The 70,910-nt window shown below is 48.0% G+C and overlaps 1 protein-coding gene across 2 annotated transcripts; it reads left to right on the top strand.

Annotated features, from left to right (window-relative positions):
- The first annotated feature begins 21,095 nt into the window (after positions 1–21,095).
- Positions 21,096–69,646, top strand: LOC103660398 (myosin-13). Of its 2 annotated transcripts, none has more exons than XM_008688011.2 (38): positions 21,096–21,299; positions 23,057–23,200; positions 23,312–23,468; positions 25,270–25,297; positions 25,385–25,496; positions 26,746–26,838; positions 28,789–28,852; positions 28,941–29,039; positions 29,148–29,251; positions 31,268–31,406; positions 34,341–34,459; positions 35,172–35,321; positions 35,435–35,605; positions 36,508–36,817; positions 39,295–39,368; positions 39,464–39,551; positions 43,074–43,191; positions 44,790–44,913; positions 45,964–46,100; positions 47,785–48,040; positions 49,838–50,080; positions 51,317–51,493; positions 52,993–53,138; positions 53,255–53,345; positions 54,322–54,711; positions 56,562–56,688; positions 56,767–56,885; positions 58,955–59,151; positions 59,519–59,702; positions 60,312–60,477; positions 61,077–61,201; positions 62,142–62,450; positions 62,531–62,734; positions 65,000–65,125; positions 65,430–65,600; positions 67,837–67,941; positions 68,027–68,122; positions 69,327–69,646. In XM_008688011.2, exons 1-38 carry the CDS (start codon positions 21,096–21,098, stop codon positions 69,627–69,629), a joined length of 5,970 nt encoding a protein of 1,989 aa, XP_008686233.2. In that variant the 3' UTR covers positions 69,630–69,646. The 2 variants fall into 2 exon arrangements, with proteins under 2 accessions (XP_008686233.2, XP_008686232.2); XM_008688010.2 differs by having other exon boundaries at positions 36,508–36,860; positions 39,311–39,368.
- Positions 69,647–70,910: the final 1,264 nt, after the last annotated feature.

Raw genomic sequence — 70,910 nt, 5'->3', positions numbered from 1 at the left:
AGTATCTTTTGCTGGACTTGATTTTATTAAACCTCTCTAGATTGTTATAAATCACTAAGGAAAACACTCCCTAAGGCTACTTCTCCAGACAGGATCCATTCACTGATCCACTCCACAAGTACTTATTGAGCATCTACTCTGTGCCAGGCACTATTCCGTGCTCTGCGGGTACAGCAGTGAGCAAAGAGAGTGTCTGCACTCTGGGAATTTACATTCTACAAGGGCAGAAAGGCAACCAACAAATAAAAAGGAACGTAATATGTCAGATGATAAGTGCTAGTGGGAAATAAAGAAGTAGGGTCGGGCTCCCTGCTCAGCGCAGAGTCTGCTTCTCCCTCTCCCTCTGCCCTGCTCATGCACGTGCAGGTGCGCTCTCTCTCAAATAAATAAAATCTTAAAAAAAAAGACATTTGAGCAGAGACCTGCAGGAACCAAGAGAGTAAGCCAAGTGAGTATGTGAGGTCGTAATGCTTACAGAGGGAAAAACAGAAAATGCACGGGCCCTGGGGCGGGGGCAGGCTGGCATGTCTCAGGGGCTGGCGGAGAATGAGCAAGATAAAGAGTTATAAGAAAGGAACCAGGGGCCAGATCATGTAGGGTCGGAGGGCCTTTCCACAGATTTATGTCCTTAGAGTGAGTTGTCAAAGCTTTGGCGGGTTTAAAGTAGAGAAGGCATATTAACACACATTTTTAAAAATTACTCTGGCTTCCCTGTTGAGAAAAAGACTGAAGGTGGCAAAGATGGAAACTGGGAGACTAGTTAGGAGCCTACGGTAAAATTAAAGATAACAAATGGCAGTGGCTCAGACTGGAGAAACAGCCCTGAGATGAGAGTGCAGAATGCTAGGTAAATTACGAAGGCAGCATACAAGGACATTCTGACCAACTGAATGAGGAAGTCAGAGAGGAAGAGAGAGGGGAAAAAAATTTTAAGAAAGGAGGGACAAAGGATAAGACAAGAAAGAAATGGTGGAGTGCAAACATTAGGAGTTTGGTCTCCAGAAAGAGGAGAATCAGTAGAGCAAAAACAGTGACCTAGGCAAAGATCGTATTTTATGGGCTCCTGTCCCTCTTCCAGCATCTACTCCCCCCTAGCTCCCAACCCTGTCAGCTTCAGTCTTTTACACTACAAACTGTACAGCCCATGATCTCAAATATGTCTAAGATTACTAACAAAAGTTTAAAATAAAAAAAAAATCAAAATAAATATAATAACTTTTCTTAAGGAAAATTTTAGATCAAAGAGAAAACCAAAACTACAATCACAAAAACTTCGAGGAGCAAACATGAGAGTAAATCTTTGTGACCCTGGTTTTGGCAAAGATCTCTTGTCTACACTGAAAGTACAAGCCAGGAAAGAAAAAACTGATAAATTGGACTTCATCAAAATATAGTCTGCTCTTTGAAAACACTGTTAAACAGGATGAAAAGACAAGCCACAGACTGAAAGTATTTGCAAATTACCTCCCTGATAAAGGACTAGTACCCAGAAGATTTGAAAAAGTCTAAAAACTCAAGAAAACAGATCACCCAATTTCTAAAGAGGCAAAAGATTTAAATAAACATTTCACCACCTCATACCTGACAGAATGACAGGCAAGAAACAAGTGTTGGCTAGGATGTGGAAAAAAGGGAGCCCTCATGCACTGGTATCGAAAATGCAAACTGGTGCAGCCACCATGGAAAACAGTATGCAGGTTCCTCAAAAATTTTTAAATAGAACTACCCTATCATCCAGCAATTCCACTTCTGGGTATTTACCTGAAAAAACTGAAAACACTAAGTTGAAAAGATATACGCACACCCCTCCACCCCGTGTTCACGGCACCATTATTTATAATAGCCAAACTGTAATATGCAGTCTTACATGCTGTGACATCCCTTCTGTTGAATTTTTGCAATGCAGTCATAAAGAATGTCCTTTTTTGCATAAAATGTATGATGGCTTCATCAGTATTTTTAAGGGCCTTCCTAATCCTTTGATATTGAACTCCTTCTTGTGAAAAACTTATTGGATCAGGGTCATTTTCAGTTCTTCAGTTGTCTGCTTGACTCTCTCTCTCCCTCTGTCCCTCCCTTCCCCTCTCTCCCTCCCCCACCCAAGTAAATAAATCCTTTTTAAAAAATCATGATGTGGAAGAAGGGTTAATACCACAAGAAACTTTTCATCATCTCTTAAATTTTAAAGGCAGGGCACCAAATCATGTCTATTGGCTGATATCCCAGTTGTGTGTTTAAAAACTTGTTTCGAAAAATCGTGTCTATGTTCACAAATATGGGGGGAAATGCAAAAGAGTTTAGCCCCAAATTTACATAAACTCTATGCTAAAATTTTAGGAGTGATTTTAAAAATCTTCCTTTGAGGTTTGATTCTATTTTTTGGTCTTTCTATAACGTAAACACTAGTTGTGGAGAATTTTTTTAAGTTTATTTATTTAAGCAATCTCTATACCCACAGTGAGGCTTGAATTCATGACCCCGAGGATCAGAAGCCGCAAGCTCCACGGACCGAGCCAACCAGAAGACCTGGTTTTGAAATTTTTTTAAAGGTTCTTTTTTTTTTTTTTTTAATAAATAAAGAAATAAAAGTCACCTGTTCCTTGAGGAGATTTCACATCCACTTCTCATCAAAGACGTGGATATAACTGACTACAGAAAGGTGAAGAGGGAGAGGGTCATTTGATGGATGAGCCCATTAGCACAGCTGCTAAAAGCCTCTGCCCTTCATCCAAGCTTTCCGTGGGGATTAACATTCCAGGGCTAACACAGCAGCTGTCAGGGAGCAAACCTAACTTCTGCCTCCTGGCTGCGGCAGGGGTTTGGGCCCATGTCACACATACCAGCGTCCCCGGCCACCCTCACAGGTCACATTTTCCTAAGTGGGAGGCCCAAGAATCAGCCGTGGGCAGATGGAAAGAACCTTACTGAAAGGATGGACTTTACCAGCCTGATTCCTCCCTCCTGGCTCCCAGGGCCGCCTCCAAGATGCTGCTTCCGGAGCCCACAAGAAAAAACAAAGCCCGACCGGTGCTGAAGGTTAGAAAAACAGTCCCCTTGGGATGCCTGGGTGGCTCAGTCATTAAGCGTCTGCGGTTGGGCTCAGGTCATGATCCCAGGGTCCTGGGATCCAGCGCCCGTGCCCCGTGGGAAGCCTGCTTCTCCCTCTCCCACTCCCCCTGCTTGTGTTCTCTCTCTCTCTCGCTCTCTCTCTGTCAAATAAATAATTTTTTTTTTAAACCCACTCAGTCTGTGATATTTAAAAAAAAAAACACACACAGCCCCCTTTTGGAGAAAGCGCCAGAAAGGGGCTTTTCTTAGCTTACAGCAGCCTGACCCTCGCAGGAGGGCGGGCTGTGTTCTCAGCCCCTCACAGACACTAGGGTTCAAGGCGCGCTCTCTCGGGGGAGAGGGAGGTCCTAGTTTCAAGGGTTCAAAGGCCAAGGGCTCAAACTAGGAGACAGGGTGTGAAGACCGTGGTTGGGCAGGGTGCTGCCTTGGGCTACAGAATCCTACTCTTTCTCAGGACTCGGAAAAGTAATGCCGTTGACACCCACAGACTAGAACCCAAACAGGATTTGGCACGACGTAGTATATAGCTATGTTCGATTTAACCACTCGCCATGTGGAATTTGGGGGCTCAAGACTTTTCCAGAAATATTCCTCTGGCCCCGCCTTCAAATTCGCTCCCGAGTCCCAATTTCATCCCCTCCCCGCCGCACGGCCTCAGGGGGTTATTCCCTGTCACGTCCAGCACGAAAAAGTCGTGGGGATGCGGAGACACAAACCCCACACGCCTCACAGACCCCGACACACGCACACTCACCGGCCAGGTCTCGCCGTCGTCGCCTCCCGCCAGGTCCTAACCATGGCGGTGGGTCACTTCCGGCCTTTCCATCCAGCCACCGGGCTCCTCCCATGATGCCCTGGGGAGCACAGGAAATGACCCCTCCCCTCTCTGGGAATTGAAACATTGGTTGTTCCCAGTAAAGTGCTGTGTGTCTCAAAGCCCAGGGCAGGTGTATTTTCCCACGTTTTCAGAACCGTGACCCATCCATCCTGCCTCCAAACCCCAACTAGATTATACACTGAAAACCAGCTTTTTCTCCCCAATGCCTACCACAGTGTCTTCATGAGCCATTTGTTGAGTGGAGAGCAAACACCAAATTCTTTCTGTCCCTCGGACAGAGTGAAGCAGAGATGCTAATAGCGCTGACACTCAGAGCACAATAAAGAAGAATAAAGCTGCCATTATAATAACAACTGAAATTTAAAACCCGAAGTCCTTACCTTAGCCTGCAGGGCTCTAAACCATCTGACCCCTGGCCACCTCTGCCACTTCATTCAGTGCTACGGGTTTCCCTGGCTCCCTTCGTGCCTGCCCTAATGGCCTTTTTTCCCTTCCTGTGCAGGCTCACTCACCTCCCAGAGCCTTTATTTCTGTTTCCTCTGCCTGGAATAATCTCCCTTTGATGTTCTGATGGTTTGCTCCTTCAATTCAATAGGTGTCGGCTGGAATATCACTCCTTCAGAGAAACCTTTCCCCATCAGTCTGTTTAGACACCGCACAGCCACTATATCCTTACCCTGCTTTTCCTTTCCTTAGGAGCATTTATCACTAATTGACATCAGACAGGTGTTTGTTGTCTATCCCTGACAACAATGCATAGGCACTTGAATGGAATCTCCGTGAAGGTAGAGACTTTGCCTATTTTGTTCCCCAGCACTTAAAATCCAGCGCATAGTAGATGCTCGATGAATGTTTGATGAATAAACGATTGAGTAAGTGCATGCTCAGTATGTTGCTGGTTCTGCGCGTTACAGCCTCAAAATTAATAGTTCCAGATATGAATTTTGTCACCATCCTGGCTCCATGGGAGATCTCAAGCTGGTTCCACGTAGCCCTATCTTAGCCAGGTTTGAGGGCTTTGCCATCATACCCCCAACAACCTTTCAGATAAGGTGATGAACTTATCTGGGTTTACCCAGGACTGTACTGATTTTAAAACTGAAAGTCTCAAGAACCTCTATAATTCCACACAAACTAGGAAGGTTGCTCACCCTGCTTTCCAGTATCCAGGCTCCATCCTGCTTCTTTTATTTTATTGTTGTGTGTGACTGTGTGTTTGAGGGGGTTGCTGTTGACTTGAGAGTGTTCTGAGCCATCTGAACAGGAATTTGGCTAAACGCAGTGGGAAGGATGGGAGGCGTGGATGGACAAAGGTCAGGCTGTGGTCAGCTGGCAAGCTTTACCAAATAGCATCATAAAAGACATGAAATAACAACAAAGACCTTGTCCTGGCTTCCAGGGCCCTCTGGCACTGACAGAGAGAGCTCTAGAGAAAGCTCCAGGTTTCTAAATCTCAGGCTGTCCTTGTAACATGGCCCCACCTACTCTTCCCTTTCCCAAACCATCCGCCTCACTTCCATGATGGCATACCCTACCACGTATCCATTAATTCAATTGTCCCAAGAACCCCATGAGTTATGTTTTATTATCACCCCCGTCTTACAGATGAAGAAACAGACTCAGAAAAGTTAAATAACTTGCTGAAATTCACAGTTTAAATGACGACATCAGGATCTGGACTTCAGTATTGTGACTCTCACAGTCCACTCTTAGTTATTACTTTACAGATTTTAACCATATTTAGCCATATTAACACATTTTGGCTATGCCCAGCAAAGAATGTATACATTTTAGGGTATGTCATTTAAGACCCCCAACAGTAGTTATTAAAAGCAAGTAGTCATGCTGTTCCTCGTTCTAATGAGGCTTTAAGCAACGAAACTAACCAAACACAACTAATAGACAAAAATGACGAGCAAATGACAAGAAACCCTAACACTCGAAGGCATTGATCCAGGTTATGAGGCCAGTAAGGGAAGTCTCCAGTTTACCGAACAGACCTAGCCGGTAGGATTTCTTCCTCAAACACCATGTTCCCAGGCTATCCACACCATCTCTCCATGTTGTTTCAGAGATGGATGCCTGGTTTGTGTGTAATTCTGAGAAGCGTTTATAATTCTGAGAGCATTCGTGTCTTACAGGATCTTACAAAGCCAGAAGCAGCTGTCTTGTACTAAAAAGACAAACCGGACTTGGAGACAAAGATGTTTGTCCTAGTTCCCATTCTGCCACTGACTAGCTAGCTGTGTGACTAGTCCCTTAACCTTGCCAAAGCCTCAGTTTTCCCACATGTAAAACTGATCAATCTATCTCCTTGTTGAGATTTCAGGAGCATCTATTTAAATGATTCTCTTGATAATCCCCTATCAACTGTGTTTTGCAAAATTTCCATGTATAACACCAGCGGGGAAGAAGGGTATAGGTTGCATCTGAACAAGTTCTGAACTAGGTCTCGTGGGTTTGAAGTAGAATGGAAGGGGGGCTGTTTCTATCTTTAGCGTTAACTAGGTACTTTGCCCAGAACCTGAATTTCTGAATCTGTAAGGTCGGAGTTGGATTAGATAATATTCTGGGTCCCCTCTGGTTCTGGAATCTAGTATTCTCACCCAAATCTTTAATTAGGCAATTCCGATGGGCATTAGTGTCATTCACTAATGTACCGGTTCTACGACATTCACCCAGAAATTTCTGTTTCTGGCTGAGAAACTTCCTGTTGCTTTTTGAAATTTCATCTGTTACATAAGCTCTTACATAGCTGTAAGGGGTAAGGTATGATTCCACCATCAGCACAATTAATTGCCCTTTGTTCTCAAGTAGCCCTCTGAGGAATGACCTTCGTCACACTTGTTTCCTAGTCCTCTCTATTTGGCCCTGCTACTGCTCTCTCTCTCCTTCTTGCACCATCGAAATTTACAGTTCCTCTGAATGCATCTTGTGTAGTGATTGGTGGAGAGATTTGCTCCTAGGAAAACCAGGAAACCTTTTTCCTCCTCCTTAACACCTGCTCACTCCTTAATCCCTTGCCTTCAAAGCTTCCACCCCCACCATCCTGCTGACATGAATGTCAAGATCACCTCCGTGACCAATCCAATGCCCTTTTTGGGTCTTGTTTTTCTCTGGCTTCTCTGCAGTGCTCTCCGTGAGATCCTCTCTCTTGAAAATATCACCTCCCTTGACTTCTTTTGACACTAATAATAAAGCTCCCTTCATCTTCGAGTGGACAAACTGATTTTGTAACGAGAAGGGAGAAAGCCCTCCTTCACAGAACTCGTCTCAGGTGTGGGAGAGATGGGAAGATGGTGTGCTGTGTGAGCTATGGACTATGGGGGATAGCAGTGGGATAAAGATAAGACCCCCCAAAGGGCGTATGAGTATAAAAATAGGTGGTCACCAAACTTGCTAAGGCCAAAAGAGGCCTTCTTTACTTGAGGACGTTTATTTTTTTTTGAGTAACCAGATGAATAAAATAGAAATAGAGGTCGATGGCAGAGCTAAAAGACTCCCATAACAGAGGGACAGCTGAGTACCAGCAGTGGTTGGGGGAGACACCCCAGGAGAAGAAACAAAATAAACCACCAGCATCCGTGTGAAGGAAAATGGACTTCGTAGAGTGATATTTCTCTTCCTTTTTTTAAGACTTTATTTATTTATTTATTTATTTATTTGAGAGAGAGAAAGAGAGAGCACAAGCAGGGGAGCAGCAGAGGGAGAGGGAGAAGCAGACTCCCCGCTGAGTAGGGAGCCTGACACAGGGCTCGATCCCACAACCCTGGGACCATGACCTGAGCTGAAGGCTGACACTTAACTGACCGAGCCACCCAGGCACCCCTAGAGTGACATTTCTGATGCACACTTTGAATACTTAACTCTAGGGTATGAAATATAACCCTCTTCCGTGTCTCCCCTACAAAACCTTCAGTAAAGTCCACATTGCTCACTTGGGTTTTTGACGCTAAAGGATTATCTGCTTCGGTCTATGTCAAGGACGACACAGATGGAAACATAATGTTTGGCATGGGCTGGAAACAGACTGCATGCAGAGACAGCCATATCTAGATGGAGATGACAGTATTTCGTTTGATCCCCCACACCATCCTCATTGCTTGGGCAGAAACAGAATTATCTGCATGTTTTTGCAGCTACAGGGAAAACAACATAGTGGCTAAAAGAGGTAATGTGATTTGCCAAAGTCAATAAACGGCAGAAGTAAAATATGGACCCATGCGTTCTTTTGGCTTCAACAAGACCTCACTCAGTTATTTGCTTATCTACAGAATAACTTTTTCTCCCCATTCTTTCTGTCTTCATTCCCTCCTCCCACGTCCTAAACATGCAGCCTTCGTCTGAGAGCTCAACCTCCTTAATGAGTTCAAGGGTCACCCCATATAGATGAAAGCCCCCCCCCACTGCCCCCTTCCCCATAGACCTACCTCCCCATAGACCAACCTTGGCTTCTTTAAACTTTGAACACTTGTCTCTCCCTCCTGTCATCTCAGCCTCAATACAGCAAAAATGTAAACTCATCTTTCCCCTCTTCTGTATTTCCTCTGGACTGGGGTCATAGCCCCTAGATTCCTGGGCTGAAATGAGGGCCAGAAGAAAGGCAGGAAAGGTGCCTGGCAGTCATCAAAATCCTGTGGCTCCTGCCTTCAGGGTATTCCTTGCATTTTCTCTTTCCTTTCATTTTTTTTTTCTTAAATAGGCACCACACCCAATACGGAGCCCAACGTGGGGCTTGAACTCATGACCCTGAGATCAAGACCTGAGCTGAGATCAACAGTCAGATGCTTAACTGACTGAGCCACCCGGGCGCCTTTAAAAGGAAAGGGAATTTCCTTTTAAATCTCATTTCTATCTTACTTAATCAAGGCCCTCTTCCTTTGACACCATGATCATTTTTTGTATTCAATGCAAGTAGATTTTAATATATTGACATAACATGAAGTGAAGACTTCAGAAAATAAGCCTACAGCTCACAGAGGTCTTTTCACCTCCGGGGTTTAAAACTTTTCTCTTCTTGCTATGCTTACGTGGCACAGGGAGGCAGAAAAGCTTTGATCCACATAATGCTCGTCTCCTTGAATCTGCAGGTTGGATTCAGAGACAACCACTGTGACAGCCAGCCCTCCAGTGCTGCGGAGAGATCTCAGACAGATCTGAGATCGTAGGGACATCCAGGGAATAATTCCAACTCTCTAACTGCCTGCCTGCCCCACAGGTTCTGATGAGCCTGTGTAATCATTTGTACAAGTTCTACAAGGTTTTTTAAATAGTTGCTAAATGGCTCTAGGCTCCCCTGGGTTCTCTCCTGTCCATTAAATCCTACCATCAGTTCGAGAATCATCTTCAAATACATATACATACATATGTTCACTTTTCTACTTAGAAACTCAAGACGTTCCCCAGTGTTCACAGAACAATATCCTGACACTTCACTGGGCCTTGGAAGCTCTTCACAGACGAGCCCAGCTCACCTGTCAGCTCTCTACCTCCATACTACCCACCCCCCCACCAAACCTCTGCTCTAGGCGTGCCCGACCAACCTTCCCGAAACACACCCAGGGCACTCTTGTTTCAAATCCATGATCCCTAAGCCTAGAACCTCCTCCCTCTTCCCCTCACCCATGTAATAGTCCCCCTTCTTTAAGACAGGACACAGAATAGGGGCACCTGGGTGGCTCAGTCAGTTAAGCATCCAACTCTTGATTTCGGTTCAGGTGATGTTCTCGGGGTGGTACGATCGAGCCCCAAGTCAGGCTCCACACTCAGCTGGGACTCTGCTTGAGATTCCCTCTCTCCCTCTCTCTCTGCCCCTCCCCTGCTTGTGCTCATTCTCTCTCTCTCTCTAATAAATAAATAAATCTTAAAAAAAAAAAAGATAGCACAGAGAATAAAGGAGAAAGCAAGGCTTTGGAATCAGAAACGCTGGATTTCAGTTCTAGTTCTATTGCCCACCTACTGTGGGGTCTTTTGGCCAATCCCTTAACCCTCTTTGGCCTCAGTTTCCCCTTTTGGAAAATGGGAATAATAATAACCTGAATATGAATACTATAAACCCCTCAGGCTTGTAGAGAAAATTAAACATAATAAAATATGCAAAACTGCTGTGTGAAGTACTACAAGAAGGTCATGGTGATCTCTACAGCTCCCACTCCCGTCCAGATCTCTTCCTCTTCCAAAGCAGTATCACTACATCGATAACAATTCTGATCAGATTTCGCATACACAACATGCTTTCGGGGTTTCAAATGCCCTGTACCTACATCTAATCGCATCCCACGCATTTTGGCACTTAGGTTGACCTCGGTAAAGCAGCTTATCCATATTCCCTATACGGGCTCTGTCTCCACATCCTTTATCAGCTCCTTGGGGCACCGACCCTGCTCCACGTCCCTATCTCCCACTGCAAGCGCGGAGCCCCGTGCCTCGCAGGCACTCCAAACTGATGTGCTTACAAAAGCGAAAGGTTATAGGCACAGGCTCTCAAGCCAGAGGTTGAGCAAAAGTTACTCCTCTTTCTTCACTGAGAGGCGGCTCCGAGCCCTGAATACGCGAATATTTGCGGTGAATCTCTGAGGCAGGGAACAGGGTTTGCCACGTTTCCTAAACTCAGTTAACTACTTTATTTCACAGCTTCCCTCCGAACCAGCATTCTGTCAAACCCGCTTCGGAAAACACCATGCAGAGGTCCTATTCCCTTCTGTTCCTCCTTTATTGACAATGCTATCCTGACTCACACCAATTGTCCTTTGGCAATCCCCCACCTGTACGAGACAATCCACAGGAGGACTGAATGAGAATCTTGATTCAGCAAACACTGCTCAGATACGATTGAAATTCTGTATCTGTACTGTATCAGTACAGTCATTCCGTACTGGTGTCAGTGGCTGTGAGTTCCTATACATTCGACCATCACTTACGTTTTAACAAAAAACAAAAAAACAAAAAAATCCCCCAAGCAACCATAAAAGTTGTCACAAAGACCGTGTATTTTCATTAGAACTCCAAAACGTTACTTGAAACTTACTGACTCTTACTTCAGCCTAATCCCAATGAATTTTGTAATCTGTTTCCCAGTCTACGGCAGATGCGAAAAAGCAAACTCAGGCTAGTAGAGGCAAGCATACTAACCACACCTGAGAGGCTGGCCATGAAGGTGAAGAAATAAAAAACTAAAAAATAAACACAATTCATAACAATCTAGAAACAATCAGTGCAGGGAAAAACCCACCAAAAAAACCCAATATCCCAGATGACCGCATTCCATCATCTCCCAGACAGCTGAGTGACCCAGAAAAAGTTAAATTCTATTCAAGATACAGATTTAAGAGCACAAGATGATACCTAATACATTTTAGAAAGCTCTCCTTCATCAGTGGATTTTTTTTGTATAAATAAATAAATAATGCTGGGTATGTTAAATGGTCCATGTTAAATTTTCCAGAAATTTCTGAGAACAGGTGCACACCATCTCACGTCAGTGCTAGATAGTTGAGATGGAGTTGCGGTCCGTGCTATTGATCGCCCATTGCTTGACAATTCGTCCTGTGGCTCTGCCCTTCCCTGACCTTCTTAGCACACTCTGCCCCAGTGCACTCAGCCCCTAGGACTCTCTAAGTCTCAAAGATCTGTGTCCAACGTCAAAATCCCTACGCAGCTGACTTGGCATTATCCAGCCTCCGCTGGTCATTTATCCAAGTAATTTAACAAGAGTGAGAGATCAGGGCTACGACGCATTTACATCTCATAAGTAAATGGTGATCCCCCAAATATAGCCAAGTTAGAGTGCTGGGCTGGCAGATTTGGGAGTATAAAGAGAGCTGGGGGCCCACACTCTTGAAACTGCTTCGCTACAGCATCTCAAGGTAAGTGCCCACAAGTGCCCACTTGTTTGCTCCATGTAGCTGTGATTAAACCTGATCAGGTTACTGCTCAAGGAGGACCAACCACACTGTAGTGTTTATTGAAGACCTACTAAGTGTGAGGTCCGGTGTTAAGGGCAAAATGGGTGACAAAACGGCAAGACAGGTAATTGCCTTTCAACAAAAAATAATAACCATAACCTGCAGAATAAAACAGAATATGATGCTTGACACCCCCTCTCCTGATGGTTTAGGTCAGTGTTATACCATGCAGTTACCAACCAAACATGTTAATTTGTGGTATATTTTCTGCAATTGCCTTGAAGTATTATTTGAAATTTTTAAGGCTACTGGAAATTTTGTCCCCATGTCAGGATTTCTGGGAGATGATTGCAGGAAGAATTTCTCCCAAGCATTTGATTCATCCCAGGATTAACCATAGTCTGGTCATGATTGGCTGGTTTCCAGACTGGTCTTGCACGACATACCTTGTGAATTGTGGGCTGGGTTATGTCTGACACTGAAGGAACATCCAGGCTTGGGAGGCTTATGACATTTCGATTCCCGGCCACCATCTCTACCAGAGTACTTTCCTCATACGTTCACAGGGCTAAGAGGAATCTTGGAGCTGTTTCTGGTCCAACTATCCCATTTTACAGAAGAAACCAAAGTTCAAAGAAATTACAAGAGCTTCTTAACAGAGCCGGTATTAAGAGACTGAGATTCTGTCTCCAAGTCTTACTTCTTTTAAACTAAGGATTCGGGATATAATACGTAACCATTTCATTTTTTCCCTGAAAAAATTTGGTAAGACTTTTAGGGGATAGCTGGAGATTATCAGAGACTCATAAGAGAAAGAGAAGGAAGGGACAACTAAAAGAGTAAGCCAAGTGTTGAAATGTCTCTTCCTGCCCAAATGGCATTTCATGACATGTTCCCCTTGGTTCCACAAAAGCACTGCGTAATAAATGGGAAGTTTCTTTAAATTAAAATTGATGTTGAAATTTTTCTGAGTCTCACAGCTCCTGGATATCATCACGTAGGTCATAAACTCCTGGACTGGAGATACCTTAGTCCTAGATGAATTTTCAGTTGCCTTACCTACCCTCATCTTCTCTAGGAGGATTTAGAATACTTAAAGGAGTGCCCTTCCTAGACCCCTTAAAGGAGCCTTCCTACAATTCACCACTTTCTCTTACTGCCAAAAGAATTTGTTTACTGGCTCCAAGCATCCAGGTTACAATTTGGATCATCCCCCCTCCCTCCTTTCTTTTTTTCCTGACCACTCACAGCACCCTACTCTCAGCCTAAAGCATCATCTAAGTCCCCATAACATTTCATTTAGGCACTTTGAGAACTGGTGTTACTCTTCCTCGTTTGAAGATTTGTTTGAGCATTTCTCTTAACCCTTACTAAATTTTGCTTTCATGTAGGGCAGAGACAGTCTTTACTCTTCTCTACACCTCGTCTTAAGGAGCTGACGTGGTACTTTGCACACACAGGAGATACTTTGTTAAAATATATTAATCATATGTTGTATTTAACCCATTATTTAAAGAATAATCATTTAACCAAAGGGGGAAAATGGCCAATTTAATTCCATCCCACATCTACTGTGTACCTAATTAAAAGTAGAACTTGGAGCAAACACAGTTTTTATATTTATTTAAACTTTTTGTGGTTCATTTGGTCTTTGTTTTTGTTTGGTTTTGGTTTCTGAAATAACTCCCAAGAAGACGCTTTGATCCTGAAGGAAACTGACCATCACTTTGGAAACCAAGAAGGTAAGAGTTAATTTCAACCAGATTGGGGAATGCAATAATTGAAATTAGCAAATATTGTTTCACATATTTTCATTCTTACTGCATTCATGAGAAGCTGGAAATTGAAACCAATTACTTAAGTATTCATAAGGCAGATTTCAAAATATGTAAGTTTTACCAAAAGAAGAATCGTTCCCCAAATTTGCTTATTATAGTAATAGGCATAAAACACAGTGCAGATTTTTGACCTGCAAGTTCCAGGTCACTATAGTTGGTTGGCCCAGAACATAATGCTTATACTGTCATGATTCTGTTTTCACACACGAGCTAACCTCCTGTTCCTTGAGCAGAGGAATCTGCACCCTTGAATCTACCCAGCTGTGCCTTTACTTACAAATAATGCTGAGAGAATAAAGAGAGATTAGTTCAAACCTACACTCAGGGTGGTAATAAAAAAAAATAAAAATAAACCCCTTTCCTTGCCGCCCCCTCTCCTGCAAAATGTGTGTTTAGTAGAGACAATTCTGGCTGAATTAGGACCAAGGAAAGCAAAGTATGATTGAGACATGACGCCTGATTGCTGACAAGATAGAGTGGCTGAGAAATCCCCAGGGGAGGGACAAAAGTCAAGAGCAAAGTCAGGTGCCCTGACAGTAAACAGAGGAAGGGGGAGCACTCAGAAGGTGGCAAATGGAGGTTAGGTGGGCTGGGATGGCTGTCTCAATGAGAAGACCCCTAAAGACAGGAACAGAGTTGGTCATTGAAGGGACACAGCTAGGCAGCGATATAAGCAGGCCAAGCTTTTGGAACTGAGAAGGAGCTAATTAGAGGACTTTGGGAGGGTAGAGTCCAGGGGCACCATGAGTCACGCCTGGAGATTTGGATCAGACCTAACAAGGCAAAGCTCATCAGCCAAGAATGAATGGTTTTATCGTTGGGTCCCAGAACACAGGTGCATAAATATGGCGAGAAGATTTGACTTAGCAACCGCACGCAGGCAGAGGATTGAGGGCTTTGCTAGATGGTGAGCGGTGAGTCAGCAGTGGGATGACACTGCCAGAAGGCAGTCACCACCTCGGGCATTACACCTGGGTCAAGAGAGGTGAGGGCACAGGCTGCCGGAGGGCGACATGTGGTTTGGATGTCACACTTTGGGAGATTAACAGGAGTGAGGTCACCATGACAGGAAAGGAGATGCAGAAGCACATTACGGAAGAAGCAGATGAAGATACAGCTGGGGCTGTGCAGCATAGAGAAATAAAGCAAAGGAGAACGCAGAGAAGCCATCACATGGGAGCAGAGTCGTCCTGTGCGAAGGCGGTTTGACCTCCTTCTGCTGGTACCGAGAGCCGGAATGAGGACCGACTATCTTCAGGTTCCAGGAAGCCAGATTTCAATCTCATGCAAGAAGAATCTTCCACCTGCGAAAACTGCCCAAAAGGAAAAGAGCTGTCTGTCCCTGAAGGTGTTCAATAGGCGGGATAACACCTTTGCGAGAATATTGCTGACACGACTCGTGTCTCATCTAGGTAGTAAGATTGGGAGATACTGGGTTCTGAGTCCTGGTGAGAATAGCGGCCAAAAGGAGAAAAGTCTACACCTCCAAACGGGGCATGATTTGAAACCCACACGAAAGTCTTGTTTCTCAGAGATGCCTAAAATTGAACTTGACCGAGAGCTATTATGGTTTCCCCCCAACTTCAGGCTTTATTCTTTTTTTTTTTTAAGATTTTATTTATTTATTTATTTATTTATTTATTTATTTATTTATTTGTCAGAGAGAGAGTCACAGCACAAGCAGGAGGAGCAGAGGGAGAGGGAGAAGCAGGCTCCCCGCTGAGCAGGGATTCCCCATGCAGGACTTGATCCCAGGACCCTGAGATCATGACCTGAACTGAAGGCAGACGCTTCACCGACTGAGGCACCCAGGTGACCCTCCTTAGATTTGTTTGTTAAAGTCACCCCACCCTGTATGCTTGCTATGAAAATGTAGACCATCAGCTGAGACATTTGTTAGGTATTCAGAATTTCAACCCCACCCCAGACCTGCTGAATTAGAACACGCATTTCAGAAAGACGCCCAGTTGCATTCATACTCACACTAACGCGTGAGAAACACTGCCTTGTATCACCAGCATAAACAGATAGAACATATATTACCCTACGCGATCAATTTTAATTTTTTTTGCATTTTTCACAAAATATTATCTCTGAACTTGAAGAGCATTTTACAATCAATGAAACGAGTACTGTCATGAGATGCATTTTTTCTTTATTTCTGAAACTCAACATAATTTCTCTTACAATTGATGACAATTCAACTTTGATAAAATAATAGATTTAATGAACACATCATTAAAATTAAGAAATACTTGCCTGAAGTCGTTTTATGCATGACCAACGGGACCATGCCATGGTGTTAGGAAGCAAAATCATGACTAAGCTAGTGATTCCCAAACATCACAGGGTTTGAGGCTCTTGGAAAAATGGAAATTCCCAGCCACAGAGATTCTATTGCAGATGAATTAGATGTAGATCCTTTTCCAACATTTTGGGTACATGCTTAATGCTAAGTCATGCTAAATTATATTCGGTTATAAACCTACAACCTAGGCGGCGCCTGGGTGGCACAGTCGTTAAGCGTCTGCCTTCGGCTCAGGGCATGATCCCAGCGTTCTGGGATCAAGCCCCGCATCAGGCTTCTCCGCTGGGAGCCTGCTTCTCCCTCTCCCACTCCTGCTGCTTGTGTTCCCTCTCTTGCTGGCTGTCTCTCTCTCTCTGTCAAATAAATAAATAAAATCTTTAAAAAAAAAAAAAAAGGAAGGGGCGCCTGGGTGGCACAGCGGTTAAGTGTCTGCCTTCGGCTCAGGGCGTGATTCCGGAGTTCTGGGATCGAGCCCCACGTCAGGCTCTTCCACTATGAGCCTGCTTCTTCCTCTCCCACTCCCCCTGCTTGTGTTCCCTCTCTCGCTGGCTGTCTCTCTCTCTGTTGAATAAATAAATAAAATCTTTAAAAAATAAATAAATAAATAAAATTTTTAAAAAAAGGAAAAGGAAACCTACAACCTGACAAGATTCCCTCATAGTACCACCATTCTCAAGAGTGCCCCCTGGATCTTTGAAGATCTCTAAGAACTTTGCAGGAGGAACATGAGATCCAAACAATTTTCATAATGATACCCAGACCCTCTGCCTTTTTTCACTCTGTTAACCTAATGATGCAAAGTCAAGGCAAATCAAACTTCTGATGCTTTATTATAAATCAAGGAATGGCACCAAGCCAGACTAATAGTCATTGTCATTGCAAAACAATTTATTTTATTTAAAAATTTTTACTTTAGGCTGGTGATGGGTAGTAAGGAGGGCACGTATTGCATGGTGCACTGGGTGTTATATGCAACTAATGAGTCCTCAAACTTTACATCAAAAAAAAATTTTTAAATTTAAAAAATTTAAAAAATTTAAAATAAATAAATAAAAATTTTTACTTAAAAATTCCTTAAAATTTCCAGCAGCAAAAATTATTAACTTTAGTATAATTCAATTCTTGCATACATGTACTCATAATTACTCTCTGTGATGAAATGGGAGGTCTGCATAAGGTACTCCAGCTCGTACTGGAGTTTGATGGTCGTCTCGAAGAAACGCACATGTACGGTTGTCTGAGTTGCAATATCAACTAGCCACTTTGTTCATGCAGCCCCGTTACTACTTGAAAGAACTTCTAGTGTGCTTATTATTTCAAGGAAAACAACTGACAGCATTTGTTACTGATGATAACATTTGAGCTCTCAACAAGAATTAGAATTTTGGAAACGTGCAACTGCTACCACTCACTTGACCATTTCCTAATACTTAAAGAATTTTCTAATGAAATCAGTGGAGATATTAATGATTGTGATTGTTTTATATTCTATAATGAAACGTGTCAACATTCAGAAGTTCTTTTTTTTATAATAATATTTTTGTATTGTATTATGTTAGTCACCATACAGTACATCCCTGGTTTTTGATGTAAAGTTCGATGATTCATTAGTTGTGTATAACACCCAGTGCACCATGCAATACGTGCCCTCCTTACTACTCATCACCAGTCTATCCCATTCCCCCACTCCCCTCCCCTCTGAAGCCCTCAGTTTGTTTCTCAGAGTCCATAGTCTCTCATGCTTCATTCCCCCTTCTGATTACCCCCCCTTTCTTTAAAACATTCAGAAGTTCTGTATAACTCCATGAACCAATATTTTCCAAATGACTAATGTATGATGTTCATACCTGGGGAAAGATCCATCCAAAGTTGAAATACAGACCAATGGATTATAACATAACAGAGTACAAAATATTCATGGATACAGTTTCAGATTTTATTCCACATTGCAATTAGCCTTTAAGAAACTACCACTTGTCAAGTTCTGGCATAATATCTATGAAAAATATGCAAAATTATTTGAAAAGACAACAAAGGGGCACACTTGGCTGGCTCCGTCAGTTAGGCACGAGACTCTTGGTCTTGGGGTCATGATTCAAGCCCCATGTTAGGTGCAGAGATTACATAAATAAATACAAACATACATGTTTAAAAGAAAAGACAATGAAAATACTCTTTCCTTTTCCAAATTACATAACTGTGTAAGGGTGGATTGTCTGTATTTACTTTAACCAAAAACACCCACAAAAAACAAAAAGCCTTACAGTAACAGACTGAATACAGAAGCAGACATGAAAATCCAGCTGTCTTTTATTCAGTAGGCATTAAAGAAAGCTCTAAAGGGGAGCCTGGGTGGCTTAGTTGGTTAAACATCTGACTTCAGCTCAGGTCATGACCCTAGGGTCCTGGGATCGAGATCCTCTTAGCGGTGGGCTCCCTGCTCAGCTGGGAGTCTGCTCCTCCCTGTCCCCACAACCCCCCTCCCGCTCATGCTCTCTCACTCTCTTCTCTCTCTCAAATAAATAAATAAAATCCTTTTTAAAAAAAATACAGAAGAAAGTTGTAAAAATGAGAAACAATGCTACTCTTCCCACTAATTTATTTCCATTTTCGAAAAATAGTCATTTTCATAAAAATATGTTATTTATGTTGACATGCAATGTAATTTCTAATATGATAAATATCCGTAGATATGACCAATATAAAGCAAAGCTTGCTGGAGTCTCTATCTTTGAGAGTGTGAAGGGATTCTAAGAACACAGGGTTGGAGAACCACCATTATTGTAAAACCCACTTAAGCCACAACACTGGGGACCACCGTTAGGGAATGGGAAAGCTATGTGCACGAATTCTTTTTTTTTTCTTAAGATTTTTTTTATTTATTTGAGAGAAAGAGAGAGAGAGCAAGAGAGAGTGAGAAAGAGCACAAGCAGGGGGGAGGAGTAGGGAGCTGGACATGGGGCTCGATCCCAGGACCCTGGGATCATGACCTGAGCCGAAGGCAGATGCTTAACCGACTGAGCCCCCCAGGTGCCCCTGCATGAATCCGTCTTGATCCACTATCCAGGAACCGAGAAAGTTTGAACCGGCACAATGGCCACAGGCCAGGGGCCCTCTTTCTGGGAGTGCTACTGACTTCCAGTCTCCTTCTTTGAAAATCTAACCACCACAGTTCAGCAGAGACAGTGGCCAAAGTAAAATTACAATGTAACTTAGCCGAAGAAGGTCCAGAGGGAAGCCGATGATTCTCTTTGTAGGAATAAAACCCCAGAGCAGCGCAGGCAGGAATAATAAAACATGTTACCAAATGAAGAGCGATTTCATAACGGAGGAGCTTGGGGACTAGCTTCCAAGAGAGGACCATAAAATGTCCAATTCTCCTACTTTCACTAGGAAACGTAAAAAGCCTTATTAAAAAATATGAACTTTTCTTAAGAGAACTACGGGGATACATGTGTGTGACTTCACTCTGTAATCAGTTACAGAAGAACGAGAGGGAAGGGAAAGGGGAGGAAAAAGGAAGGGAAGCGACGTGGGGAAAAGAAGTGGAGGGGCCCGGGGGTCAGAATCCAGAGGGAGCTGGACAAGCAGAATCCGAGAACCACACCATCTGCAGGGGCCTTAGAAATCAGCTCGACTTGCTGCTTCATTTTAAGTGGAAATACACAGGGGCCCAGAGAAGTTAAGTGGTTTGGCCGAGTTCAGCGCTGGGACTTTAAAGCCAGATTTTCTGGCTTCTAAGCAGGGGAAAATAGAGAAGGGCTGAAGAAAAGGGGGGATGGTTTGGAGCGGGAATGATAGGAGGGATGGGAGGGAGAAAGTGGAAGAGAGGGAGAGGCAGAGACAGAAAGGGTCTTACACACACACACACACACACGCATGCATACACCCACACCAGCCAGTGAGTTGTAAGGCAGATATTAAACTAATTAAACACTGCTTGTCACACTCTGACATTGCTATACACAACTGAAGTTTGGAGACCACTGCACCAGATCCAATACTTCTCACTCGGCTATGTAATCCCCTGGAGATCTCATTGAATACACGGTTTCTGATTCAGCAATCCGGGGTGGGTCAGAGATGCTGCATTTCTTTTTTTTTTTTTTTTTCTTTTAAAGATTTTATTTATTTATTTGACAGAGATAGAGACAGCCAGCGAGAGAGGGAACACAAGCAGGGGGAGTGGGAGAGGAAGAAGCAGGCTCATAGCGGAGGAGCCTGATGTGGGGCTCGATCCCATAACGCCGGGATCACGCCCTGAGCTGAAGGCAGACGCTTTACCGCTGTGCCACCCAGGCGCCCCCAGAAATGCTGCATTTCTAACACACTCCTGAGCGGTATGATATAACAGATTCAAGGACCACACTTGTAGGAAGGCTCTAGGTCAGCCATTCTCAGATATGGTCCCTGGACCAGCAGCATCAGCATTCCCTGGGAACTTGCTAGAAATGCAAATTCTCAGGCCCCATCCCAGACCTAAGAATCGAAACCCCAGACCATCTGTGATTTAACAAGCCCTCCAGGTAACTCTGGTGCACGTTAGTGTTAATGCACGTTAAACCACTGCATTTGGCCATAATGCCTCCCATCAGCTTGCTACCTAGAATATACTAAGGAAGGGTGGCAAGACTTTACATTCAAGTCTTTACTATTCTTTGGGCTGTCTGAGATTTCTACTAGGAATTATCAACTTCCCAATAATTCTTTTCACATGCCCTTAAGATTTGGGGATGATGCTGAGATCATGGGGCTCAAACATGATGTGTAATTAAGGAAGTGCTTCTCAAATCCCCCTTCACTGGGCTCACCTTTAATGGGCTCACTCTAGTTGGTTCAGACTTCCTTCCATGCATGGGGCTGAACTAACAGATATCCCCCCCTAAATCAGCACTCAGGGATGAAAACAAGCCCTCAAATTTTTTCTGAGAGTACAGTCTCCCCTTTAGCTCACATCCACTTGCCCAATCTAAGCCCCTAGACCTGGTCCTGGATTCCTCAGGACCTAAATTAATCCCAGGAGGTTTTGACTTGGCCCCATCTGCACAGAAATAACAAGGTGGGGCCCTTCCCATTCAGGAGTCATGCAAGCTCCAGACTCAACCTTCTCCCTGGTCTTCCCAGCGCCCCCTGCAGTCATGAGCTCCGATGCAGAAATGGCCATTTTTGGAGAAGCAGCTCCCTACCTGCGGAAGCCAGAGAAGGAGAGAATCGAGGCACAAAACCGCCCATTTGATTCTAAGAAAGCCTGCTTTGCAGTGGATGATAAGGAAATGTACGTGAAAGGTATGATCCAGAGCAGGGAGAATGACAAAGTCACAGTCAAGACCCTGGATGACCGGGTAAGTGTTGATCTCAGATGTCCTCCATCACTTGCCTTTGGAGTGGGGTATTAGGAATCCACGTGCTGGTCCAGAGGAATCTGAAGATAGAACAAAATGTACACTTGCCTATTCGGTAGTGAAGCAACCGGTGAAAGCACCTATTTGCAAACACCTTCACTCCCACTTCTTTCACTTTTCCAGGACTTGGGCTTTGAGAGTTTTTGTGATGTTTGCTTCAGGGAAAAGGGAAGGTGTGGGTGGCAGAGGCTAGACCATTTAAAGGAGACATTGGTGCTGATCACTGCTGGGTGGGCCAGGCAAATATCCCTCCCTACGCTGCAGAGTGACCTCCTGAGAAAGCACTGGAGGTGATGCCTAGCTTAATGTTGAGAATTACAATACATCGGTCAATTCAGTATTTACTGGACACGCACGTCTACCATCCGTCCCTTTGCAAATGGAAGCACATCTCAGCACCTGCTTTCCCAAAGTTTACCACCTAGTGTAGGAATCAAGATGTGTCTGGCAGGTATGACTGTCAGTTCACAAACTCAGGCATATGAGGCAGATCTGTCTTTTAGTTCTTGTTTGTTTGTTTATTGAACTTAACCTCTCGTTTCAGCCTCTTTTCACTGGGAGGGAGATAAATTTTCTTCACTCACCTTGGGATCCCCTCCTATGGTTGTGCCTCATTTTCAGGACGTTACACAGTACCACACTGAGGGTCTCACAACCACCCCACCACCCCCAAATGATCTGCTAAGAAACACGTCCCAGGGCTTGAAGCTTCAGGACGTACAGACTTTCCCATCTCCCCTCTGCTACTTTGGGTGTCTCTCTGGTGTAGGGTAGTGGGGCAAAAGAGTTTCCTTTCCTCAAGAGATTTGGTATGTACCAACCAATCCCCTTCCTTTTGTCTTTTCACTACAACCCTCAAAGCTTTTCTAAGGACTTAGGCTTTGGGAAAACAGAAGCCAGAAAGCCTTATAAGCTCTTTCTCTTTTCTGCCCTATTTTCTACCTCTTCTGAGTAATGGAGTGCACAGCCAGCTGTATATTTGAATGGGGGAGTCGGGGGTGGGGGGCAAACCCAGAGGAGGGTTTGAGACTAAGTAATAGTCTCAGAAATACTGTACAGCCACAGGCCATGCTACAAGTCAAATATTGTAACTATTAGAGCAGAGCTGCAAGGAATTATGGAAGCCTTGAAAAGACGGGGAGACAGGAAACGGGTCATGGAAGAGGAGTCACTTGAGCTGAACTTTGAGGGTTTCTGAACATAATTTCAGTGAAGATAGTCCAGACAAAGGAACCCACATGAGCAGAAGTATTGAGGTGGAAATGCACAGAATACATTGGAGTATTCCCTTCCAACCATCCAACCTTTGTTGCATTGAAGGACTCAAAGCAAATGGGGTAAACAGAGGCAACCTTTCATGGCCTGGGCCATCCCGAGTCCCACCTGGACCCTGAGGGCTGAAGGGCTCTGTTGCTGTGTACACCTGCAACTCGTTCTTGGCACACACAAGGGCACACTGACCTGGGGGTGGGTGGGGTGGGCATCAGACCAGAACTGGCTATGAAGTTTGACCAGAACTGGGTTAATCAAGGACAGTTATTTGTGGATCATCTCTGGGAATGGAAATGACCCATGAAGCTACTCAAGCTAATCGGGCGATCACACCGCAATCTCTCGCTACTTCCATCACACCAAGTACAGCAGGGTTCTAGCATTGGCTGTCCTCTCCATCATGTGCTTTTCCTCTCAATCCCCAGACACTCACTCTCAACAGTGACCAGGTGTTCCCCATGAACCCTCCGAAATTTGACAAGATCGAGGACATGGCCATGATGACCCACCTGCACGAGCCCGCTGTGCTGTACAACCTCAAAGAGCGTTACGCAGCCTGGATGATCTACGTGAGTTCATTCTCATGGCCTTCTGCTCATGCAGCTAGTTAATAGTTTGACAAATAGATGATTAAGGTCCCCATGAAACTATTATATTCTTTTATTTTCTTTTTGGTGTAGACCTACTCGGGCCTGTTCTGCGTCACCGTGAACCCCTACAAGTGGCTGCCGGTGTACAACCCCGAGGTGGTGGCCGCCTACCGAGGCAAGAAGCGCCAGGAGGCCCCGCCCCACATCTTCTCCATCTCCGACAACGCCTACCAGTTCATGCTGACGGGTGAGCAATTTCTTCAATCCCTATTTTTTAAAAATAGTTTCAGTTAATGATGCAAGCCCTTTAACTGGACTGGTTCTTAGCGAATTATTCAAGTCCTTTGGAGGCCTTGATCATCTGAATGGGGTGATGGTCAAGGTGACCTTCGGGAACTCTGCTGATATGATGAAAAGCCAGAGGTGCATATCTCCCATTAGCAGCCACGGTGCATAGGCTAGTGCTCACGTCTAAAGCCTCGCTGTGCACCTGCTTATTTGGGGGAATGCAGGATGCAGGGAGAGGCCCTACCCCCACCTCCAAAGAACCGCCTTCCTCCCCCCAACATGAGCATGCTTAGAAGAAGAGAGACTAGATTAATAGCTGCTAGGGTGCAAACTTGGAGAACCGGGCATAGCAGTGTCTATTACCTACATTTCCAGAATGGCACAGGAAATAGACACGTGGTAATACTGTCATGTCACTGTGTTTCGAGTCACTTTTGTCTGTCCCACTTTCACCTGACTTGGTCTGCTACAGACTCAAGAGGCAGAAGCAAGCCTTCGAGATCTGAAGACCCTTGGAGTCATCTGTCAACCTCCGGTTGCCCAAACCTCAGCCCTTCCTCTCTCACACTCAAGCCTAGCCATTCCTGCACACTTAATATTTTTCTTCAAATTGACTGAAGCTACATCAGTTTTCAAAAGAGGATCGATAGCATTATTTGTATGAATTTCCTAGGGCTGCCGTATCAGTACCACAAAACGGGTGGCTGACACAGCAGAAACTATTGTCTCCAAGTCTGGAGGCGGGAAGTCCAAGATTGGCGATGTCAGTGGGGTCCTCTCCTCCCCAGGGCTGAGAGGCAGAACCCGTTCCCTGCTTCTCTCGAAGTTTCTTGGTGGTTTGGTGGCCATCTTGGGGGTTCCTTGGTAGAAGCTCCACCCTGCTTACACAGTCACCTTTAGGTGACATTCTCCCTGTGTGCATCTGTCTCCAAATCTCTCCTTTGGATAAGGCCCACGATTGTATTGGATTAGGGTGGATTAGGGCCCCACACACTCCAGTATGACATCATCTTTTTAAAAAAATATTTTATTTATTTATTTGTTTATTTATTTATTTTTGAGAGAGAGAGAGCCCGAGCAGGGGGAGGGAGAAGCGGTCTCCCTGCTGAGCAGGGAGCCCGATGCGGGACTCGATCCCAGGACCCCAGGATCACAACCTGAGCCGAAGGCAGAGCTTAACCAACTGAGCCACCCAGGCGTCCCCCAATGTGACTTCATATTCACTAATAACATCTACAGTGACTCAGTTTCCAAATAAGGTCATATTCTGAGCTCCTGGGGGTAAGAAACTAACAGATGAATTTGGGTAGCGGGGGATACAGTTCAACTCCTAAACTATTGTAAGGGGAAGACCATGATCACTTTCCACAAGTAGAGAGTAAAGGTAAAAGAAAAACCAAATGATAATCAGTGTCCATATATTATAATGAGAAGCTGCGCCTTTCCACAAGCCCGGAGTCTGAGACTTGCTCTCTTGGTTAAAAAAGGAGATGAGAAATTGCTGGCAAGCAGTTGAAGATCTATGAACAAGAATCCTTTTCCCGCTGTGGGATTCACTGGTCACTTGCCTCACGGTCCATGCTACACATCCCACATTCAGGAAATCTATGAAAATAGGAGGAAGATTAGCCACACCCAAGTCCCCACACTGCTAGTTCACAGCAAAGCTATGCACTCCAATCAGCCCCAATGTTGCCCTATTTTTGTATTCTGTGTGTTTGCTGTTTCTTTATTTTGTTTTCTCCCCTCTGCCTCTCCAGATCGGGACAATCAGTCCATCCTCATCACGTGAGTAACCTGAGTTTGCACCACGATGACTTGGAAGCCAGAGCCGTCCCTTGCACTCCTTTATCTTATTTGCTTCTGAACCGACAGCGGAGAGTCCGGGGCGGGAAAGACGGTGAACACCAAGCGTGTCATCCAGTACTTCGCGACAATTGCGGTCACTGGGGACAAAAAGAAGGAGCAGCAGCCAGGCAAGATGCAGGTGAGGAGCTTCCTGCATCTGGAGGTTTGCTGGAGTAAGGACAACTTAAAGACGGGGTGAGCACCCAGTGAATGCAGGGCTCAGTGCTCAGCAGAGATGCGCGGGACAGGGTCTGGTCCCACGGGTGCTTGTGGGGCAAGGCAGGAGGTGGTGCCACCTGGTGGACGCAGGCGGTAGCACTGGCTCCATCAGCAACAGCCCGGGGACCCTAAGCAGCTAGTCCTGTGCTCCCCTGAAGAACGGATGCTTTGGGGGGAGAGGGCGTCTCTCAGACAGGAGCGCACATCAGAATCACCAGGAGTGCTTCTTAACCACCGATTGCTAGGCCCTGGGCCCAGAATCTGATTGAAATTACTAACTCACATTCACAGTCCTGCTACTTTGCATTTCTCTCATGTTCCCGCCGTTCACACAAGGGGTCAGGGATCACACTTTGAGAAACACTGGGCGGGATAGTAGTTTGGAAATGGCTCTGGAGACAGAAGGATAAGCAGTCGTGGGTGGGGGGTGAGAGTAAAAATTCTGCTTTCTATGAGTGGACTTCTTTTTTTAAAAGATTTTATTTATTTATTTGAGAGAGAGCACGAGAGAGAGAGGGAGAGAACATGAGTTGGGGGCAGAGGGAGAGGGAGAATCAGACTCCCCGCTGAGCAGGGAACCCGACTCCGGGCTCCATCTCAGGACCCCGGGATCGTGAGCGGAGCCCAAGGTAGATGCTTCACCGACTGAGCCACCCAGGCGCCCCTATAAACAGACTTCCGAGCAATAATTCTCGTGACATATTTTTTGCGACTTAAAATTTTTTTTTGAGAACCACTATTTCTATTATACGATCCCTTGGGTGACTTTCATTGCTCAATTCTATGTCTACTTCTGCACCCAAATGTCTGTATTAGATGGGTCATGATGCATGCTGCAACAGAGGTATGTATTCTAAAAATCCATGATTTATCATGGAGTGTTATCAGAGATGAAAGGAGGTCTGAAAAATCAAGAGGAAACCTGGAATCTGGTGTGGCCAGAGTCACACTGATGCTATACCAAGGAGACCCTCTCCGGGATGGGACTCTGAAGCCTCCTTGGGTGGTGGGGACGGGTCCATGGGTACCTTCACCCATCGGCACTGACCACCAGCCTGGGCTGGTCAGCGTCTCTCCCAGGACTCTACTCTGGGCAGTTTCAAGTCACCATGGGCTCCTTCAGAGGATACTCCAAAGTCCTTCTTTTGGTTTTTCTTGTTTATTATTAGGGGACTCTGGAAGATCAAATCATCCAGGCCAACCCCCTGCTTGAGGCTTTTGGAAACGCCAAGACCGTGAGAAATGACAACTCCTCAAGATTTGTAAGACCCAGTCTAATTTTAACTACCCCCCCCCACCAAGAACCAAACTCTCTCCTCAAATGCTGGAGATATATATTTTTTTTTAAAAACCCACATAAACTAGAGTATAGCCAGCCTTATTCTACCCTCAAGTCATTCAGATCAATTGAGCCCGGCTGGGATAATCGGATACTCTGAAGAACGTGTTAGCTCATTGTTGGCAGAGGGAGGATTTATCTGTCCATTCCTAACGAGGCTCATCACCTCAGAGCATCCTAAAGTCATGGTGATTCAAATTCCACAAGTAGGGAGAGATTCCTTTATGGTCTCACTAGGTGGAAGCATTTTAAAATGCTGAAGTCCATTGAGCAATCTCCATTGGCTTATTAGCCACGGAAACCTTAGTTTGAATTAAGGGAGCAGCTTTGAACTGCTCCAAGTCAGAAGGAATTGGGAGAAGGAAAAACCCGGGGAAGGCAGGAGAACTCAAAACTTGGGACTACGTTGATGTAGATATTGAAGGATATGTTTCATCCTTCGACATTTCGCTTAAGATTTGTTCGCCCAAAGAGACCTTTACTTCCCCATGGGCAAATACACAAACATCCAGCCCTCCACCTAATCTCACTATACCACGAAATGAACAACTACCATGAGGCAAAGCCCTCACTTAATGCTTATATTTGCAAGACAATATCAGGACTCCACACATCTCAGGAGCTGGATAATCTCAAGCTTGTGTTTTATGGTTGCTTCTCAAGGAGAAAATGCTCACTGATAAGAAAGTGGAAGCAGCCATCAGAGACCCTGGGGATGAGCCTTGACCTTTCTTTCTTTCCCTTGGTCCTCTGTGCATTGTGCATCTGCACATGTGTCTTCCTAGTGCACAACTAAAAACTCTTGCTTGTAGGGGATCTGGGTGCGTGTTATACAGCAGAGATATGGTGCATCTACTTGCACCAAGTTATTGTGTTAACCTGGCACCAGCTTAAAATGGAAGACAATACCTTTAGATACGCCCACTGCCACTCCCATTTATTTAGTACTTGGGTCTCTCCTCTTGGCCCTGACCCAGAAGTCATGATTGCCCCGGTTAACCTATCCACCTTCCACCTACCAAACAAACATTTGCAGGCTAAAACTTCCATCATTTTCCACTGAGCAGCTAGCAATATTGAAGACCAACACCTACAGTTCACTCACACCTCCACTGACCCTTCACCAACTCTCCCCAAGCTTCATTTGGAAAATAGAGAGAAGATTACAGAGTGCTGACTGTAGTCCAGACGCTGTGAGTCGATGAACAATGCAACACTTTTTGCCTTCAGATTTGCTCATGGTGTGGTAGAAACCAGTCCCTCACAAAATTTCACCTCTTGCCTCCCCTCAAAAGGGGAGAACTCAGACTCTGAATGCATAATTTGGGAGCCAGAGAGCCTGGCCTGAGCCTGGGAGCTAGGTTTGCTTATAGTAAGCAATAAGGAAAACCAAAGTGAGAAATCTCAGAAGGAACACCCAGAGGCAAAAGAAAGAAAGATAGAGGGAGAGAAAAAAGGAAGGGAGGGAGGGAGAAAGGAAGGAAGGAAGAAGTGTTGGCAAGATGGTGCAACCAGGCCTATCAAAGGTATCATGAAGGATTTGGGAATCCAGGTACCAGAGAACAGGATAAAATCCAAGGGGACTGTCTAAAGTAAGGTGATCCCAAGCAGAAGTTGGAGAGGGAACCTGTGGATGTCCCCAAAACTGGAGGAACAGGGCCAGATGCTTTGCGTAGAACATCTGAGTCTTGGCTAAGCCAGCTTGGGGACTCGGGTGCCAGGCAGACAGAGAGCAGGGAAGTCCTCCCCTTCTAGCATCACTTCCTCCCTGACCCTACCCTTCCCACCCATGGCTGGTAGCACCTGGCAAAAGGCAGCCACAGTACCATCTAAATCAAATAACTGTGATGTTTGTCAACCTGCCATTGGACAGGGGAAGTTCATTCGAATTCATTTTGGAGCCACAGGAAAGCTGGCATCAGCGGACATTGAAACCTGTGAGTCCCAACGCCATATTGGGCACCATGGTATTTGGCCACAGAGGCACTTCCTAGCAGAAACCACATTCTTTCTTATTACCCTTAGATCTCTTGGAAAAATCCAGAGTGACGTTTCAGTTATCCAGCGAGAGAAGCTATCACATTTTTTACCAAATCTTGTCAAACAAGAAGCCAGAACTCATCGGTAAGTTCTTAGGGTACTGGTCTCACCCTCCAAATCAGTCACGTTGGAAAAACACCCAGAGCGCACCATGCACATGTGAGATGCTAACAGGAACTTCGTGTTTTGCAGACTTGCTCCTCATTTCAACCAATCCCTTTGACTTCCCCTTCGTGAGCCAGGGAGAGGTCACCGTGGCCAGCATTAACGACAGTGAAGAACTTCTAGCGACTGATGTAAGCACTTTCTTTCCTTCCTTCTTCCTTTCAGCACAGAATTACTGAGTTTGTGAACTAAGAGGCACCCTAGCGATCTAATCAGAGACTGGGACCCAAGGATGCTCAGTGATCAGACCCGAGCTCTCAGAGATCAAGATGTCAAGGGAATTAGTCCAGAAGGCACCCCTCGCCACTCAGCTCCACCCCAGAAGATGCCGTGGGGAGACAGAAAGTTCTCCAAAACGGGCCTCCAGTTCCATTCCCCAGCATTTTAGAGTCAGGTTTTGCACGTATAAAGTTTGTTAAAGGTTTTGTTGGAAATTCTCGGGCTACAAAACCATCTGCATGGTTCTTTAAGAAAAATTTTTAAATACAGCAAAGTATAAAGCAGGAAAAACAACCCACTCTATAGCAGCAGACAGGCCACACCTCATGCTACCTGCCCCCATCAGGCTCACGTTCGGCTCCCACACGTCCTCGGCGCACCTGTCAGGCCTCCGGCCGTTAGCTTGTTTCCAAGGTTAATAACTAGAATAATAATAATAATAACAACAACAACAACAACTAAGTGCACTGAGCACTTACATGTGCTAGGAACAGAGGTAAATGGCTTTCCCTTCTTTATCTCATTTAAGCCCCCTCCAAAACCTCTTGTAAAATGCCCCCATTTTACCAAGAGGGAAGCTGAGTCTTAGAAAGAAAACACACGATTTGCTTCAAGACAGAGCTTGTCAATGACAGAACACTTGAAGCCAGGTCTGCCCAACCCCAGAACCTGCATTTTTTTAACTAATAGACACCATCTCTGAGCAATTCATCTCCCACGGAGCTTCTCCCACGGAGCTTCTCCTGGGTGGTCAGTTACAGCCGAGCAGAGGGGGAGTGCTCCCCACGAGGGACTGCATTCCCCAAGAGGCTCCCAGACAGGAACTCTTTCACCTGGTTCCTTCCAATGTGGAGTGAAAGGTTTTCCCTTTTAACCTACAGCAACCCCCTCCTACAGCATAGATATGCATCAGCTGGAGATGGGATATGGAGTCAAGGAGGCCATCATGGCTCAGAATCTCTCCTCCGCCAGGTGGGCTCCCGGCCTGGACTCTCCTTCTCCAGAAGGGGGCGCCACCCAAGAGAGCCTCATTGTCCAATACCGTCCCGCTGACACTGCCCTACCAGCTCACCAGACACGTTCCAGACATGTCAGCTCCCCCAGTGGGCATTGCTTATGCTCAGGCTGCAAGCTCCGTTACATAGTCAATACATAGACCCCAGAGAAGGATTTCCTAGTTTAAATCTTTGCAGTAGAAGACCGGCCGAGTGGCTATAAAACCAAGTCAGCTACTGCCTGTAGGCTCTGAAGTGACCCAGTGCTTGTTCCAGCCCCAGTTTGATCATCTGCTACCTGTGTGACTTGGGGCAGGTCTCTTAGCCCGTTAGAACCTCAGGTCTCTCCTGGAACTTTGGAAAGATCTGCACACCTCTAAGGTTCTCATAGCGACGCAGTGAGATATGGATGGTGCCTTAGCCCACGCCTAGCACAAGGGGGCTCTGGAGAAGTTCTCCCCTTTCTTATTTGAAAAATGACGGCATTCTCTTCGATGACCTTCCCTTCCAGTTCGAATAGGCTGGGGCACCATATTGTCTCAACTCTGAACACCACCAGAATTCCTGGCTTCCAATGCCAGACTCTGGAGGTGTTGGACACTATTTCTCAGACACTCTCCATGACCCTTCCTTCTCCTGGTATCACGTGATGGTTGCCAGTGACCTCATCCAGAAAACAGCCCTAAATCTATGTAAAGGATTCAAATCAGTCCTGATTGGATGGAAGAAAACAGAACGTTCACATTTTCTCCCATAGTCTCCACCCTCCCCCACAAACATGTTAAAGAAATGGCTTTTAACCCCTAAGTTAACATACCACCCCGTCATCCACTTCTTTGGGCAAATGCTGTCTCACGGGCAGTACAGAAAGGGTGAGGTCTTTGCCAGGGAAAACTGAGTCCCTGTGACAACTGTCCTTTCTCTAACTCCCAGAACGCCATTGACATCCTGGGCTTCAGCTCAGAGGAGAAAGTCGGGATCTACAAGCTCACGGGGGCCGTGATGCATTATGGGAACATGAAGTTCAAGCAGAAGCAGCGGGAGGAGCAGGCAGAGCCGGACGGCACCGAAGGTAACCGCATCTGGGCAGAGACTGGCGTCTGACTCTGCCCCTATGTTCATGGATGGACGGGGCCCCGTGAGATGAGCTCTGGGTTCCTCCCGAGAGCTGCTTTTCGGAAGTTGCACAAATGGAAAGTGGGGTATCCAAGGCTCATTGTGCTTGCCCTGGGGAAGTCCACTCCTTCTGTCAAGGAATCTGATAGTGGTGGATCCTTGAGAAACAAAAGACATCATTCTCATGGACGAGTAATCACTGCCCACCTCGCTTTCACCATCGCAGTTCACCTGCTATCTTAAGGTAGACATTGACGAGAGGATATGGTTCTGTCACTTTCTCTCCGTGCACGTCATTATTCAGATGCAGAATGCGGTCCTGAGCACCTGGGCCAGGTGAGGAAGTTTTCTCCTCCTGTTACCTTCAATTCCATTCTGACATCTGTTGAACTTGACCCTGAACCAGGGACTGGTGTACGAACCTCCGCCCCCTTCATGACTCTCACCTGGCTGATCTCTCCAACCCCCCCCCCCCCCCCCCCCCCCCCCCCGCCAGGTCCTGGAAACAGAGCAGATGGCAGTGGGAGGGGCTACCAGCAGCAGGACCCACCCACCATGCGCCCTGCTCGTGCACCTCATCTCTCACGCTGTGTCTTTAACCTCTTTTATTAATTCCAAGTGGACTGATTAGTGACCTCATCGCAGGAGTAATAAGTAGCCCATCAGCATTCACTGGTTTCCACCCCCCAGCAAGTGGAGGGGATTATGCAGAAAATGTACACCAGGGGGCGCCAATCCTCGGGACAATCTTGGAATCCTGGCTGTGGCAGTGGTGTAAGATAAGGGGCCCCAGAGAAACTGTTCAGAGCAAGGGACACTCTAATTGGGATAATCAAGGAAGGCTTCCTGGAGGAAGAGGGCATTGACATGGACTTTGAAGGATGGGTAGGATTCTGAAAGGTATCCTCTCCTGCGGGGAGAAAGCAGTCTGGGCAGAGGAAGCATAACGACCAAGGGGGAGGAAGAAGGAATGTGAGGGGACTGAACAGCAGAGGGGTCCAATTTGGCTACAGAAGAGGATATGTGCGGTGGATTTGTAAGAGATGGGGATTAAAAAGCGGTTATTTTGGTATCAGTTGGAGAAGGCCTTGAGTGCGGGGATAAATGGTTTAGAACGTACATGGTAGGCACAGGGGGAAACCATGAACTCTCCACGTAGCAGGGGAAGTTCGTGGGAATTAATCTGTGAGCAGTCGGGCTTATCAAGAGAGTGGGACCGTGAAAAGAAAGTGTATCAGGCTCCTCAGCAAGGGTGGATCATATGATAAATATCACGGCGGGGGCTCAGGCCCCCTTCCAGGCCCAGCTGCTGCGTGTTCCGTGTGTAGGAGCCGAAAGATGCTGCAAAGGGGAGAGTGGGGGCTATAATCCAGTCCTGAGGTCCTCTGACGATGATACCAATCCGAGTGAACATTTGCTGAATGCTCACCCCACACCAGGCCCCCACTGCACGACAGCCCAACCCATGGGGTCCTGCCACAAACCCTCCCTCCAGTTTACAAATGAGAAAACTGAGTAGTAAGGAAGCAAAATCAAAATTTGAGCATCGGGCCCTCTGAGTCTAGAGCCCAGGCTCTCTGCCACTATACTCTTCCAAACGAGGGCAATGCCAGCTCTTTTGAAGCGGCAGGGAGCAGGATTTGGTCCCTGTCTGGCCACAGGCATGTGAGCAATGAGAAGAAAGGATGTAATCACCCCAAACTTGCAAGTTTGGGGTAACTAGAAGAAAACCATCCGCCGACATGGGCAGAGCAGAGAAAGGGATATTTTGAGCAAAGAGGAAAGCACACATTTGGCCTCTTATTAAGCACTTGACAAGTACTGCCCAGGATTTTCATTAGCTCAACTCCCCAGCCAGCAATAAGGTAATGGTCCCGACCAAGGAGGAGCTGTCCCTAGAGGAGCAGTATTTCTCTACCTTCTCGATGAGTTCAGTGCAGGCAGCCAGGTCCATTCCAAAGTCAGCTGAATCCCCAATGAACTCTATGAAATTGCCAAATCTCAATTGCTTTTGACCCTCTCCCAACCCACCAGAAGGCTGGATCAAGGTTTTCTAGTTCTCTCTCAGCTATGAGCATGACATCCTGCAGAAATTTAGGAAGCTGCCTAACATATATTGCTAACTGTTGTTAACTGTCCGAATGGTGCCTCCTTTACTCATTCGCCATTTTGTGGAATTATCAGACTCCAGTATTACTGTGTAGCTGTATCCTCTTAAAAATGAAAGTTACAGGGGTGCCTGGGTGGCACAGCAATTAAACGTCTGCCTTCGGCTCAGGCGTGATCCCGGCGTTATGGGATCGAGCCCCGCATCAGGCTCCTCCACTACGAGCCTGCTTCTTCCTCTCCCACTCCCCCTGCTTGTGTTCCCTCTCTCGCTGGCTGTCTCTATCTCTGTCGAATAAATAAATAAAATCTTAAATTTAAAAAAATGAAAGTCACGGGCACCTGGGTGGCTTAGTCGGTTAAGTGTCCCACTCTTGATTCCAGCTCAGGTCGTGATCTCAGGGTCGGGAGATCGAGCCCCAGGTCAGGCTCTGTGCTGACCATGGAGCCTGCTTAGGATTCTCTCTCTCCCTCTCCCTACACCACTCCTCTGCTCTCCTCACTCTCTCTCTCAAAAAAAAAAAAAAAGTAAAGAAATTTAAATATCAGTAGGTCAAGATTCAGTTCAAGATTGCATCTAGAAGGCAAACTAAAAGTTCTGGAAAACCTGCACCCCTAGATTATGAGATCGAAGCTTCCTTGGACAAGCCCAGTCCTGGTGCACGTAGGAGAACATAAAAACACCAAAAAGGATTATGGGAAACGTTTCTGGGAGGACCCAGGGCCTGATTCGCCATGTCAGCCACTGCCGTCTTTGTGTGACACCGTTTCCCTCTTCCTTCAGTGGCTGACAAAGCTGGCTACCTGATGGGTCTGAACTCTGCAGAAATGTTGAAAGGCTTGTGTTGTCCAAGAGTGAAGGTTGGGAACGAGTATGTCACCAAAGGGCAGAACGTCCAGCAGGTAATGGAGATGCTCTGAGTTCAGTTGACTCCATTTTTCTGCTATTTTAACCACCATCTTAAAATTCTTCCATTGCAGGTGTCAGAAATACATAAGCAACTGGCCTCAGCATTAAGGGGAATTTCATTCTTAGGCCCCCAGGGTAGCTCAAGGAATGCACATCAAGGGGCACCATTGGGCACCAGGAGGGCTGGAGCCAGGAACTGAAGGGCCCTCTGGAGCTGGGCAGCCCCTCTGCAGCTCCTTCCCTGGGGCTCTGGGGATGGTCATTGCTCCCCTTCTCTTCTGCTTCCTCACTAAGCAGACAAACTCTCTCCACCTGTCCTGCCCACGGCCACCCCCTAGCTCCCAAGTTCACATCTCTGTAGTTCAGCCTCCTGCGGAGACTGAGACCAGTGTCTTTGACCCCAGTTCCAAATTCTCAGGAGAGACACTCTGTGTAACCGGACTTGGATCAGAAGTCCACCTCTGGTTGGGTTATGTGCAGCCAAGTTCTAGAGTCATGTGTTATAACCATGGTTGTTAGAAGACTATCTTTGGAAATGGGATAGTTCTCAAAAGAAGAACATCTTAACCTGGCAAGTGCTTTAAGGAATATTTAATATTAAGTTGGACTCTATGAAATTGCCATTCTCCAACCACTTTTGACCTTGAAGACATCATCAGCTTCATGCTTCAACTTTGAGGGTTGAGCGGGTGATCTTTCTTCAAGGTGACGAATTCGGTGGGCGCTCTGGCCAAGGCCGTCTACGAGAAGATGTTTCTGTGGATGGTCACCCGCATCAACCAGCAGCTGGACACCAAGCAGCCCAGACAGTACTTCATCGGGGTCTTGGACATCGCCGGCTTTGAGATCTTTGACGTGAGTTGTTTGGATAAATGCCCTTTTAAGGCCCTTCCATTTTGGTCTGCTTTGCCGAATCGCCACTGGATTTTCCAGACTCACTCCAACTCCTTGCTATTTCCAACACCTAGTTCAACAGCTTCGAGCAGCTGTGCATCAACTTCACCAACGAGAAGCTGCAACAGTTCTTCAACCACCACATGTTCGTGCTGGAGCAGGAGGAGTACAAGAAGGAGGGCATCGAGTGGACGTTCATCGACTTCGGGATGGACCTGGCCGCCTGCATCGAGCTCATCGAGAAGGTAGAGAAATAGATGCTTGTTTGGGACCATCATCTCTTTGCTCTCACTCTACCCTGATGATAGAATGGTGATCCCAGCCCTACTCTTCCGGCCTTCAGATAGCTGAATCCCCTTGCACAGACAAGTGTTGGGAAAGCAGGCATAATTCAGACACCTAAGCAGGTCCATGGGTGGTTAAGATCCAAGGGCTCAGTTCTTCCCAAGAATGTGAACGGGAGCCCGGGAGGAACTGTGGTGTTTCATACCTTATTGACTTGTCCAAAGACCCAAAGACGACAGACTATGGAGCAGTGGAGTTCTCGGAATAATGTTACTATAAAAATAGTAGAGGAGGGGCTCCTGGCTGGCTCCATCGGTGAAGCGTCTGCCTTCAGCTCAGGTCTTGATCCCAAGGTCCTGGGATAGAGTCCCGCATCGGGCTCCCTGCTCAGCGGGGTGCCTGCTTCTCCCTCTCCCTCTGCCTGCCACTCCCCTGCTTGTGCTCTCTCTCTCTCAAATAAATAAATAAAATCTTAAAAATAAAAAATAAAAAAGCAGACAACATTAACTAAAAAAAAGGGAATTTCTGTAACATTTTGAGCACTGGTCATGTTGGAATGAGTTAATCTTCCTAAGGCGGCTACGGAGAAATCCAAACATGATTGTTTCAATATTACTATTATTTTATGTCTATGTACGTAACTTTACTTTTTCTGGGGGGTATGCCTATTGCTAAAAGTGAGTTATATTTATATACATACAGTTTAGTTTCTCTCCATGTTCCTTTGTTCAACAAGCATTCATGAAGCATATACTCTGTCTAGCGCTGTGCCCCAGAGAGTTTGTGTTTGGCTCCTGCAGACAATGGAGTCATTGAAATGTACCATTAAATGCTGAGTCATGGTCTGTCATCCTACTTTCAGCCCATGGGCATCTTCTCCATCCTGGAAGAGGAGTGCATGTTCCCGAAGGCCACAGACACCTCCTTCAAGAACAAGCTGTATGACCAGCATCTGGGCAAGTCCAGCAACTTCCAGAAGCCCAAGCCTGCCAAAGGCAAGGCCGAGGCACACTTCTCTCTGGTCCACTACGCCGGGACCGTGGACTACAACATCACCGGCTGGCTCGACAAGAACAAGGACCCCCTGAACGAGACCGTGGTCGGGCTGTACCAGAAGTCTTCCCTAAAGCTGCTGTCCTTCCTTTTTTCCAACTATGCTGGTGCAGAAGCAGGTAAAATTCTCTCTCCACCCCCCACCCATGGGGAAAGTTCTGCGTAATTACTTATGACCCAGAGCTGCTCCTAGAAGAACCAGTATTCAAGTGTGAGCATCAGACTGAGCTGGATTTATTGGCCTGTCTCTGATATCCAATTTTCTTTCTCCTATTCTTCCTCCTTCTTGAGAGATTGAGTTCTGTAGAGGTAAACAGGGGACTCTCAGGGGACAAAATGGCCAATACCACATTTTTAAATAGCTTTTTAAAATTGAGATGGGGTGGCTGGCTGGCTCGGTCGGAGGACCATGCAGCTCTTGATTTGGGGGTTGTGAGTTGGAGCCCCACATTGGGTGTAGAGAGTACTTAACTAACTAAATAAAAACTTTAAAAATTGAGACATAACTCATATGCCATACAATTTACTCTTTAGAAAATTCAGCAGTTTTGAGTGTATTTACAGGGTGTTCAACCATCCCCATTATCGAATTCGAGAACATTTTCATCACGCCAGTTACCCCTTCGCGAGGTTCTGTCAACTACAAAGCTACTCTCTGTCTCTATGAAGTTGCTTATTCTGGTCATTTTGTGTAAATGGAATCATACACTACAGGGTTTTTGAGTCTGGCTTTTTTCATGTAGCAGAATGTCTCCAGGATTTGTCTGTGTTGGGACACACTTCTTTTTATAGATGAGTAATATTCCGAAATGGATAGCACACATTTTGTCTATCCACTCATGAGTTGATAGACATTTGGCTACTGTGGATCGTGCCGCTGTGAACATTTGTATACAAGTTTCTATATGGGCATATGCTGTCAGTTCTCTTGGATATATACCTAAGGAGTGGAATTGCTGAGTCATATGGTAACTCTATATTTAACTTCTTGGGGAACCTCCAGACTGTTTTCCAAAATGGTTGCACAAGCCAGTCTCACTTGTTACATTTACTTGCATTTTATTTTTTTTAAGATTTTATTTATTAATTTGACAGAGACAGCCAGCGAGAGAGGGAACACAAGCAGGGGGAGTGGGAGAAGAAGAAGCAGGCTCCTAGCGGAGGAGCCCGATGTGGGGCTCGATCCCAGAACGCCGGGATCACGCCCTGAGCTAAAGGCAGACGCTTAATGACTGCGCCACCCAGGCGCCCCTACTTGCATTTTATTTTTAAAATAATTGCCACAATAGGGTTTTTAAATTATGGGCTGTCTTAAATACATCAATTTTAAAAATTAATGTACTTAATGTGAAAATATAGGCAATGTAATCATTCATTCTGTAATTAAAAACAGACAAGAAGGGGCGTTTGGGTGGCACAGTGAGTTAAGTGTCAGACTCTGGGTTTCAACACAGGTCATGATGTCAGGGTCCTGGGATCAAGCCCCGTGTCAGACTCCGTGCTCAGCATAGAGTCTGCTTGGGATTCTCTCTCCCTCTGCCCCTCCTCCTGCTCTCTCTCTCAAATAAATAAATAAATATTTTTAAAAAAGGAAAGAAAAGAAAAAAAACCCTTCAGCTCTGTTATATCAAAAGAAAACCAGAAAGTCCCATTTCAGGGTTTGAAGGATGTGGCCACCACTAAAAGAAGGGAATCCTTATGCACTGTTGGTGGGAAGGTAAATTGGTGCAGTCACTGTGGAAAACATGATGGAGTTCCCTCAAAAATTAAAAATAAAATTACCATATGATCCAGCAGTCCATATCTGAAGGAAGCAAAGTCACTATCCTAAAGAGATTATCTACACCCCACGTTCACTGCAGCATTATTCACAATAGCCAAGACATGGAAACAACCCAAGTGTCCGTCCACAGATGAATGGATAAAGAAAATGTGGCATACTATTCAGCCATAAAAAAAGAGAAAATCTTGGATTTGCGACAACATGGATAGACCTCGAGGGTACTATGCTAAATGAAATAAGTCAGAAAGAGAAGGACAAATCCTGTGTGATCTTGCTTATACGTGGAATCTAAGAAAACCAGACTCATGGAAACAGAGATCAGACTTTGTGGTTGCCAGAGGTGGGGGTGAAGGGATGGGGGAATTGGATGAAGGTGTCAAAAGATATTAACTTCCATGGGCGCCTGGGTGGGGCAGTCGTTAAGGCGTCTGCCTTCGGCTCAGGGCGTGATCCCGGTGTTCCGGGATCGAGTCCCACATCGGGCTCCTCCGCTGGGAGCCTGCTTCTTCCTCTCCCACTCCCCCTGCTTGTGTTCCCTCTCTCGCTGGCTGTCTCTATCTCTGTCAAATAAATAAATAAAATCTTAAAAAAAAAAAAAGCTGCAAAGTTCTCATCACAAGGAAAAAATTGTAACCATGTATGGGCACAGATGTTAAACTCAATGAGACTGTTTCAAAACGTATACATGTATCAAACCGTGATGTCAGTGCACGTGAAAGTTACACAGTGTTATATGTCAATGACATCTCAATAACCTTGGGGGTGGGGAGGGCTCAGGGCTACATCTGACCCACCCTCCGTGTCTGTCTCCAGGTGATTCCGGGGGAAGCAAGAAGAGCGGGAAGAAGAAAGGCTCGTCTTTCCAGACAGTGTCGGCGGTGTTCAGGGTTTGTGTTTTGGCAATTTCTACGTTGGGCTGTTCTTCTGGTCTGTGGAATAGCATTTGCTGAGGTACGTGTGCTTATTTTGATTTGTGTCCCAGGAAAATTTAAACAAGTTGATGACCAATTTAAGGAGCACTCACCCTCACTTTGTGCGATGCCTGATTCCCAATGAGACCAAGACTCCCGGTGAGTGAGACTCCATCAGAACAGGACTCCCCGAAACGTGTGTAAACTTCCACGCGCGTGAGCGCGTGTGTGTTTCCCTGAGCGGAGGGTTATGGTGTCTATCACCTCTCAACGCCGTCTATGAACTGACATGGCCAGATTTAGCAAATACAAATACCAGATGCCCCGTTACGTTTGAATTTCAGATGAACAATGAAAAACGTCTTTGTGTAAGAATGACCCACGCGGCGTTTGGGATGCATGTACACTACAATATGATTTACCGAATCCGAAATTCAAACTCACCTTGGCGTCCTGTATTTTACCTGGCACCCCTCCTCTGAAGTCATATCCCAAATAGTCAAATACATATGGAGGCACGTCAGATCCATGACATTCATAAGGTTCTCCAGGGGCTCTGTGACTCCTTTCCCCCAAAGACAACCACGGCATCTCGAGTATTCCACAGTTAAAACCCCTGTTTCCCAAGCTTATATGGTATAGAGTTACTCTATCATTTCTACTGCTTCCAACAGTGAGGTAAGTATAGTTCTGTCCATTTTACAGATGGGAAAACTGAGAAATGTAGATCTAGAACACTGGGCAGTAGCATAGATCCTGAACCATCGCTCAGTCCCCGATGCACAACTATTCTTAGAAGGTAGCGGGGTCTCAGTGTCGTTTGTCACAAAGAGAAGAGCACACAGCCACACCTAGCTCTGGCTCCGAGGCAGCTCACTTACAGCTGACAGAGTTATCTACCCCAAACATGAGTAAGTATCCTCCCTCTGCAATGTGACAAGGGAGCAGAGGGTTTCAGAGGCTGAAAGGAAACACACACACACACACACACACACACACACACACACACACACACACACAAAACAAACCAGGTCCACCCGTTGCTGCCCATGGGAACCTTAGCTGCGTACTTTAGCTTTCCGGGCTATAAAACGAGGATTAAAGTGGCATTTCATGCATGCATTCACTTAGGTAGCTTTTCATTTATTTATTTAATGAGTGCTTATAAACTTTGTAAATATTAATTCACTCAACCTGTCTTAAGGGGGTTGTTGTAAGGATCACATGAGTGAGTGCATGTCAAGCATTTCAAGCAGGACCAAGCACCTTGTGAACGTTCAGTGTATCTGGCCGTCGATGATAATACTAATAGTCGTTATTAGTGTAATTACAAGAAGAGGAATAATTATGATAATAATGTTATATATGATAATAATCATGAGAAATGATAACATCATGGGGAAATAATTGTATTATCACATTAATAATTATTAATTGCTTGTGATATTATTACAGTATAATTACATCATTAATTCTTATGTTATTATTATTATTATTATTATTATTATTATTATTACTGAAAGCCAGACATTTCAGTTCTCCAAACAACCACATCTACTATGTGTAGCGGAATTCATCTACCATGAAAATCTAAGTCAAAGGCAAAAACCAGTGGGCTCACTGCTTGGACCCACGTTGTCTTTGCAAGCTGCACCCCTCCCAGGGAACCCAGCACAGCCCATGTCTCCTCCAGGCTTGGAACGGCTCTGTTTCTCTGGTTATGCATCAAACGAAATTGTTGGCTTGTGTGTGGCTGTCTTGTCACAAAGAAAGCAGATTTCCATGATTGTTCTGAGCACATGTCCGCACCAATCAAACGTGCCATCCGTAAAGCGCCTGCTGCAAGTATCAGGCAACAGGGGTGGAGTGGCCCTCCCTGGGTTTAACCTGTGCCTCTAGGGGCCCCCAGGGGTCCGGGCAATCCACTGGTTCCCTTTTTCTCCTAGAAGGTGAATTGTGACGAAATCTCCAAGCCTTCCTCTCCATTTTGCTTCTCCTTCGTTGGCGCCTCTCTGTTTTCTTTCTCATTTCTGAGAATAGACTAAGACCCTACTACAGGAGCGTGGGCGAGGCTTTGGAAAGGACCTACTGGGGCCTCTTCACTTTCTAGAAGAGGGAGTTGAGACTGTGGAGATTGAAGTGCCTGCCCCAGGGCGTCTGGAGCTGGGGCTGGAGTCCTGGTCCTGGGTCAAACCACAAACTGATCTCCCACACACCTGCCTGCAAAGCTGAGATGGCAGGAGAAGGGAGTTTGTTGGAGCTGATGAATGAGAGATAGAGAGAAAATTCTTTAGCAATGGTAACATGAGAAAGATAAGGCAATAGCTTGGGGGACTTTTTAGATGTTTTGCACATGGGTCAGAGGGCAGAGAGGATTGTCTTTGTGGGCCTTCCAGACACGTCACCGCCTGGGTTGGGAGGGACACAGGGAGAGCCCAGGGAGAAGTCAACCCAGTTCTGAGCCTGCAGGGGCCCAGGGGAAGGAGGGAGCCCAGTCTCAGCTCTGCGGCTACCCGGCAGGGCCCTCACCTCTCCCAGAAATGGGGGTGCACAACTGGCATCAGAGCCCCTCAAAATCCTCATCCAAGAAATACTGGGAGCTGGACTTGGGGATCCCTCGGGTTCGCTCCCAGGAGAGGTCCCCTGAGTGTCTGATGTTTCTCCTTGGTCTTAACCACTACTTTCTCGAGAGAATCACTGGCCAGTGGAACCTTCAGGAATGATGGAAATGTTCCACGTCTGTGCCGTCCACAACGGCAGCCACTGGATACATGACACGCAGCCGGTGGGGCTAAGAAAATGAACTTTTCATCTTAATGAATTTAAATTTAAATAACCACATGTGGCCAGAAACTATCGTATCAGACACCACAGCTCCAACAGAACCTTGAAGCTTGCGTAAATGAGTAGTCCTCTCTCCTCCCAGCCACCAAGGAAATCTGTGAGCCTTCTAGAAGTTTCCAGAAGGTTCATCAGAGACAGCTTTAGCCTTCCCTCTCCCCAGCAATCTAGGGAACCCACAAGGAAAAGCCATTATGCAGCTATAAGACGGCTCCTAACCACTCACAGGGCCCCAGTACAGAATTTTCTCAGTCCCCGTTTGATTTGTGCCCGACCCAAGAGAGTCCCTGATAAGGGTTTGTCCCTGATAAGGGCTTGTCCCTGTGGGTCCTCGTCGTCCTCCCAGGGTTGGTGTCCCCCCCTTCCTTCCCAGAGCTCATGCTCAGCCGTCAGCAGATGACCACCCTGCATTCAACCCCTTGCGCCCTCTAAAGCACAGATGTCCTCTCTGTTTCTCTGCTCCCACTAAAGGCAAAGCTTACAGATGTTACATCCCTGACCTTGAGTCGACAAGGGCACATCACGTTATCTAATGGGAAGTCCAGAGGGTACCCATACTCATTCCAGCCTAGCTAAGACTCAAGAGCCAGGAACAGGGTAAAAGATCAATATTCTGGCTTTTAGCCCATAACAATGGGGTGCTCCAGTGTCCCCAGGAGGTTGGGATTATTTCTACTGGGGGACAGTAGATAGGCTCCAGCCTCTCCTGGACCCTCCATCTTAGAGCCAGTACTAACTCTTTCCACTCAAGCCTGGGCGTGTGGGCGTGTCTCACGGAGGCCAGACCATTAAAGACAAAGAAAATGCCGCTGACATACCCCCGGAACATTCTCTTCCCAGGCGTGATGGACCATTACTTGGTCATACACCAACTACGCTGTAATGGGGTCCTCGAGGGCATCCGGATTTGCAGGAAAGGATTCCCCAGCCGCATCCTCTATGCTGACTTCAAACAGAGGTAGATTGCCTGGCTTTCCATCTCTCTCCTTTTTTTTTTTTTTTTTTTAAGATTTTATTCATTTGGGGGCACCTGAGTGGTTCAGTCGGTGAAGTGTCTGCCTTTGGCTCAGGTCATGGTCCCGGGTCCTGGGATCGAGCGCCACATCAGGATCCTTGCTCAGTGGGGAGCCTGGTTCTCCCTCTCCCTCTGCCTGTGCTCTGTCTACTTGTGCTCTCTTTCTCTGTCTCTCAAATGAATAGAGAGAGGGAGAGAGAACATGAGCAGGGGGAGCAGCAGAGGGAGAGGGAGAAGCAGACTCCCCAGCTGAGCAGGGAGCCTGGTGCAGGGTTCCATCCAGGACCCTGGGACCATGACCTGAGCCTAAGGCAGACACTTCACCAACCCAGCCACCCAGGCACCCCACATCTCCTTCGGAGGGCACCTTGTGCGTTCCCCAGAGGAGCTCCTTGGGCTGGGTGTTTGGTGAGCTCACAGCTTCCCAGGGCTTCCGTGAGCCTTGTCTTTAGCTGGGGGGATGATCTATGCCCAAAGTGAGTGCCGGGCCAGCCCGAAGGGGTCCCAGAATCAGAGCCCCAGCCCTCCAGCTTGACTGTGCCCCTAGAGCAGTTTCTAACCTGCACCGTTGACGTTCCGGGCTAGATAATCCTGTCTTGCAGGGGCTCGCATGTGTGTTGTAGGATTTTAACAGCATTCCTGGTCTCTATCTACAGTGTTGGGAGCAAACCACACCCCACCCACACTGGGACAATAAAAAATGTCTCCCGATATTGCCAGATGTCCCCTGGAGAGGGAGGACATGGGGGGGATGGTTTAAATTGTCCCCAGTTGAGTTCCGCTGCTCCAGACCAGCTCTCTCCTCCCAGCTGCCATCTAGGCTCACAATTCCAGGCCCTGTCTGGAGTAGAGGAAGGGAGAGGACACTCGAGAGGTAGGAGGACCACAGGCCTGCAAGTCACAGATGATTTCAAGGTTCTTTTACATCAGATAAGAACTATTTCCCCTGAAAGCAAAATTCCAGCTGTGTACCCCCTCTCCCAGACGAGCTGTACAATATTCCATTTCTTCCTAAGGCTGGAGTGGGAGAAGTTTCTAGAAGTCCTGATCTTAGGTATGGGGTGGGCCTTGTCTCAGGTATGGGGCCGTTCTTGGGGATTGAATCCATTCAGGAAATTCTGTCCCTTGATGGAAACCACCTCCCAACCTAGCCCAGCCAGGCCAATGAGGGGGGGCTAAGTAGATGCTAGGCCTGACCCAGCTTCCAAAGCCAGATTGAAGGGAAGGGAAGGTGTCTCCTCTGCTTCCTGTGTGCTCGGCCAAGTGCTGGCAGACTCTTGTCACCTAAACCATGGTGGCTTTCCAGGATCCGTGTTCCCTCAGGGGAGGGCATGGCTTTTCTGGCCTGGGTCATCACAGAATGCGCTGGGCCCTGGCAGGGGTGAGGCCCCTGGGCAGAGAGGAGCAGAGTGAGGCATTCAGGAAACTGCATGGAGGGAGCACCCTCCCAGCTCTGTGCGGCCAGAGGCCCTTCTCCCTCGAATCCCCCTCCCATGCCCAGCTGCCGGCAGGTGTCCAACCAACCGAGTTCCACCCCCCAGGTACCGGATCCTCAACGCCAGCGCCATCCCCGAAGGGCAGTTTATTGACAGCAAAAATGCTTCTGAGAAGCTTCTGAGCTCCATCGACGTGGACCGGGAGCAGTATCGATTTGGCCACACCAAGGTGAGAACACACAAAGCTGGGACATCCCTCCACCCATGTCACCCACAGCCCTGGGCTGATTGTCGGCTGGTGGGGGAAGAAAGGGCCCCTTTCCCCGTCTGGCCAACCTGATGACCCCGTTGTGCAGGAGCCCACGCAGAAGGAGCTGGGGTCTAGGGATCGGGAATTCTGTCTCCATGTTGGTTTCCAGGTGTCTAAAGGCTTCATTGGAAGCCAGGCTCCCCTCCCTCCCAGCCTGGAAGAATGCAATAGAAAGCTCTACGGTCCTAAGAGAGCAGAGCAAAGGCACTCTTACGTGGCACGATAGAGCCAAGGAGAGAGGAGAATGCAGCAAGGATTCCAGGAACAGTGAAAACTTGGAGGGAATGATTATTACAGAGATTTACTGAGCACGTGGGGATCCAGCCCTGTGACCCCCTCTTTATGCACCCTGCATTCAGTCCCCCCAATAACCCGAAGGTGGTAAGGCTAGTCCTGATCTCGTGCGGTTACAGGGAGGGCAGGGAAATAAAGGCTCCCGGAGGGCAAGAAACTTGCTAGAGGTCACATGGACAGTAAGGGACAAAGGCCAGCTTCAAATCCTGGCCTGGCTGCAGAGCTCTCCCTCCTGGAAAGAGCCAGACTGGGGCCTGTGGCCCCCAAGGGTGCCCTGCTTCCTTGGAATGTCCGTCCAGTGTGGGCCGTGGGTGAGGGGGCCTGGGGGTGGGACCAGTCTTCTCAGAGGGCAGACAGAGAGGAGGACAGAGAAGGCAGAACCGTCTGTGAATTTCTCCTAATCTGGGCACAGTTGAGCTCAGAGGGTACTTTCTAGACTCATCCTTGCCTCCTGTGTGTGAGGTCTGTCCGAATCGGTCTGTGTGGGTTGGAGGGACCTGGAGCGTCCTATGGAACAGGGCTCAGGAGACGTCACCGCGGGGCCCAGCGGACTGCCAGTCCCAAGCCACGGCTATGAAGGCTGAGGCCTGGGCTGGGCAGAGACAGGCTCCCGGGAGGGCCCCGGGTTGCACAGCGGCTGAGAACACAGCAGGGCTCATCTCTCCCCTGACGCAGGTGTTTTTCAAAGCCGGGCTTCTCGGCCTCCTGGAGGAGATGAGGGACGAGAAGCTGGCGACCCTGATGACACGTACACAGGCCATATGCCGGGGATACCTGATGCGGGTGGAGTTCAAGAAGATGATGGAGAGGAGGTGATGCGGAAGGACCCTTGCCCCGCCTTATCCCGCCCTCCCTACTTCACAGCTGCTGGTCGCTTCCTGGTTTTAGTCTCGGGACATCGATGTCCTTGCTCATTCATTTAACCAACACCTGCCAAGCGGCCCTTCCGTGCTGGGGACCCTGCATCGCGCTGGGGATACAGAAAGGAACCCTGCCCTCCAGGAGCTCAGGGGTGGGTTGGAAGCAGACCCCCGCGTGGCTGACTGTAACACGCATGACAAGTGCAAGGTCAGAGTCACATTCAGGGCCATGGGGGATGCTGAGAACAAGCCCTCTACCTGGCCAGGAATTGGGGCAGGCTGAAGGGGTCAGCAAGAAGAAAAAGCCTTCTGAAGGAAGCTTTGCTTGGCCTGAGAAAGGATGGCCCGGAGGCCACCGTGGTGGGAGCAAAGAGGGAGAGGCACCCAACACAGGTTTCCCTGCATCATGTTAATGAGGCCAGACCCGGGCATCGGCTGGGAAGCCATGGCAGGTACATACAGGGACCAGCAAGAGGATCGAGTTTGCAGAAGAAGACAAGGACCTGAACTAAGACAGAGTCCGGTGGGGGGGACCAGGGGATGGGTCCCAGGGACATTGAAGAGTCTTACTCCTTTGATAATTCACCAGCGGCACTGGTAGCTGGTTATGTGCGGGAATTTCAGGGACAGGGGAACTTGGGGGGAGGTCCATTCTCCCCAATTCCCTGATACCCTCTATAGCTCCAACCCTGGGGTTGCCACGTGGGCCACACCGTGCATTCGTCAAGAACACCTCGCGGGCTTCTAACTGGGTGAAGTGAATGGAAGCCAGCACAGAAATGGGGGAGAGGAGAGCCCTTGGCAGGGGCCGGTTTATGGGAAAGGGAAGCAAGTTTTCAGGCGCACGAGAGCTCTGGAGGATACAGAGTAGGAGGTAAGACAGGGGTCACTGGGACATAGGCAACAGTCGAAATCAGGAAAGTAGGCAAATTCTAGGAGAGCACGTGTTGGGGAGACGGTCTTGGGTCTCCCACAGATAAGCAGGAAGAGGGGAGCCCACACGGCAGAGTACAAGGAGGCAGGAATCATGGCATCAAAGGCCATGAGGTCTTTCAAAAAGGTGAGAGTCAGCCGTTCAACTGTGGGAGACAAGGGTGCCTGGGTGGCTCAGCTGGGCATCTGCCTTGGGCTCAGGTCATGATCCCAGGGTCCTGGGATGGAGTCCCACATTGGCTCCCTGCTCAGCGGGGAGCCTGCTTCTCCCTCTCCCTCTGCTGCTCCCCCTGCTTGTGCTCTCTCTCTCTGTGTCAAATAAATAGATAAAATCTTTTTTAAAAAAAATGTGGGAGACAGACTCGGTAGAGTAGAGATGAAGATGCTGGTGGCATTGGTCATCAGGACCTTAGGCACTGTATCTCCAGAAGGTGGTAGGGGCAGAAGTCTGGAAGTCTGGGGCGGGAGAGGGGAAGGCCCACAAATGGCCCCGTGGCCTCCCTCACCTCCCAACCTCTGTGCATGCCGTTGCCTCTGTCCTTCTCTGCAGAGCACACCCCAGGGCCCACAGGAGCCGCACAGCTCGGCTGCCCCTGCTTCCCACCTAGCGGGGAAGAGGGAAGCGCCTGGGTCTCCCGGGGCGGGTGCGGGCGGACACGACTCCTTGCTGTGGTTCATTAACGCAGTCGGACGGGGCGTACAGGGACTCCATCTTCTGCATCCAGTACAACATCCGCGCCTTCATGAACGTCAAGCACTGGCCCTGGATGAACCTTTTCTTCAAGATCAAGCCGCTCCTCAAGAGCGCGGAGGCTGAGCGAGAGATGGCCACCATGAAGGAAGACTTCGAGAGGACCAAGGAAGAGCTGGCCAGATCCGAGGCTCGCCGGAAGGAGCTGGAGGAGAAGATGGTGTCCCTGCTGCAGGAAAAGAATGACCTCCAGCTGCAGGTCCAGTCTGTAAGTACCTTCCCGGTGAGGATAGAAAGGAGGGGCCTCAAGGGAGGCCCCAGCAGGTGCGTCTATTCAAGGGACAGTGGTGCCACCTAGTGGGCGAACGCAGTATTGCAGCGCCACCACGCCGGTCGGAGGAGGGAGGGGGCGGGGCTTAGCGGCCGCAGAGGTGCTGCGAAGCGTGTCTGGAAAGGGAATTTCTCTCACCCTCGTTTCTGTCTGGCCTCCACAGCGGAGTTAGACCTATTTTGCTGTGGGTATGAGGGGACTGTGTCTGTCCTCATAATTAAAACCTATCAGGAATGCACCAGATCTTTAAAAAAAAAAAAGTCATGTAAACAAATATTAAAGTAAGCACTAAAGCAATTCAAAGGAGGAATAATTTTATATATATATGAGTTTTGGTAACATGATTATACTAAAAAATGCTTTGAAGTTATGCATTTGTTAATCAAGGAAATAGGGGAAACCACTTACAGCCTGTAACGCTCTGGCAGCATAATTGTATCAATTCACAATTTAAGGCGTTTATCATTTACCCTTTTTAATAAGCTCCCAAATGCCTTGCGTACAAAGCATTTTCTCCTCCCCTTTTTACTTTCCCAATCAGTACAGTGTGGTCGTTGGGAGCACTTTCCCAAGCCAAGTGGGCAAGAGGATAAGTTTTGGAATTAGATAGCTGAGTTTATAACCCAGACCCTCCACTTGATAGCTGTGTGGCCTCAGGCAAGTTACTTAGCCTCTCTGTGCCTTGTTTTTCTCATCTGTAAAATGGGCACAGTAACAGCACACACATCATGGGGTTGTCGGGAGGATCGGATAAGTCCGTGTATGTGAAATGCCAAGCACATAGTATGTGGTCAATTAACACTGATGCTTATTCTTAGGCATAACCTTGAAATGTGGGTCTAGTTTTTACAACACTCTTGTACAAGAAGATACAGTCCGATCAGGTTTAAGAATAGAATTAGCTAATCTCGGCCTGTCCGAGAAACCCATCACAGAGCCTTCTGGGACGTATATCAACTTAACCACTGAATTCCTATTTTGAATTTTCTGTTCTGTGGCTCGAGGAGGCAGGCTCATGGGGGAGAGACCGCCCTCTTCCATTGGAAGTTAAAAGGTAGTATTGGAAATACCAGTTAGCTTGTGGTGACTTCGAGTAGAGGAATCACTTTTCAATGGGTGGTAGAAGGAAGAGTGGGCACATTTGGGCAAATCGGCAGAAGCTTCGTGAACTGTATGGACTCCTTTGTTTGAAACTATTTCAGCTGAATTTCTATTAAGTGGATGCCCTTGGCGGCTAAAGAAAGGTATATGGATAATAGACAAGTGGTGTGTGTGCGTGTGTGTGCGCATGAGTGTGTGTGCACATGGGCGTGCATGTGCGTGTGTACAGGTGTGCCTCTGTGCACGTGAGTGTGCGCGCGTGTGCGCGTCTGTGCGCATCTGTGTGTGGGCGTGTTTGCACGTGAGTGTGTCTGTATGCCTGTGAATGTGCGTGTGTGCACATGCACAGGCACGTCTATACATGTGTGTATGCACATGCGTGTGTGCGTGCACGAGTATGTATGTGCACGTGCGTGTGTGCATATGCGTGGGTGCTGATTGCACGAGTGCGCGTGTCTGTGCATGCACGTGCGAGTGTGTGCGCGCGCGTGTGTGTGCACACGAGTGTGTGTGCGTGCGCGTGTGACCCATTCCTTGGCTCAGGTCCAGATAGTGGGCTTCTGGAGGGCAGAGCACTTCCCGTGTACAGTTGGCTGAGAGTCTGACCAAAACACAACCATCTGGTTCTTTCAGGAAACAGAAAACCTGATCGACGCGGAGGAGCGCTGTGAGGGGCTCATCAAAAGCAAGATCCAACTGGAAGCCAAAGTCAAGGAGCTGAACGAGAGACTGGAAGAGGAAGAAGAGGTCAACTCTGAACTGGTGGCAAAGAAGAGGACCCTGGAAGATAAATGCTTGTCTCTCAAAAGGGACATCGACGACCTGGAGCTGACCCTGACGAAAGTGGAAAAGGAGAAGCATGCCACCGAGAACAAGGTGGGCAAACCGGGGAGTCTCCTCGGCTTCCGGAACCATCCTTACTCCCTCGCAGGGAGGAGCAGACGTTGCCCGAAGTCAGAGGCAGGAGCGAGCGGACGGGCAGTGAGGTCCCACCGAGTTCCGTCCTTCTCTGCCTTGCTCTGTACCCTGCAGGCTCTTCTCAACCCTCCTCCTGCCTGGCTGGTTGGACCCCAAACTTCCAGCCCCCAACCCATCCCGCACAAAGCAAGAGATCTTCGACAAAGGTGGCGTCCTAGTAATCCCTGTTTGCTCATGGCTCAGGAAGAGCAAATCCAGGGGCCAGAAGGGTGACGAGGGAGGCAGGTGGCGAATGGGGCAGGAAGCTGGGTAACCCCACGCACTGGCCGGGATGGGGGCTAACAGGGACCCTCGTGTGTTACTGGCAGAGTATACACTGCTACAGCCTTCGGGAAAGCATTGGAAATACTTGGTCAAATTAAGGATCCTCACATTTTACAGAAATGCGTGAAAAACACAGCACTTGATTCCCATAATAATGGTAGCCAATGAGACAGACCAAGGGATGGGGTTGACCTGGTGTGAGATGACCCGGATTTTCCACGAGCAGCCAGGAGTCCAGATTTTATGTGAAATCGCACTTTTTTTTTCCAATACCGATAACGTATTCAGAAGCTATAAACTTAAGAAAACATGTCTGCGGCCAGATTCACCCCACAGGGCAGGAGTTTAACAGCCTCTGATCTGGAAGAGTGTTGCAGATAGAGCAAAGTTTAATTTAATACCTCAAGGCTTCACGTGTGGTGCCCCCGCCCCCCGCTTCCCGACGGCACAGGACTCCCCTTCTGGATGTTCTTGAATAGCACGTTGTATCTTTCCTTACTCTTCCTGCCTTATTCGGAACCCCAGTCCCCCAGCCTGGAATACACGTTCCCGTGGATCTATAATGATAGAGGGAGATCGACGGGCTGCCCTTCGGAAGCACCCCGTTTGCATCTATCAGTGTCCCCCTTGGAAGATACAACGCTCCCTCCGAGGGAACAACCCTAATGGGAGGATGCGAGGCTGTGTGGCAGGTCAGCGGGGAAGTGAAGAGCTGGGAGGCTGCCGGTTTCAGGGTATGTTGCAGCCAACACAGAGGTAGAGACGCACTGGCCAAAAAAGAAAGAAAAGGGAAAAGGACGGGGCGGGGGGGTGATCAATAGCTTCTGATTGAATTGTTGGAGCATTCGATTGGTGTTGATATTCTCCCAGGTAAAGAATCTTTCCGAAGAAATGACAGCACTCGAGGAAAGCATTTCCAAACTGACCAGAGAGAAGAAGTGTCTGCAGGAAGCCCATCAGCGGACACTGGATGATCTGCAGGTAGAAGAAGATAAAATCAACGGTCTCATGAAAATAAATGTCAAGCTGGAACAGCAAACAGATGATGTAAGGATATGTCACGACTGTGTTCTAGAGGCTGTTACCTGCAGAGACTGGGGTCCGGGGTGGGGGTCTAAGGTCTGATTCCCAAGCAGGTGAACTGAGTCCGGCCCTCAGTCCCCTCCACACGAGTCTGGGATGCTCCAGCCACTTAAATTCTGCAGCCTGTGTCTACCTTGTGAGACGGAGATACAACCAACCCTAACTGGGAGAGTTTCCACGGAAAGCTCAGCACGGGGGCGCCTGGGGGGCTCAGTCGGTGAAGCGTCTGCTTTTGGCTCAGGTCATGATCTCGGGGTCCTAGGATCGAGTCCCGCATCGGGCTCCCTGCTCAGCAGGGAGCCTGCTTCTCCCTCTCCCTCTGTCCTTCCCCCTCCCCGCCTCCTGCTCATTCTCTCTCTCTCGCAAATAAATATATTAAATATTAAAAAAAAGAAAGAAAAGACAAGCTCAGCACGTAGAGTGTTCAGTAAAACATTAGCTGCTACTATCCCCATCATCATATCGTCATCATCGTTATCAACATTCATTTGGAGGTCCTTGGGCTCCAAAAACTCCAATCCTGTTCTAACATTGTTAAAATTGAGTTATTTTTCTTTGGAGATTTTATTTTATTTATTTGACAGAGAGAGAGACAGCCAGTGAGAGAGGGAACACAAGCAGGGGGAGTGGGAGAGAAAGAAGCAGACTTCCCGCTGAGCAGGGAGCCTGATGCGGGGATCGATCCCAAGACCCTGGGATCGTGACCTGAGCTGAAGGCAGACACTTCACCGACTGAGCCACCCAGGCGCCCCTAAAGTTGAGTTATTTTAACATTGTTAAAAATGAGTCCTGTTTGTGGCCGTGACAATTATCATTTTTCCCCCATCGTGTTACTTTTTTTCTTTTTCTTTTTTTTTTTTTTGTTTCTGAGGTAGACTGCTGTGATTCATCAGTTGCGTATATGTTCTTGGTACAAGAGCCAGGCCTGACGTTTTCAGGCTTACTCACAACTGTGGCTAGAACTTGTCCAGACTGCATGTTTTCCTGAGGCCAGAGCAGGCGAGCTCCACCCCTACCTCCCTGTTCCCCACACCCACATGCACACACACACACACAGAGAATTGCCCTAATCTCCCCACAGATGCATGGTGTCAGCTGGGAGCACTGACAGTGTGCAATCTAGACCTTCCTGAGCTTGGCCGTAGCAGAGCCCGGCCACGGGCACCCCGCTTGCTCCTGTCTGCGCACGAGCATGCCCCTGTGGGCGCCATGATCCTACAGGGAAGGGACAGGCCAAGTAGGAATCAGCGCAAAGAGACACCAGAAGGCTTCTGAGAGATACAGCCCCCTGAGGTAGGCTTTGCTGCAGGAAGAGAGAGTGGGGACGCAGGGAGACTCTTGCTCCCTCCCGGGGCCACAGGCCAGCAGTCATGCCCCACGGGAGCTCAAGGAAGCCACCAGCACGGGTGCAGCCACACTGGCTCAAGGGGCCAGCTCCAACCTTTCTGTCCGTGTCTCCCCAGCTTGAGGGCTCCTTGGAGCAGGAGAAGAAACTGCGGGCAGACCTGGAGAGAGTAAAGAGGAAGCTGGAAGGGGACCTGAAAATGTCCCAGGAATCCATTATGGACCTGGAAAATGACAAGCTACAAGTGGAGGAGAAATTAAAGAAGTAGATATCTCATGTTTGACCTCTGTATTTGAGCCCAAATGCCAATGTAGCCCTCTACAAAGTTTGTATTTCCTGTTACTTTTTTAAAAAGTATGTATCTATGTATCTATTTGCAGGAAGGAGTTTGAAATCAGTCAGTTACAAACCAAAATTGACGATGAGCAAATGCACAGTTTACAATTACAAAAGAAGATCAAAGAACTGCAGGTAGAAGTTTCAAAACCTTCCTGACCCCGAAAACCCTCTGCAAGGGTCCCTCCTGCCCTTTTGCCTTTGTTTCTTTAGCTGCTCATTCTCTTCCTGTCCTCAGGGCTGGAGAAAATGTCCTGTCCTTCTCTTTATTTTTTTCTGAAATTAACACTTTAACTTTGTCAGTAGCACATACATAGATTTCCTTGAGAATATTACAGTGTTATCAATAAGGCTAAATGTGATTGATAAGGGTTCTTTGACCACCACCCCTAACCCTCCCTTCTCAGAAGTCACTCCCACTTTCAGGGGGATTGGGTATCCTACTGGATCTCTTGCTGTGGGTTTATGTATGCATTTAAGACCCAAAGGGGCTCCTGGCTGGCTCCATCGGTGCAGGGTGCAACAGGGTTGTGAGTTCGAGCCCCATGTTGGGTATAGAGATTACTTAAAAATGAAATTAAAAAAAAAAAAGGACCCAAAGAAACGATCTATGAGAGATATATAAATAATACACACATACATATGTATATGCACGTATATATTAAAATATAAAGGAACAAGGACATAAAAATATGCAAGCATATATTCTATATCTTTACATGTATATTTATGCATGTAAATATGTTCATTAAATATATGTATATTTTATAGTCTATCTATTTTATATTTTTTAGCTTAAATATGATATTACAGAGACTATGGTTCTGCAACTTGCTCCTTTCAGGTAGCAATGTGTCCTCCAGAGACCCGTGGTAGACATGGGTTGAGTCTAACTGCCCCTTGAACTTCTGGAACATGGTTCCATCATGGTGGATTTGACCATTTCCCCGCTAATGGACATTTAGATTGTTTCCAAGTTTATTCCTCACTAACTTAATGTTATCGTGTAGTCTTTTCTTTGTGGTGCCTACCCCCAGTCCCTCTCCACCCTGCCCCTCCCAAAGCGGGCTGCTCCCTCCCCCCAGCATTCCTGATGCAGTGACCCTTTCAGGCGCGCACAGAAGAGCTGGAGGAGGAAATCGAGGCAGAGCGGGCCTCCCGGGCCAAAGCAGAGAAGCAGCGCTCTGACCTCTCCCGGGAACTGGAGGAGATCAGTGAGCGCCTGGAAGAAGCCAGTGGGGCCACTTCTGCCCAGATCGAGATGAACAAGAAGCGTGAGGCCGAGTTCCAGAAGCTTCGCCGGGACCTGGAGGAGGCCACCCTCCAGCACGAAGCCACCACAGCCGCTCTTCGCAAGAAGCACGCAGACAGCGTGGCCGAGCTCGGGGAGCAGATCGACAACCTGCAGAGGGTCAAGCAGAAGCTGGAGAAGGAGAAGAGTGAGATGAAGATGGAGATAGATGACATGGCCAGTAATATGGAGACTGTCTCCAAGTCAAAGGTACCTGACCCCCTGCTCTTAGCAAACAAGAGGCAGCCACATCCACCTGCTCAGGGAGCAGATGTAATTCGATGCCCGAAACTCACTGTCTGTTCTAAACTGCAAGGCTCTCCCGCCTTCTGCCTACTCCCAATCCCCCCAAATCCATTCCTGTCATTGAAGCTTGACCCAATGACCTACTATGACTCAAGATTTCATCATCCTTCCAGAGTTTCAGAAAGCTTTCAGAATCTTCCAATCCATCTGCCATTTTCTAGAACTAAACCTATGGATGGATTGCACCAAAGAGCCTTGCTGGGTATGGTCGTCTACCTGCCGCCTCCTTAGCCCACAGTATCAATCCCTGGGAGGCATAACCAATGTGAAGTTATGCATGAGAACCGGGGTAGGTCCAAGTTTTGTTACACTCGAAGCATGTAAAATTCAGGAGGGGAGGAACTCTTTAAGAAAATGTACACGAAATTATAAATACAAAGTTAGGGACGAAAGTAAATATTCATTTAGAGTGAGAAAAAGAAGTCACGAATTACTGACACCCTGGAGACTCAGACCATTTGCCAGAAATGCCTCCCTAGAAATACATTCTGCTTGCGTGTAGCTTTCTTCACCCGGAAACTTCTAAGCTACCTGCATGATTTAGGGCCCATGCAAGTGTAGGTCCTGAAGCTCAAACTTCACCAGCTTCCTGGTAAACCCACCCCTGTGTATGACTTCAAGGCAAAGGCTTCCTCAGAGCGTGACGATGTGCTCCTAGATTCACGGGGCCTCTTGTTGCCCTTGTGTAGGATCTGGGCACCCACACCCTGGGCTTCCTCTTGATCTCTTCCTCAATTCCTGTCTGCAACTCCTTTTTCTCTCTTGCGGGCTTCCCCATCTTTCTGCCCTTCTTGGCCTTTTCCTCCCTCTAAGGAGTTATGTCTGTATGTATTCTCTGTCTGTGTCTCTGTCTACACCCCCATCCCTGCCCGTTGCAGGCAGGCCAGATTGCAGGGTTGTCTGGGTTAGAAGAGAGGACAGCACATCCCACATGCAGCACTTCCTTGCTACCTTCCTTCCTCCATCAATGCTTCATGCTCTCTGTTCGCAATTTTAGAATCCAGTGGAAGAAGTACTTTATATTGCTTTATATTTTTGAAGTTGTTGTATCCTTTGATTTTTCTCCTTGTGAGTTGCTCTTTTTCAACTACCCTGGATAAAATCATTTTATGTTCATATGTCATTTTCTCAAAGATATCCTAAGCCCCTTGAGAACTTCCTTTGACTCTTAATATCCCTGCCTCTTCTGCCCCCATCTTATACTTCCCAGTCTGAGGAAAACTATATGCTCAACATATTTATTTTATGTTATATGAGGTAGGAGAAGGAAGTCTACAATATACTCAAGGTTTTTAAACAAACTCCACAAAAATATGGGCCAACTGAGGAGTGAATCCCTCAGTGCCACTTCCAGCATCAGGAATCTTTTGTATATAGTGCTTGCAAACAAACAAATTAGAAGGTAGTATTATTCATACGGCAACAGAATTACTTATATTACAAGAGGATTCCGGGGTTCCTTTGAGTAGCATTTTCTCAAAGGTTTTTTCACAAACCAGTTAATACTTACCTACCTAAGATAAGTAGATAGTTGAAAGCTATTGCTCCAACCTATTGGTGACTAAACAGTCATCACAGATAAAACTAAAGCAAATCCGAAGTGATTATAATTTTTTAACTGACATGTATGTGTTCTGCATTTTTATTTTCATTTTACCTGACAAGAAGCTAACCTATCCAACTTCCCAGTTCAGTACTGGACACCAGAAACCCGCTTTTTTCTATTCATGTTGGCTTTTTTTTTTTTTTTAAAGAGTAATGTGGAAAGAATGTGCCGGACAGTGGAAGACCAATTTAATGAGATCAAAGCCAAGGATGACCAGCAGACACAGTTAATCCATGATCTGAACATGCAGACGGCAAGACTGCAGACCCACAATGGTAAGGAGGGGCTGGGTTCCAGAAGCTACAGGCCATGGGTCGGCAACGGTCAGCAACACACATGCATCTCTTTGGTAGGGGAGCTGAGCCACCAACTGGAAGAGAAGGAGTGTCTGATTTCGCAACTAACCAAAGGCAAGCAGGCCCTCACCCAGCAGCTGGAGGAGCTTAAGAGGCAACTGGAAGAAGAAACCAAGGTAAGAATGCCTCTTTCTGAAAAGTCAGAGTCAGACCCTGAGAAGCCCCGAAAGCTGGTTGGAGGCAGGCCTGCAGCATGAAGTCCAATGCTTCTCCTCTCTGCTGTGTGGGAGGGTAGGAACCTGTTCTTTGAGGTCACAGGGCTTTGGCATTGGATCTCCTTCCTCAGAGCCAGGATGCTCCATCCTCTGGGCTCCTCTGTCCCTCACAGGGTGGTCTGATAAACACCCATCACCAGCCAGGGCCTCCTCTTCCCACCACTGCACCAGCTTGACCCTCTCTGTGTATTCTTTCACTCTGCTCAGCCATTCGTCTGTATGCCCTGTATTCGTCTGAGATGCCCTCCTCTTTCTTTCTCCTCACTCACGCGTCACCTGCTACAATACCCGATTTTAAGTTCTCCTCTTCCAGAAAGACTGCATGGCTTTAGGGAGAGACACACTTGGGACATATGCATAAGCACGGACCTCATCATCATATTCTTGACTTCCATATCTAGATATTTCTGCTCATTGTGCCTATCTCCCCTTTGATCTGCAAACTTCCAGGCAAGAATAATTTTTCCCTGGTGGTAAACAGTAGGTACAGTGCACAGTAGAACAATGCACACAGCAGGTGCCCAATAAATGCATTCAGTGCGTGTTCAAGCATTGCAATAGAAATCCAGGAGTCCTCCAAAACCGCGTTCTGTGATTTCGAGGTTGCCGTGCGCCAGCTAAGACTTACAAGGCAACCTTCTGGAATTTTCCTGAGCTCCACTTACTTCTTCTAAAAACAAAACCAAGCAGTTTATTCGTCTCCCTTCTTTCCACTCTATGGTAAGGGTCTTCGGTGGACTGGGGTGGGGGTTGTGGTAAGAACCAGGGCCGGAACAAGCAGTGAGGAGATCCATTACAGGAACCAGGCTGTCGTCCGGTGGGCATACAGTAACAGCTGAGTTCTCTTTTTTGCGCCAAGTTTTGCTATCTGTGTTTTCAAAAAAACAGAAATGCACATGTGACTGCTGGGTCAACAAAACTCTTTCTTTGATGGTGGGCTCAGAAAGTGTTTTGTGGGGCACCTGGCTGGCTCGGTCGGTAGACTGCAAAACTCTTGATCTCAGGGTTGTGAGTTCAAGCCCCATGTTGGATGTAGAGACTAGTTAAAATCTTAAAAAAGAGAGAGAGAGAATTTTGTGACCATCAAGATGAGAGCTAAATTGTCCTGAGCAGGCGGGAGTGAGCGAGGGAGGCCTCTGGGCATGTCCTCCCCTGCCCAGGAAGAAGAACCAGAGCCGTAGAAACAGAACAGCTCACATCAGAGTTCCCCGGGGTGGGGACACAGCCCCTGGTGACACCAAAGAATGATTTTGAGTTTTTTCACGGCGACATCTTTCCATAGTGTTGCATCAAGTAGCAAGAAATTGATCCCCTTTCTTTTTTTTTTTTTTAAGATTATTTATTTATTCGACAGAGATAGAGACAGCCAGCGAGAGAGGGAACACAGCAGGGGGAGTGGGAGAGGAAGAAGCAGGCTCATAGCGGAGGAGCCCGATGTGGGGCTCGATCCCATAACGCCGGGATCACGCCCTGAGCCGAAGGCAGACGCTTAACCGCTGTGCCACCCAGGCGCCCCGAAATTGATCCCCTTTCTAATTCTGTTTCGATTCTTCTGCTTACATAAGGAAAAGAGCTCAGTTTGGGTACCAACTCTCTAGCATGCGCTCGTTTTCCTTAATCAGGCATACAGAGTGGGCTTTAGGCATGGAGACACACGGCAAGTACCTGGCGGAAAGGTGACCAGTAACACTGCTTTACCCCTATTGCATTTCTTGTTACGGCTTCCTTCTGTGTGTGGCAAATGTTAGTGCTTTTCTATTTAATGTAGTTGAATAGTTTACTTTTATTTAAAATAAGGGAGTCAACTTGACAAAAACTAAATAAAACGGGACATATGCAGATATGGCAAAGTTTGCAAAGGCAGCTGGGAAACAGCTCACGTTGGGAGATGCTGGTTTAGAGGAAAAGACCTTGGCTTGGAAACTGGCTAAGTGTCTTTGCAATCTGTCACCACCACCGTCCTCCCGCAGGCCAAGAACGCCCTGGCCCACGCCCTGCAGTCCTCCCGCCACGACTGTGACCTGTTGCGGGAACAGTATGAAGAGGAGCAGGCGGCAAAGGCCGAGCTGCAAAGGTCAATGTCCAAGGCCAACAGCGAGGTGGCCCAGTGGAGGACCAAATACGAGACGGACGCCATCCAGCGCACGGAGGAGCTGGAGGAGGCCAAGTACGGGCTCCCCGGCGACAGCAGGAGAGGTGACCCCAAGACATGAGTGAAGGGACAGAGAATTTTTCCTGCCTTGAGACACTGTCCCTTCCTCCCCAGGACTTGGAGGTTTTGTTAGGGCGTCCCTGTCCTTCCCCTGGGGCTGTCTATTCCGTCTGGGTCCCTTGGTGGCTTCCTGGTGACCTGCTTTGCCGCCAAGCACTTTACGGTTCTTCACGTTCTACTTACACCCTGTCCACGCATCCCATTCTATGTCTTGTTCTTACCCAGTTCCAGCCCCGAATAGACTGTTCATTCTCGTCTGATCTGACGGTTAGCTCTGAAATAGTCCACCTTTGCCAAGAAAAAAATTTTTTTGTTGTCTTAGGAAAAAACTGGCCCAGAGGCTCCAGGAAGCAGAGGAAAACACCGAGGCAGTGAGCTCCAAGTGTGCCTCCCTGGAGAAAACCAAGCAGAGGCTCCAGGGGGAAGTGGATGACCTGATGTTGGACTTGGAACGCACCAACACAGCCCGCGCCATCCTGGACAGGAAGCAGAGGGACCTTGATAAGGTCTGCCCCCAAAGAGTCACGGCCTCTTATGCTGGATGTGCGAGAGGCACGCACATCTGGGAGGTCCGCCGAGCAACAAGTCATAGTGTCAGCCGTTGGGTTTTGCAACGTCTCTTTGCTTTTGTGACAGTCCCTGCAAAGTGAATTTTTAGTTCAAGCTAATCCAGATTACTCTGAGATCCAAATACCTTTAAGAATACAGCAGATGGGGGCGCCTGGGTGGCACAGCGGTTAAGCGCCTGCCTTCGGCTCAGGGCGTGATCCTGGCGTTCTGGGATCGAGCCCCACATCAGGTTCCTCCGCTGTGAGCCTGCTTCTTCCTCTCCCACTCCCCCTGCTTGTGTTCCCTCTCTCGCTGGCTGTCTCTATCTCTGTCGAATAAATAAATAAATAAATCTTTAAAAAAAAAAAAAAAGAATACAGCAGATGGCCCGTAGGAACATCAGAGTCTGGAGCCCGTGATCTAGAACAGGGCCCACCCTGTTTCTTGGGTCCCCAGGATGCAAGGGTAAAAGCTTGGCATTGCTGACAGACAGCCTTTGTTTTCGTGGGCTCTCCCAGGTGCCCTGGTCCTACCTGCTGTTCACATGTCCCTGTGTCATCTCCCAGGTCCTTGCGGAGTGGAAGCAAAAACTGGACGAGAGTCAGGCTGAGTTGGAAGCTTCTCAAAAAAGCTCCAGGTCGCTTAGCACTGAAATCTTCAAGATGCAGAACGCCTATGAGGAAGTGGTAGATCAGCTGGAGACCCTGAGGCGGGAGAATAAAAATCTGCAAGGTGAGCTCCCCTCCGCATCCCAGGTGAGCACCTGTACCCCACCCTCTTGCCTCCTGCTTCCCACTGCCCCCGCAGAACCCTCCCGTCGGCTCCGTTGACCCTGGAGCTCAGCCCTGCTAATGTCACAAACACAGTCATAGCCAAGTGTCGTCCTGGAGCACGAAGAAGTGCTCACCTCTTAAGAGAACAAGAGTGCCCGTGGATTGTGTCATGTCCTTGGGCATGCCACTAAATGCCTTAGGACCTCCGACTCCTGACGTGCAAAATCAGAGCAGATCCGATGCCCCCTAAAGCCCCTTCCAGCTCCGAAAGACTCTGATTCTGTATTCTGTACGTTGTCTCCAGAATTTTCTTCCCCGGCCCTCGCCTCGACTGTTTTATATACTTTGTGAGGTTTTAGTGTTCTTGCCACTCCTCTCTCTGCATCGTTCAGGTGAAGCCACACACCTGTGTTGTGCCAAGACCTCACCTGAAGGGCTCCACTGTTTTTTCTCCTACATAAACGTGATTGAATCCCCATCCCCAAGTTGCCAGGCAGAATGCCTCTGCTGTCAGCTGGAGCCCGATCAAACCAGCTAAATCGAGCCTGTCCTTTGCAGAAGAGATTTCCGACTTAACCGAGCAGATTGCAGAAACTGGCAAGAGCCTCCAGGAAGTGGAAAAAACCAAGAAGCAGGTGGAGCAGGAAAAGTCAGACCTCCAGATGGCCTTAGAAGAGGTGGAGGCAAGTGTCGGGGAAGGTCGGGAGGGTAGCACGCCGAAGGCAGGGCGACTGGACCAGACCTTTGGGGCTGCTTCCTGCCAGGAGGGGCGAGACTCCGTGGGGAAGAACCTCCAGCCGTCCCTGGAGAAACAGCTGTGCTGTGATTCATCTCCTGGGTGTCCTCTAGTCCATCACATTACCCCTTTTGCAAATAAATAAATGCATTCATGATGTCCTCGATGTCTTCCTTGGGAAGCAAGAAATCAATCACCAGCAATCCTGAGAGCTGGCTCAGAATTCCTCGGCTCGGGATGCCCGGTGGCTTCGTCAGTTAAGCGTCTGCCATCAGCTCAGGTCATGATCCTAAGGTCCTGGGATCGAGCCCCACATCGGGCTCCTTGCACAGTGGGGAGACTGCTTCTCTCCCTGCTTGTGCTCTCTCTGTCTCTGACAAATAAATAAAATCTTAAAAAAAAAAATAAAGAATTCCTCGGCTTTAACAGAGTCACACTCCAGATGGTCTTTGGCCACTGGGATTTCTGTAAAGTCAAAATAGGCCCAGTGTCCTGAATGTGGCCAGTGCGGGGCGGATGGTGGAGCTGTTTCTAGGGAAATTTGCATCATGAAGGATAAGGGGAGAGTGATTACCCTGTCCTTTCAGAGAATCGGGTGGCTCCTGAGTTATGGTCCCCCTTAAAAGAGCCACACCCTGTAAAGGTTTCACTAATACAAAAAGGTGCTCTGTCCCTCTCCAGACATAAAGTTGTTAAGAACAGATACAAAGTTTTAGTTAGTTTCAGGTTCATTACTAGGAGGGACATTTGCGGAGGGACATTGTTTGACCTCTACTCATCTGTAGAATGAGTAGAATAATGCTCGTTTTATCCCAACGGGGAGGAAAATGCCCGTTCAAGAAGGGCGGCTGGCCACGATCCCTCAATCCCTCCTCTGCTTTGATCAGGGTTCCCTGGAACACGAAGAGAGCAAGATCCTGCGTGTCCAACTGGAGCTGAGCCAGGTGAAATCCGAGCTTGACCGCAGGGTCACCGAGAAGGATGAAGAAATTGAGCAGCTGAAAAGAAATAGCCAGAGGGCTGCAGAGGCCATGCAGAGTGTGCTGGATGCCGAGATCCGGAGCCGGAACGATGCCCTGAGGCTGAAGAAGAAGCTAGAGGGAGACCTCAACGAGATGGAGATCCAGCTGGGCCATTCTAGCCGCCAGGTGGCAGAGACCCAGAAACACCTGCGCACGGTGCAGGGCCAGCTCAAGGTGAGCCCGCAGGCTCTGGGGAACCTGGCTGCCGCTCAGCCTGTCCGCGGCTCTGGCCTCACATCTGGCTTTCCCTGCAGGACTCCCAGCTGCACCTGGATGACGCCCTGAGGAGCAATGAGGACCTCAAGGAGCAGCTGGCCATCGTGGAGCGCAGGAATGGCCTCTTGCTGGAGGAGCTGGAGGAGATGAAGGTGGCCTTGGAGCAGACGGAGCGGACCCGCAGGCTGTCGGAGCAGGAGCTGCTGGACGCCAGCGACCGCGTGCAGCTCCTGCACTCCCAGGTGCGTCCCTCCTCCCTCCACGCGGGGCCCACCCTGGTGGGGGGAAGGCAGTACCCACACTCGCGCAGTGGAAGGGAGCACCTGCCCTTCCTCCCAGACTAGCAGTCAAGACCAAGTTGCATTAAGCTTAGTCCTTGTGGGGGGCGCTTGGTAGAGCGCACGACTCCTGATCTCCGGGTTGGTAGTTCAAGCCTCACTTTGGGGGTAGAGATGACTTAAAAATAAAATCTTAAAAAAAAAGAAGAAGAAGAAGAAGAAAGCAAAGAGGCTTAGTTCTTGGAATAACTATGCTCCAGATGGACAGATTTCTGAGCTTTCTTTAATCTGGAGATAAAAGGTCATGCACGTTGTGGGAAAATCCGAGAAAGGAAGGATGAATTATTGCATCAAGGGGCTGGAGAAGGCTTCACGGAGGAAGCAACGTCTAAGCCACAATCTTACAAATTTAGAATTGTCTTTCAAAATAATTATTTTTATCACCTTTATGAAAGTTTTTGTCTTTTAAGGAGATAGAAATTTATTGAATATATGGCAAGGGAGCAGTGAGCAGGACAGCAGAGGAGAGGCTGTCTGCCACCTTTATAAAAGTTTTATAAAAAAATTCTTTGTTACAAAATATAGAGCGTACAAGCAAACAAATAGAAGAAAAATACCAACCACAGTGTTACCATCTTGAGATCTTTCATTCCAAGCTCTTGTCGATGTCTGCAATTATTATACTTTTGTAGAACTGTGATCAATGTTTTTGCAACTTCTTATTTTCATTTAACGTGTCATGAACGTATTTCCACACTTTTAAATAATCTTCTATGACTATTTTTTTTTAAAGATTTATTTATTTGAGAGAGAGAGAGAACGTGCATGGGGTAAGGGGCTGAAGGAGAAATCTTCAAGCAGATTCTCTGCCAAGCGTGGACCCCCATGCAGGGCTCACCCTCACGACCCTGAGATGATGACCTGAGCCGAAAGCAAGAATCAGTCACTTAACCAACTGAGTCACCCAGGCACCCCCCATGACTATTTTTAATGGCGGAAAAGTGATGTGTTACAGTAGGGTGAAAAGGCACTTTTATTTAATCAATTCTCCATGGCTGGATGTTTTTAATTATTTCCCAATAAAATTTTTACCATTAGAAAGACTTCTATGATGAACTTACTTATAATTAAGTTTTCTCATTTTCTCATTATTATTTCCTTAACATTCCTGGAAGTAAATAGATTGCTGGAAGCAGAATTTCATGGTCTAACAATAAAGACATTTGCAATGTCTTGTAACCCAGCCTTCACAAAGTGGTCTCCATTTTTATTCTCATTAGGAAAATACGTAAGAGCTCTTGCCTCAAAATTCTCAAAGACCCTAGTTATATGTCTTTTAATCCTCACCAACTTTATGGTTGGGAAACATCTCACCTTTATAATTTTGATTTTCTTGGGGCACCTGCCTCAGTGGGTAGAATATCCAACTCTTGATCTCAGGGTCATGAGTTCGAGTCCCACGTTGGGCATGGAGCCTACTTAAAAAAAATAAAAGACGGGCGCCTGGGTGGCACAGCAGTTAAGCGTCTGCCTTCGGCTCAGGGCGTGATCCCGGCGTTATGGGATAGAGCCCCACATCAGGCTCCTCCGCTATGAGCCTGCTTCTTCCTCTCCCACTCCCCCTGCTTGTGTTCCCTCTCTCTCTGGCTGTCTCTATCTCTGTCGAATAAATAAATAAAATCTTAAAAGAAAAAAAATGAAATAAAATAAAATGAAGTTTTGATTACTAATGAGTCATTATTTCTTCTGGTGTATTCTGCCTGTCTTTACTTTGTGCCCTGTTTTCTTACGTGTATGATTTTTCTTTTTCATATGTTAAGGAAGAGAATGTTTTTTTCAGCAACATGCATCATGAGTGTTTTCCACTTTGTCATGTCTATAATTCTATTTATGGTGTGTTTGGATCATTAGAACTATTTCTCATTTTATATACTTACATCTTCCCATCCTTTGCTACCCACCCGACCTTCTACTGGATAATCTCTTCTTCCTCAAATATGTGAAAGTCTGCCTTTATCAGTTACTCACTTATTTATGTGCAGTTCTTGGGTCTGTTTCAAGACCTCCTGTTTAGTCAGGAAAGAAACAGTGTCTAGCAAACCCCCACCCCGGGGTGAAAAGTAAGAAATATGATTGTGATTGATTTCCTTCCCCATGCAACTTTCTCCCCCTCGATTGTTCCAGGCGTCCAAAGCTAACCTACACCTCTGGCATTTGATTTTTCTATAGAACACGAGCCTGATAAATACCAAGAAGAAATTGGAAGCGGACATAGCCCAGTGCCAGGCAGATGTGGAGAACTCCATCCAGGAGTCCAGAAACGCGGAGGAGAAGGCCAAGAAGGCCATCACGGATGTGAGCTCTGTTCCTTCTTTTCAGAGCCGGTGTTTGGGGATAGGGAAGGGGCTTCCAGGCGGGGACAAGGCAAGTAGGCTTTGTCTCTTGCTGACCTGTAGTCAGTCATGCTGGCTTCCTAGAGAGAGGGAGTTAGACGAAGCCTCAGCCAAAACCAACCAACCGGGGAGGAGACGCATCACCAAGCATGGCGGAATGAGGGAGGCAGGATTAGCACTCAAAGCACTGACCTTGACAGCATCCTCTCCATACTCCTGGTCAGGATGCCAGGTGACCCACTCATACTTTCTATGAACTTCACCAGGCGGCCATGATGGCCGAGGAGCTGAAGAAGGAGCAGGACACCAGCGCCCACCTGGAGCGCATGAAGAAGAACATGGAGCAGACGGTGAAGGACCTGCAGCACCGTCTGGACGAGGCTGAGCAGCTGGCCCTGAAGGGCGGCAAGAAGCAGATCCAGAAACTGGAGAACCGGGTAGGGCATCTCGAGAAGATGCTGGCCCTCAGCGATATCCGGTTCAGCCATCCGGGGAGAGCCACAGCCCAGAAACTAGGTTGCAGGAAAGTGGGTGCGGATGGAGGGCAGGCAAGTTTAGTCTGAGGACTACTTGCAGAGCTGTCTGTGAGCCGATAGTCCCACCTAGTCCTCCTTCACTGGTTCACTGGTCCCTACACCCCAACACACACACACACCCCTGCCTTACAACACTCAGGCCCCAAGAGCTGCTAAGTGAAGACATCCTGCTTTTATAGGAATTCAGATCCGCATAAGTGAGGGGAAATGTACTTTGCATTCATAACATTACATAGTTGGTGTAAGTTACATTCTGGACCAGCCTCCGCTTTGGTGAACAATGGCCCATCCTACGTGTGAAGGCTAGAGTCTCTCTTCACCTCCCACCCCCGGCTCCCATTCGTCCCAGATTTCTCAGTCTCTCAATGCAGTCAGGCCGAGCAATGCTGGTAAGCTTCTCGCTGGCTTGCTCTGTCCTACAGGGCAGGTGACTGGCCTTCCTCCCGGCCAAAGCCCCAGGGAAATTCTAACCCCCATGCAGAGGCAGTCTTGCTTTTTCCTGTACCTGGGAGCTTACTCGTATTTGTTTTTGTTTCTTTGCTAATGGCTCCCTTTGAGCTTGGACCCCTTGCTTTTCCCTTTAGACCTAGCGTGGTTTTATTTATTTTGCAAATGGACTCCATTACCAGCTGATGTTCTGGAAAAGGGCTGTGAGGGGGAGCTTGTTAGAAGGATCTCGATTGTCCCCCGCCCCAGGGAGGAAATAGTGGAGTGGGAGGAGAAGGGGGTAAGGGGCAGGCGAAGAGAAGGAGGTGACCTCTCCCAGCAGGGAAGCGCCCCAAATGCACTCAGGCTTCAGGCCAGCCTCCAAGGATGTGGTCCCCAGCACGCGTACACCATGAATGGGAACGATTTTTGTTTTTATTTTTTTTGCCTAAAAATGACAAGGTTATAGGCATGTGAATAACAAAAGTCAACACCAGAGAGGCCCGAACTTCTTCCCCCCAAATTCTTTAAATGCTTACTTTTCATGCGTCCCAGCCCTCCTCTATGGCCGAAGTTTAGCCCATCCTCACAGATCCCTCCACTGAGGGGGGATTAGAGCCCACGCCTCCCTCCCTCCATGATTCTTTGTTTCCTGGGCCAGCCAGCCCCCCCCATCACATGGGAGGCACCTTGACTGGCCTCCAGACCCAGCTGCCCCCTTATCTTTAGTTCCACAAACTCATAGAGGCCGCAAGAGCATTGCCAGGAACACAGATGTTTCGAAGAACCTAGTGGTAAACAGTTTCCGAGGGCTCATGGGGGGGCGGGGGGCGGGGGTGGGGGCACGAGGAGCATTTTTGGAACAGCGCCCAGAGTTAGCCCGTTCCACTGGTAGATTCCAAGGTTGATTTGGTGAGTCCACAAGCCCAGAGCGGCCCGCGTCTGTGGCCGCTGGGATTCGCTGTGGCTGGCCATCACATTCCCGTCTTGGCTCTCTAGATCTAGACTGTGGCATCGGGGCCACAGTTAGTGACCTGTGTCCTCGGTGGCTGTCCTGTCCCCTCAAGACTTCAGGAAAGCCAGAAGCAGCTATGAAATGAACACCACCGGCAGAGCGCTCTATCATTTAAAACACACTTGCACACCCTTTGTCTAATTTGACCCCCACGTTTGAGGCAGGAGGAACAGGAATTACAGAAATTACAGTCTCCATCCTAAACACATAGAAACTCATTCTTGGGGCAGCCACTGGCGTGCTTTGAATCAGTCAGCTGCCCCCGGGGCTTGAACACACATTGACCGTTCCTGGCCCAGGCTCTGCCCATGACCCCCCTGTGGCCTCCCTTGACCAGGAATCAGGTACCCTGAAATGCTCACGCAGGCTTCACCTGCAGAGACGAGTCAGGGCTGAAGCTGAGGCCTCGCCAAGCTGCTGGCCCTGGAGGAAGAGGCATCCTCGGCCGAGCCCAGCCTGGTGGCCCCACTGCGGGCACCAAATGCTGCATCTAGTTCTCATTTGCACAGAACCACTGCACCAACAGTGGTGGCTCTGTGACTACAAAGTGGTTCCCGAGCCCTAGGAGGGAACACTTTTACAAACTATAATTAGGGGATCCCAAGTTCATCCTAAAATGATCCACCCACCCACGAGTCCGTGGGAGAAGCCTGGCTGCTCTGACCCGAACGCTGGGCTCTCTCCCCCAAAACCCAGGTGAGGGAGTTGGAAAGTGAGCTGGATGCTGAGCAGAAGAGGGGGGCCGAGGCTCTGAAGGGGGCCCACAAGTATGAACGCAAAGTCAAGGAGCTGACGTACCAGGTAGGTGTCTCCAAAGCCTCAGGGAGTGCTGGGTTGCTCCGACCCCAGCAGAAAGCACGGTGGTGGCACGGTGCTATGTTTGCAGGCCGAGGAGGACCGCAAGAACATCCTCAGGCTCCAGGACCTGGTGGACAAGCTGCAGGCCAAAGTGAAGGCTTACAAGAGGCAGGCTGAGGAAGCCGTGAGTAGGGGGACCCCCTCCCAGGAGCCCGTGCCTGCCCAAGGACCCCCAGCCCTCAGCAGGAATCTGTCCTATCACAGAGCCCGAGACAGGGGTTTTCATTTGCAGGCTACAAACTCAGGGACGCCTTCCCTCCTCCCTCCCCTGGTCTGTGTTAAACAAGGCTGGCCACCCCCCAACTGCACCCCCTCAATGCCTTCTGCCTCATTTCATGTGTCCAGCCCCCCTTACTTTATCCCCCACCCCAGAACATTCTAGCCCACCCTGCTAGCCCTACCTCATCCTGATGCCCCAGCCAGCTCAGCTCACCCCACCAGCCCTCCCTGCCCTGTCAGCCTGAACTTAGACGTCCCCCCAACCCCATTCCTGGTTCACAGCATCCCATCTTGTCCTGTCCCTCATCCCCACGGCCTCCTCCTTCCCACCCTCCCTAATGGCCACCCTCCCATCCATCCTTCCTGACCTGCCCTTGGTCAAATAGACCTCAGGGATATTATTACTAGCAGAAAGCTGGGCTGGGGGGCTAAGGGGTAGGCAGGACTTTTTCTGTTACAGAAAAGGAGTAGTTTGGGAAACTCTAAGTTGAACAAAGTTGAACTGGTTGCTTTGGAGGATTTCTCAGATTTTGTAGGTGACGTGTAATACACTCTTCAAAGCGGACACTTTGAAGCCATTCTAGAATATAGCTTTGCCCCCCCCCCCGGCGCCGGCCCAAACCAGAGTGGAACTTGGAACCTTTTTATTGTATGCAGAGCAGCCCACAGGACTGGTATTCTGATGAACAAAATTGGGGGGACCCTGAATACATGACTGGGCAGATGGTTTCTCTCCTTGTCCTGTTTCCCTCCCTGCCAGGGGCTGGTGGCTCCCCCCGACCACAGGAAAGCAGATCTGAGCTGGTTAAATGGGGGAGTGGTGGGAGGGATCTGTGTCCATTGGATGAGGGTGGTCACAGCAGGACTGCCTGGGAGGGAGGGTGCCCAGGAGCCCAGCTTCTTCACAAACCTTCGGATTGCCCTCAGTACATGGGCACAGTGGCTTGGCCACCGACAGACAATGCAGGGAGAAGGCCAGGGCAAGGGGGATTGGGCCACTGGCCTCTGACCCTCCATGTGCCTTGGGAGGATTCAGGACTTGGGTCCCAGCCAAAGAGCCCCGTTGTGGGGGGCTTCCTCAGGCCCTTGCCCCCCCACCTCCCATTCAGGAGGAGCAGGCCAACACACAGCTGTCCAAGTGCCGGAGGGTGCAGCACGAGCTGGAGGAGGCAGAGGAGAGAGCGGACATTGCTGAGTCCCAGGTCAACAAGCTGCGGGCCAAGAGCCGAGATGTGGGGGGCCAGGTGAGAGCAGATGCCTTCCCCAGATGTCCTGAGGCCGGGACCAAGGAAGCACCCAGGGAGAGCATGGAGGGTGTCTCTTGGTGCCTCTTCCCTGCTGCTGGCCATGCACTCACAGATGGCCACTCGTCCAGCCAGGCCCCTGGTGGTTCCAGAATCATGGGGCAATGAGCATCGGGGGACAGGGGGCCAGACGCCTTGTCACCCCCATCCCTCCCTGTCCTAAAAGGCGCTGCCCAGGAAGCCCCTGCTTTTTGAGGGATTCGCCCCTCTCCAGGGGCCCCACGGCTTTGATTTTGCAATGTGAAAGGGGAAACAATGCCATCCCTCGGTATTTTTCTGGAAGTTCCAGCCTTTCCAGGTGCTCCACGTGAAGTCAGGACGCAGCCTTGCCTTGGGTTTGACTCATTTCCTGATTGCTTTTCTCCCACAGAAGCTGGAAGAATGAGGCCTTCCTGATGCCCGTTGCCATGCGACGCACTGGGAGAGAGGAGGGGCGATGTTGTGAGAAATAAAGTCTCCTGGCTCCTCGTCTCTCTGCCTCTGCGTGTTCATAATCACCGTCCATCCCGCTTGCTCAGGGTGCTTTGAGAGGTTTGCCCAATCTGCTGTGCATATAAAGAAATAAGGGATGTGAGAGTGGGCCTCCTGGCTCCAAGCAGAAAAGGTGGAGAGCCAACCCACAGCCAAGTAAATCACCGGCTTCCTTCGCACTCAAGTAAAGCCCCTTTCGGATAACCGGAGCACATTTTCCTCCTCGGAACACAGAATTGTTTCAAATTCACTTCCCCGGCTTCTCTCTCAACTTTCAGACAGGGCAGCCCGGCCCATGTAGATTAAGCCCTGTGACTGTGGTTACCCAAGGCAGGGTGGAGACGAGATGCCCAGGGTCCCGGATTCCCAGGCAGTGCTTTCTGCTAAGAACCTGCTTTTCCATCCCATCCCTCTGAGGGCCTGTGTTGTACATCCACTGCTCCCCGTGACATCCAAACAGGGAGTAGGTGCGCCCCAATGCATTCACTCCTGGGAAACACTGGGTAGGGGGTTCGCCTGCCTTCTCCTTCCGGCTGCATTCACTCTGGAACGTGAAAGGAGCAGGTGGGCCCCGAAAGCTGTTCAGTTCTAAAGTCCAGGCTGAGGCTGGCCCAGGCGCCAAAAGAGAAGCCCCAGCTGGTTTGGGGGCTCACTCCCAGATCCTCATTAGATTATGTTGATTTGCTTACATAAAAAGGATAGAGATGTAGCAAAATGGGATACGGACAAGATTAGGAGCTAGGACTAAATCTGAGCCTCGGCCTGATCACTTCATAGCTGTAAATGCATGGCCTTGGGTTGGCCTTGGGTGGGCCACACATTCTTACTTACCTCAATGATCATGCTGACTGGGGGCATGGGCTTGGGTTCTGGCAAACCTGGATGAAATCCCAGGGCTGTCACATGCTAACTGTGTGG

Source organism: Ursus maritimus, unplaced genomic scaffold (assembly GCF_017311325.1).
Source record: "Ursus maritimus isolate PB19 unplaced genomic scaffold, ASM1731132v1 scaffold_14, whole genome shotgun sequence".
Taxonomy (NCBI): Eukaryota; Metazoa; Chordata; class Mammalia; order Carnivora; family Ursidae; genus Ursus; species Ursus maritimus.
This window is presented reverse-complemented; position numbering and strand designations above follow the sequence as displayed.

What these genes read in the sequence shown, in the direction of transcription:
- LOC103660398 (XM_008688010.2), top strand. Translation starts at nt 21,096, where the DNA reads ATGAGCTCCGATGCAGAAATGGCCATTTTTGGAGAAGCAGCTCCCTAC. An exon ending in AATCAGTCCATCCTCATCAC is followed by an intron (nt 25,298 to 25,384) that starts GTGAGTAACCTG and finishes CTGAACCGACAG; the next exon opens with CGGAGAGTCCGGGGCGGGAA. An exon ending in AGACTGTCTCCAAGTCAAAG is followed by an intron (nt 54,712 to 56,561) that starts GTACCTGACCCC and finishes TTTTTTTTAAAG; the next exon opens with AGTAATGTGGAAAGAATGTG.